This window comes from Paramisgurnus dabryanus, chromosome 15 (genome assembly GCF_030506205.2).
Source record: "Paramisgurnus dabryanus chromosome 15, PD_genome_1.1, whole genome shotgun sequence".
Taxonomy (NCBI): domain Eukaryota; kingdom Metazoa; phylum Chordata; class Actinopteri; order Cypriniformes; family Cobitidae; genus Paramisgurnus; species Paramisgurnus dabryanus.
The window spans coordinates 19512589-19584677 of NC_133351.1; the positions used below are offsets into that span (position 1 = coordinate 19512589).

General features: G+C 41.9%; 1 long non-coding RNA gene across 1 annotated transcript; it reads left to right on the forward strand.

The window, feature by feature from the left end:
- Positions 1–27177: 27177 nt before the first annotated feature.
- LOC135733213 (uncharacterized) lies at positions 27178–36500 on the forward strand. Its single transcript, XR_010526912.2, has 4 exons — positions 27178–27501; positions 28494–28658; positions 28784–28924; positions 35353–36500. It is a non-coding gene; the product is annotated as an uncharacterized lncRNA (long non-coding RNA).
- Positions 36501–72089: the final 35589 nt, after the last annotated feature.

Here is a 72089-nt window from a genome sequence, read left to right on the forward strand (position 1 = left end):
GATGTGTGTACTGTGAGCTAACGTCGCGTCAAACATCGCTCCAGCTGCGCACGCGTCACTGATATAAACGCGAGTAAACTTAAACTTTATAACAACTAACAGCATTATGTGTGGGAACTCCTTTCTTAATTTAGCGGCACAGTTTCTTGTGCACGTTTGGAGAGACTTCTGCATGCCAGAGACTCAGACAGCTGCACGAGCACAGAGAGAGCAAACGAGCGAGCGAGCGCGCGCACGAAAGAGAGAGAGACCAGCACCTAACTAGTGCTTTATGAAATTTCAGAAATTACTCTTTCATTTGTTGGTGGATTATTTCCTGTTTCTCTGTCATACTCAGTCTAACGTGCAGGAATGTCAAGTTGACAACGCGCACTTAACCCTTGTATTGTGTTCGATTTTTGTGACGATTTTGATGGACCGGGTCAAATTGACCCGCATTGGATTCAATGCAATTCCTTACATATCACATTATGAAAAACAAGAAGGAATTAGGTATGAACAAAACCATTTTAGTATCAGTCTTTGTCACACATTACAAACATTTAAAATTAAAAAGTATGATTTTAAAAAAATGCATTTAACCACAATTTTTAACATGTTTGTTTTAACAAATGTTGCACAAAAACTGTTGCAACATTTAACATTTTAAATTTTAATTCAACATGTTTTTTTTAACATACCTATGTTTAAGACATCCTAAATGAACTATTTAATATTGCTTTGAAATGAAATGAAGCTTTTCTTTTTCTAAAAAGGCTCATATTTTGTTCTTGAGGCTCATTGTACAAAATCAAGAAATCACTGTTTACATGATCTGCATACATGAAGCATGTGCTTTCTGACTTCTTGCATTTTACACAAATGGTGCTTATTTTGGTGTCATGTTTTATGGGGCACAGCTAGCATCACCTGTATTCACCTCTGGATTTTCTGTGGGCCTGAATTCATCAGCTATACATAGTATTTCATTTACATTGAAAATAGAAATGATAGTTTACATTTACTTTTCTGTGTCTGAGGAAGTCTTTATCAGTACAAAAAAGTGGGAAAAGCTCACTTTTCCCTTTCCAGGGTAGTAAAACACCAAAATATATGCAATAAATGTATTTAATTTGTGTCTGTACAGTTGCCTTGGAACAAACAAATATGGGTCAAATTGACCCGCGAACATCAAAATCGTACCAAAAATCATTATTTGTGCTAAAAAAAAACACTTCAAAACACATCAGTGTATCCTAACTTTGCATGCATGTTCATGGCCCTAAATGAGAAAAAGTGACAAAATTTCTGGAAGAAAACTTTAACTTAAGTAGTATTTCATATAAATTGTAAATAGAAATTATAGCTCACTTTTACCATCTGTGTCTGTAAAAGTATTTTCAGTACTCAAAATCTATTTAGAAGCATTTTTACCCCCATTTTAGGGTAGGTAAACACCAATATAACAACAAACACTAAAAATATATATTTAATTTAGGTCTATACAGTTGCTTTGGCGCAAAACAAAATGCGGGTCAAATTGACCCGCGAACCTCAAAATCGTTACAAAATTGTTTTGGTACACTTCAAAACATATCAGCATGTCTAAACTTTGCATGCATGTTCATGGCCATAAATGAGAAAAAGTGACAAAATTTCTGGAAGAAAACTTTAACTTAAGTAGTATTTCATATAAATTGTAAATAGAAATTATAGCTCACTTTTACCATCTGTGTCTGTAAAAGTATTTTCAGTACTCAAAATAGTGAGGAGAAGCATTTTTACCCCCATTTTAGGGTAGGTAAACACCAATATAACAACAAACACTAAAAATATATATTTAATTTAGGTCTATACAGTTGCTTTGGCGCAAAACAAAATGCGGGTCAAATTGACCCGCGAACCTCAAAATCGTTACAAAATTGTTTTGGTACACTTCAAAACATATCAGCATGTCTAAACTTTGCATGCATGTTCATGGCCATAAATGAGAAAAAGTCACAAAATTTCAAGAATAGAATCACAGGTTAACTGGTTTATCCGACAGCTTAAAAATCAAAACGGGTCAAATTGACCCGGAACATAATATGAGGGTTAATTACATTACGCGGAATACAAAATATGTTACGTCTGACATTTTATTTCACGTTAAGTTACAACGGACCAATCAGCAGCCATGTAACGTTCAATTAGAGTGATTGACAGAAAACCTGACAAGTTGCAAAACAATATGACCTTTTCAGCTCATCATGAACGCAAACTTGGGAGGCCCTTGAACTTGGGAGGCCCCTGGGCTTCAGCCCAGGTAAGCCCGTGCATTAAGGCGGCCTTGGTTTCAGATGACATTCATGACTAGCTCGACCTGATTTTGCCAAGTGAAAGATAACATATTGTGTTGACCCAAATACAATACTTTTGTAAATGAAACCTATACTCACCCCAAACCCAAATCCTAACCATAACTGAACCCTAAAATCAAAGGAAAATTATAAGTGAAAAAAATGCTCTAAAAATAGCTAATCTTGGTTGTAAGCTTAAACTTGAAACTTATTTCTGAAATCTGATTGGTTAATTTAAAAGCATTGTTCCGGGGTCAACATAATGTTGCCCTGATGACATCAACCACTGGCAAGAGCCATCCATTTTTAAGAAACGCTATTTTGAAAGGTGCAATCATCATATTGAAGTAAGTAGATCAACGCAATACAAAGCTATTAAGATCACGTTTTATACATGCAGCCTTCGTAAATCAGGGTCTTAACATTTAATTGTTAACTTTATTTGCAGAATGTTGACATTTTTCTAGATCACATTATACAACACATAAAAAACTGAATTTAAACAAAATCAAGATCATTTCTAATTATACACTGATTATTTCTTAGTTGTGCTTAAAAAATGCATTGTTTTGTTTGATGTTTATATTTCATACATAATTATTTCTCAGATGTTTGTCTTCGTGAAGAACATGCAGAAAGTGTTTAATTAGACACACCTTCATGAGTGAGTACCTCGCTGTAAACTCTGGAGGGTTTTTCCAGCAGATGTTTCCTCTGGATCAGAGTTCCAGCTGATTTCTTTCCATGCCTGGATTTCGTGCAGTCACTATTCTTCTGTTTTCTGTGTATCAAATGTGATTGATCACAGTGTTGTTATATACAGACAGTTTTGATAAAGATAATGGAACAATTATAGAAAACAATTAAGGATTTCCGATGCAAAACCCTCTAAGTGGGTCTGACATGTGTTTTTGTAAATGATAATTTTTTATCAGACTCTTAATGGATTCTGTCTTAATGGATTCTTCTGGAACTGTTACACTGTAAAAAGTTGGATCAACTTAAAAAATTACTTCAATTGGTAACTTTAAAAAAATCATCTAGTGAAATTTTAAGTAAAAAGAACTTAGATTTCTTAAGTTTTACCAATTTAGGTAATTTATCTTTTTACAGTGTATTTCTGAATGGTCTGATGCCGGGACTAAGTGGATTTGAAGCAACAGTATTTCTTGAATGTATAATGCCAAGTGCATTCAGTTAATATCATCATCTTATTTTTGACAGAGGCAGCATATAGTGGCTTTTGCATATGAGCTTCTCTAGTTTTGTTGAAATTAAGGCTTTTATTCATTTGGATATACAAATATATAATACAATTAATTGTTAATTCATGTCAAAGTCTTTCTAGTCCTTATAATGCTGGAACCTTAGAGACAGGCACAACATAGTTTTGTTAGGTAGTCAATAAACAATGAGCAATGGGATGTGGACTGTAGCTCTGTTTATTTATAACATCCTGAAGTATTGCTGCATACCTCAATTACTTTCTCATTTGCGATAACCCAGCCATGAAATGATGCCTTTTGCTTTGTCATTAATTCGAATCAGTAGATAAAAGTAAAGATTCAGTTCACATTCCTTTTGCTGACTCGCCCCAAAAAATGGAAAACTATTTATTTTGGGCTTATTTTCTAATACACATAAGAAAATGTAGTTTTTAATAGCAAGCATTGCAAGATTAAACAGTATTGAATGTTTAAAGACAACTGGCAAGGTCTTTGATAGAGTTAACTGACACATTAATAGGCTTTCATTTAAAATATATTAAATGCAAGTGATGTGAAATATCAAAAGGTTATGATTTGGAACCATTTGAGTTTTTGAAACCACTGTAAAGTTTTATGTCTGCATGAGATGTTACCTTTGATTACATCCTCATTCAGGTGGTAAGTAATGTACAGTACTGCTGTGACTCAGCTAGCCAGGCTCAGTATTGAAAGGGCTCTTCAAGGGTCACAGCATGGTTTGTGAACAGGGGGCAAAGTCCAATAAAACTTTTTGAATCACATAGTTTTCACTTCACTGCCACTCTGGCCTGTTTCTATATCTGTCTCCAGACTTATTCAAACCATTCCTCAGTCAGAAGCCAGATTCCCAGGAATGACACATACTGATAAAAATTTACAGTAAAGCTTGCATCAACTGTAAAACGCTTTAGATAAAATCGTCTGCAAAATGTAAAACCGGCACATCCTCACAGGAACTATTCTACCGTACTAAACAGATAGTCAGCAGCTTTTTAAATGGATGTGGGTTTCAATTTTTATCATTTAATTGTACCATACAATTTAATCTTTTATTGTAGTTATTATATGTAGAGACAATTGGGGAACATCTGATCTTGATAACCCAGCAATTTAGATACTTCCAGCTATAAATATTGCATTGACTTGTTGATCAATTAATAATAAAATTATAAGATTTTTTTTCTTTTTTTTAAGGTTTCATATTCCTACACCTACTTGTGCAAAGGTTATTTGTTTTATTAAACGGCAGCACTGGTAATCTTTCAGCCTTTCATTATGGGTTGTTTTTCCTGTTAAATGTTTTACTCTCAACAATTATCATGAGATTTGGAAGATATTTTGCTTGTTACTCATGACTGACTTCAGCTGTGTGATTTTTTCGCTTGCGTGTGTATTGTACATACATTCAGTAGTGTTTCGTTCTTTTAAATGATCACCGATGATTGCCTCAGTACAAAGCCTGATTATACAGAAGATTCCAGAAAGAGTTTAATTCATCCCCAGTGCAACCTGAATCAGGCTGATGGATTGAATTTGATGTCACAGGTCACAAATGGATCTAAATTGCCATGACCAAATCAGTTACATTTTCAAAACAGCGGACAGGTCCTGACAGATTGCGGGTCATACCGTGGGCAGCTGTGGTGCTCCAGATGTGCATTCTGGGATGACTGGATCAAAGTTAACCACTAGCAGATGTTTCCGCGCCCTCCTGGGCAGACACGGCAGGAGAAAGGAAAGGTTGTCCTCCTATATCCAGTCAATCCAGGGGGAGCGAGAAACATGGAACCCTGGATCGCTGCGTGGTTCACATGTCAGCAAGCTCCCTGAACATTTAAATCACTTGCATTTTAAATTCCCACTGAAAGCTGAAGAGATGAATGTGGAGAGGGTCGAGAGCGGGGTGAGAGATGGGTTACGGCACTGGAGAGAAGATTGAGGAATGGAACGGAAATGAGAGGTATAAAAGCTGCGGAAAGAAGGAAAAATGAAGAGGTTCAATGAAGGGAGAGGTGGGACAGGGTGAGGTAGGAAATATGGAACAGAGAAGGCAGAAAGGAAGAAGAAAAACAGGAAGGGTTAGGTGAAGGATAGCATTTACCTTTTCTCCCGGTGAGATAATGGGCTCTCTGGGGCGCTATAAAAGTTTCATTCTGTCCCACCTCCTGGCAGCCAAGAGTAATGACAGCGCTGTTTGGGTCAAAGGGGTCACAGCACTGAAAAGTTGCAGTTCTGTAACCACCAGAGACAGCGGCTTGATGACGAATGTTTTGACAATGTTTTTACAACGTCCTTAAAGACTGCACTGAGGATAAATTCAGTGACAGGATGACTTGTGTTGGTAAATTCTCCCCAGGCACTCATTCATCATTCTTGCAGAGACCACAGGGCTCAGTTCATTGAAAATAACTCAACAATCAAATAACAATTATAATGAAAGAAAAGTATTACAAACAACTAAATCGTGCTTTCTCAGAAAAAAGGTACATGATGGTACAAAAGTTGTCACTGGGGCAGTACCTTTTCATAAAGTACACTTTAAAAGGTACATATTGGTACCTCTAAGGTACACGATGGTACTTTACCTTAGATATATATACGTGTACCTCAAAGGTACATATCTGTAACTAAATTGTACATATTAGGACCTTTCTGTGTGGCAGTTTATGAAATCTATTTCACAGGTGGTTACAATAATATCATTTGATTAGCCCATGGCATTCCAAGAGATCATTAGAATAATCCCATGTCACATGGGACGTTCGGAATGCAACATTTCTGTGTAGACCCCTGATATGGGCAGCAACCGGATATGATACTACACACTATTAGTGACTTTGCTGATGTTACATCGCTGCAGCAGGCGTAGTGATATTACACACTCGACGAAAATAGTCCCCTTGGTTACTTTCAATAGCAGGGGACTATTTTTGGGCAGTGCGTAATATCACTGAGCCTACTGCAGCCATTTTACATCAGCAAAGTCCTTGATTATTACTAGAATAGTTCCTAGCCATATCTGCCTAGAAAATCGCAACTTTTAATTTTCCGTCAGTCTTAGTACACAATGTAACTACAGAAGAGTCAAGTTTTAAATAGGAAAAATATCGAAACTCTTTGGTTATTTTTTTAGTGCGATGCTAATGGTCTAATCAGATTCAATGGATTATGCTAAGCTATGCTAAAAGTGCTAGCGCCAGACCGGAGATCAGCGGAATGGATTCCAAAACGGTAAGAATCAAATGTTTAACTGTAGGGGAGCTGGAAAAAAAGGCATATTTTCAAAAAAGTGGAATGTCCCTTTAATTCTACTTCTGAGAAGGTAACGCTGTGTGTTGATCTATTGGTCACATGTTTTCACATAATAAAGGATTGCCTGTCTAAGTTCATCAAAGTTGAACTTTTGAATGCAAAAAAAAAAAAAAAGAATAGAACAGAAAACATTACTGGAGGAGTCACTGTCAAAATCTCCTGCATCGCTAGTGCAAGTGCATCAGTTCTTGCAATTTTCTGAAAGTCTAGCAATGTTCAGCAGTGATTGATTTGTGTGGAAAACATCCAGCTGAGTCACAATACCAGAGCTCATGACTCTAAACAGGCAAAAAGACACATAACAGGTGTTTTCTGAGGGTAAGCTGTTGGCTGAACATACAGCTAAAAAGATAGGTGTCGTAACCACCAGCAACATAACAATGACCTAGTATTTTAATGATTGAAGAAGAGTGTCATCACAAAGACTCCTCTCATTAGTAAACTGAGCAATATGCGTTAATATTCATGTTAGGCCTTTCTAACATAATTTGCTTCTGTCCAAAATCCGAATAATGCTTTGTTCCCTTTCAATACGGTTCACTTCGCATTGCGTCAGTTTGCTGACGCTATGGGGGAAACTCCTGTTTACTCTGTGATTGAAGCCTATTGGTTAACGTCTGTAGAAAATACAGACCAATGACGTTTGAGCCCGCGCGGGGGCGTGGCACACGTCCCTATATAAGCCGGTGAAATACGTCAAGAGCTCATTACTTTTCTCCTTCAGCGCGAACCTTCTCGCTGCTCCGAAGAAGAAGCCCTTACTCGCCGTCGATCCAAGCACTGCAGCGGACTACAACACACCAGCGTGTTCCCCTGCCGCTTTCCGGTGAGCCTACAAAGAGTATCTAAAAGAGCAGAAGCGCGTTGAGATAATGTCGCTTCGGCATTGCGGCTCCTGCCGAGCCCCTTTGCCCGTGGAGGATTTCCACAAAGAGTGCGTCATCTGTCTGGGTCCTGCCCACGCCGAGGCCGTACTCACCGAGGCGGGCTGCGCCCACTGCGAGCTCCTTCCTATCGCGGTGCTGCGCTCCCGCCTCGAGATCTTTAAACGGAAGGCTTCCCGTGCTCTCCCGCCTAAACAGCAGCGGAGCCGTGAAGCTGGAAGACGCCCTGAGACCGAGTCCACGCCGGCTCATCCCCCGCGTGCTCTGTCTCCCCGCCGTCATCCTGTCACCTTCGCCCGTGAGGACTTACGCCCCCTGCCGAGTGCTAGCGGCATGGTTTCCTTTGGGTCCGGTGACAACTTGGAGATGATGTCATCCTCTGAGGAGTTGGAGGATTGGGCGGCTTCGGATGACGACGCCCACGCAGCCGCCGCTGATGAACCTACCGAGTCGCGTCCTCACGACTCTGAGCTCATCCCCATCTTGACGCAAGCTACGGCGGAGCTCAATATCAAGTGGTCGCCGCCGTCAGAGCCTCAACTCAGCCGGTTGGACGAGTGGTTTCTGCAGCCCGGGCGCCGTCAATCATCCCGCCAACGGCAGGCGCCGTTTTTCCCTGAGGTTCACCAGGAGCTCACCAAATCCTGGCGTGCTCCCCACTCCACCCGAGCTCAGAGCGCCGTCTCCCACGTCCTCTCCGTAGTGGACGGCGCCGACGAACACGGCTACTCTAAGATGCCGCCGCTCGAGGAAACTGTCGCCGCCCATCTCTGCCCGTCTTCAGCCGGCGGATGGAGGGCTAAGTTGAACCATCCGTCGAAGCCCTGTCGCCTGACATCGACCCTGGCGTCGAAATCCTACGCCGCCGACGGACACGCTGCATCCGCTCTCCATACGATGGCGGTACTGCAGGTATACCAGGCAAAACTCCTCCGTGACATGGACGAGTCAGGTCCGGACCCGTCGACCTTTCAAAACCTGCGCAGCGCGACTGATCTGGCCCTTCGCGCCACTAAAGTCGCCACTCAGGCTGTAGGAAGAGCCATGGCCAGCCTGGTTGTTCTGGAGAGACATCTGTGGCTGAACTTGACGGACATCAAGGACACGGACCGGGTTGCCCTTCTTGACTCGCCCGTGTCACCGTCGGGGCTCTTCGGCTCCGCTGTGGAGGGGTTCACCCAGCGCTTCACTGAGGCACAGAAATCGTCGCAGGCTATGCGGCATTTTCTACCGAAACGATCTGCCTCAGCGTCTGAGACCGGCCGCCCAAAACCGCCGCCAACTCAACGCCCTAAGCCAGCACCAGCTCAGCCCCAGCCGAGAGCTGAACCGGAGGTCAAGCGCCAGCGTCCTGCACGACCGGCTGGCCCGCCTCGACGCCGCGGTCCCCGTCCTAGGATTACGCTGGACCCGACGCCGGCACCGCCTCCCTGAAGAGAGTCTGAGGAGGAAAAGAGGCTCTGGTCCCGCTTCGGCCGGCCCGCCCTCGAAAGTTCTGCGTGTTTCAGTCCCCTCGGGCGCTGGACACACCCTCGCTGTAACAGCGAAACACAAATTTTTACCTTTTCACAAAAAGAGCAAATTTCCTCCTCTGTACACACAAACACACACACACGGCTTAACGTCCATAAGCATATCGACGCTCGCCGTCAAATTTCACGTTTGGCAATCCACCCCCGGTATGCCGGGCTGGATTCTAAACGTAATCCAACACGGTTATTCACTTCAATTCGCCCGGAGACCACCCAGGTTTCGCGGCGTTCTCTACACCACTGTCCCAGACGATCGTATACAGATCCTCAGGGAAGAGGTGCGTTCTTTATTACTAAAAGACGCGATAGAGACGGTCCCGGCGGATCAAAGCGAATCAGGCTTTTACAGTCGTTATTTTCTCGTTCCAAAGAAAGACGGCGGCCTCAGACCGATATTGGATCTACGCGTTTTGAATCGCGCTCTTGCCAAACGGCCGTTCAAAATGCTTACAGCCAGACGAATCATGGCGTTAATTCGACCGGGCGATTGGTTCATATCAGTGGATCTGAAAGACGCTTACTTTCACATTCCGATAGCGCCACGTCACAGGCCGTTCCTAAGATTCGCATTCGACGGGACAGCATACCAGTACAAAGTTCTGCCCTTCGGATTATCTCTGGCACCACGCACATTTACCAAATGTGCGGATGCGGCTCTCGCCCCTCTCAGACAGAGCGGCATCCGCATATTGAATTACCTCGACGATTGGCTTATTCTGGCACAGTCAGAGAGGGAAATTACTGCGCACAAGACCGTTGTACTCCAGCATTTGGAGAATTTGGGGTTCAAAATCAACCTCCAGAAGAGTTTGCTCACCCCCACGCAGCGAATCACGTTCTTAGGCACGACGCTCGACTCATTAAAGATGCGGGCATGGCTTACACAGGAACGCGCGCTCACGGTCAGACGCGAGGCGGCATCGTTCAAAGCGGGTTCACATCTCCCTCTCAAACGATTCCAGAAAATGCTGGGTCTGATGGCAGCAGCATCCCCACTAATACCGTTGGGAATGCTGTTCATGAGGCCGCTTCAGTTTTGGTTGAAAGCGAAAGTTCCGCCCCGTGCTTGGTTGTCGGGCCGCTTATTAATCAAAATCACGTACAGCTGCGTGAAAGCGCTTTCGATATGGACATCCCCTCACCTTTTCCTCTCGGGCACGGAGCTCGGCTCCGTGAGCAGGAGGAAAGTGGTGACTACGGATGCGTCTGCGACGGGTTGGGGCGCTCACTGCGACGGCGAGCTCGCCTTCGGTGCGTGGAACAACCAGTTGTCTCAGCTACATATCAACCACCTCGAGATGTGGGCGGTTATCTTAGCGCTACGACACTATCGACCGAAACTCCAACATCAACACGTTCTAGTGCGGTCGGACAGTATGACGGTGGTTTCGTTCATAAACCACCAAGGAGGGCTGAGATCTCGCTCCCTATCCAGGCTGGCGAAACGGCTTTTATTATGGGCTCACGCGAACGTACGTTCGTTAAAAGCGACTCACGTACCGGGTGTAGCCAATACGGGTGCAGACATTCTCTCGCACAACGGTCCGCCGCCGGGAGAATGGAGACTGCATCCTCAGACGGTCGAGAGAATATGGACCGTCTTCGGCTGGGCGGAGATCGATCTGTTTGCATCAGACGAGAACGCGCATTGCCCGATCTTCTTCTCGAGACATCACGATGCCCTGTCGCAAGCATGGCCGGCGTGTCTTCTGTATGCTTTTCCTCCGGTGGCCCTGTTACCACAGGTCCTTCAGAGGATAAGAGAGACGAAATGCGCGATAATTCTGGTCGCTCCGTTTTGGCACAATCAACCGTGGCTCCCCGACCTATGGCAGCTGAAAACATCAGCACCATGGCCAGTACCGCTGAGGAAAGACCTCCTATCTCAGGCGAGAGGGACGATATGGCATCCACAGCCGGAGCTATGGAATCTACACGTTTGGTCTCTGAACGGCAACCATCACGCCTTTCAGGACGAGTGTTAAATACTCTAACTGAAGCTAGGGCCCCATCTACCAGGCGCCTTTACGCTCAAAAGTGGTCTATTTTTTCTGATTGGTGCACGACGAAAGACTTAAACCCAAACACCTGTGAAGTGGAGCATATTCTCTCCTTTCTGCAGGAAATGCTGGACAGCGGTCGCGCGCCCTCGACGCTTAAAGTGTATGTGGCGGCGATAACGGCGAATCACGCCCTTATCGCCGGTCGCACCGTGGGAAAACATGATCTAATCATTAAATTCCTCAGAGGCGCTCGCAGACTACACCCACCGCAACCTAACACGGTCCCGTCTTGGGATCTGTCCACGGTCCTGAAAGCGCTGCGCGGTCCCCCTTTCGAGCCCCTCGAGCAGGCTGACCTGCGCGCTCTCTCGTTTAAAACCGCTCTCCTCCTGGCGTTGGCATCGGTTAAACGAGTAGGCGATTTACACGCGTTTTCAATTGACCCGTCGTGTCTGGAATTCGGTCCTAACGATAGCAAAGTGATCCTTAGACCGAGAGCGGGATACATTCCTAAAGTTTTGACCACGCCATTTAGAGTTCAGGTGGTTTCACTTCTCGCCCTTCCGACGGCGGACGGCGAACAAACCCCGAACACGCTCTGCCCCGTCAGAGCGTTAAGAATATACACGGACCGTTCTGCCTCATACCGCAAGTCAGACCAGCTGTTCGTAAGCTTCGCACAACATTCCTTAGGTATGCCGCTCACTAAACAGAGGCTATCTAAGTGGATCGTCGAAGCCATTGCTTTGGCTTACGCCTCCCTGAATGAACATTGTCCAGTTGGTTTAAAAGCTCACTCCACGAGGGGTATGGCTTCATCTTGGGCTTGGTCTACGGGGATTTCTATCATTGACATTTGTAACGCGGCCGGCTGGTCCTCGCCCTCTACGTTTGTCAGATTTTATAGCCTGGATGTCCCTGCCTTACAAGCACAGGTCTTATCGGCTTAATGATTCACGCGATTGCGTTTCTGTATGCCTTCACGGTGCGTTGCTAGCTCACCGTCATGGCTACCTATTAATAAATCATGCACAGCTCGCGGCGCGCTCAGGGAACCCGCCGTCTCGTGCTCTATTGTATATGCATCATGGTGCGTTTAGAAACTTCACTGTATGCGTATTACTGTCTCATATATGGTGCTTACACTTGCGCTCGCTAGAGCTATGTATATGCTGGGTTAGGGCCACATGCAGTGTCTCTCCGGTAAGGGCACCTCAGTCCGTTGTGTATGCACGGCGGGATGGGATTACGTTCCCCCATAGCGTCAGCAAACTGACGCAATGCGAAGTGAACCGTATTGAAAGGGAACGCTTAGGTTACTCACGTAACCCCGGTTCCCTGAAATAACGGGAACGAAGCATTGCGTCGCTGGCCGTGCTACAAACGTCTACGCAGCGAGTGTTATTCGGCTGCGCGCTTCAGTCGAATAATAATGAGCTCTTGACGTATTTCACCGGCTTATATAGGGACGTGTGCCACGCCCCCGCGCGGGCTCAAACGTCATTGGTCTGTATTTTCTACAGACGTTAACCAATAGGCTTCAATCACGGAGTAAACAGGAGTTTCCCCCATAGCGTCAGCAAACTGACGCAATGCTTCGTTCCCGTTATTTCAGGGAACCGGGGTTACGTGAGTAACCTAAGCGTTTTGTTCAGCTGTACCTGTGCGTTCACACCAGACGTGAACTTAGCGAATAAATCATGCTATTCGCACGTATTTGGATGCTTGAACATTCTGAGTTAACTCCACTGATATATATAAATGACTGGATTGTGCATGACGTCACAATTGTGTAGCCACCGCACCTCCATTTAATTAGAGCCTCACTTATGGTTGTAATGTACTTATACAACAGTTATTCTGGTTGTAGAATCTGATATATCTGATATATCTACTATTATCATAACAGTAACCGCTTCACCGTTTCGTATAGTTGACATATCATTTCACCACTAATCATGAATGAGTGATGAAGGCGTAAAGCACTTCAGCTGAACAGTCGCTCGATCTATGACTGGAAAAAGCTGCCAACAGAGCATCACACACTCACACATCACACACTGCACAAATGCTGTTTTAAAGATTATCTGTGTCTCAATCAGTTTCCTAGCTCCCTGGATCCGGTCGTGGATCAGGTGACGTGATCAGCCCGATTCCCTTCAAAGATCAGAGGTAGTGGAATTTAACTTTTACCTTCGCCAAAAAAGCAACACAAGAGATTAAATATGAATAAAAGAAACAAATAATAGATTCATGAGACCAAATACTTCTGTTTTGATAAAAACAAATCAAATCTCATTTTTGACCATCACACACAGACACATAAGAGCCAGCGCCAAATAGAAGTGTCCAAGATGTGGCTGTGGTCCGCTAGAACTCACACGTCAGATTTTTTTCGAAGCAAATGTTTAAATGGGCGCTATCTATACAGGCAAGATAACCCACTAGAAAATGTTTTGTTGTGCTTTTGAGTGTCAGAATAGGAATGCCAAAAAAAGATGGCCTTCATTTTCATAAAATACCATCGTCAAAGACACCTGTGGCATTTATGGTTACAACCAGTGGTCACCAATCCTGGTCCTGAAGGGCCGGTGTCTCTGCAGAATTTAGCTCCTACCCTAATCAAACACAGCTGAAGCCCCTTAATTAGCTGGATCAGGTGTGTTTGATTAGGGTTGGAGCTAAACTCTGCAGAGACACCGGCCCTCCAGGACCAGGACTGGTGACCTGGTGAAACGGACAGACTTGAGTGATGAAATCATCCAGAATTCTATTAATAATTAGAATAGAAAATAAATAGAGAATGCGTCTCTGTCAAAGTCTGATCCCTTTATATGTTTCTTATAGCGTTTTTATCACATTAAAATAAATTATAAACATAAAGGTTAAATTTGAATGGGTTATACTAAAAAAGCAATAATTTCATGTTTTCTATAGTACCATTTATAGAGTATTTTATAATTTTCCGTTTTCAATTTTTTCTTTTTACCTTTCAGTTTGTGCTAAAGTTATTATGTTAACATACTTAATAAATATATAAATATAGCACACAGACACATGATGTGAAGTGTTATTAATATATAAACAGGCCTATGCATATTAATTTGTATGTAAACATAATAGTTTAGTTTTAGAACAAACACATAGGCTATAAATATAAGGAATAAACAATAGAAAACATGAAAATGATGAAATATTTAATAAATGGTATTATAAAATACATGATAGTATTGCTTTTTATGTAATTTAGCTATTTATACTGTGAAAATAACTGATTTACCATGAAGAACAATACATATACATTACATCATTTTATATGTACTGCGAAAAAGCTCTTTTTCTTTTTATCGATGTACATTGGTACATACATTCGTACAGGGTAGGTGTAGATAACATCCTAAGCATCAGTGGACCAAGTCTGCAATAGAAGTTTGTGGTTCCCTTTCAATACGGTTCACTTCGCATTGCGTCAGTTAGCTGACGCTATGGGGGAAACTCCTGTTTACTCCGTGACTGAAGCCTATTGGTTAACGTCTGTACAAAGTACAGACCAATGACGTTTGAACCCGCGCGCGGGAGGAACGCGTCCCTATATAAGCGCGGTTCAATCGTCAGCAGCTCATTATTTTCTCCTTCAGCGCGAACCTCTCGCTGCTCCGAAGAAAAGAAGAAGCCTTACCTCGCCGTTGACAAAAGCCCTGCAGCTGAGTCCAGGCCTAGCGTCTTCCCCTGCCGTTTTCCGGCTGAGAACCGAAGATAGCAGAGTCCAGGCCTAGCGTCTTCCCCTGCCGCTTTCCGGCCGAGAACCGAAGATAGCCTTCGCTTGCCGTGGTACGAGCCCTGTGCAGCGGACACGCCTGACGAGGTCTCCCCTGCGGCCGCCCGGTAAGATCAATATTTTTAATATAAAGCTATAAGCTAAAAGAGCAGGCGCTGTTGTAATAGCGTCCAGCACAGCGGCTTGGTGAGCCTCTCTGCTATGAATTTCCTCCGAGCGCGTTACCGGTCTGGCACCTCCCACGCCGGGACCGCGCTTATGCTTTGGTTGTCTTATCCATGTTTCGTGCTCCCCCTGCTGTTCCTCTCTCGCCGGGATGAACACACGGCGAGCCATGAGACTAGATGGATGCATAGACAAGCACACACGGACTAACCCCCCCTGTGTTCTGTCACACCGCAACCGTTCATGCTTACAGAGTCCCTTCGCTCCTCTCAAATTCAGTGGCGAGATCTCTGGCACATATATTAATCCCCCGAGTGCATCGGGTGATACCGTCACGACGCATGGCTGTTCTGTCTGTGTTGCTGCTCCCCTCTGCCGTTCCTCTCTTGTTGAGATGAACAAGCGGGGAACCGTAGACCTGGATAGATGCATACGACAAGCAAACACGGGCGGTCTGCTCCTGTCTCTGTCATAGCACAGCCACTCGTGCTCCACGCTCGCGGAGTCCCTCGCTCCTTTCCCCACAGTGGTGAGGTCTCTTAACGGCTTAGCTAGCACGCGGTATTACGGCTCGCTGCCTCTAAATGCAGCTGTCCAGTGTTCAACGATTACAGAGCTTCATGCCCCTCCCCTCTGGAGCGGCGCGATCTCATTCGTCTGCTCGATAGGGCCGATTCGCCGCTATTGGAGCACCAAGAACACTCATTATAAGAGAGCTTCATGCCCCTCCCCTCCTGGAGCGGCACGATCTCATTCGTCTGCTCGATAAGGCGGACACGCCTCTATTGGAGCGCTAAAACACTTATTATAGAGCTTTACTGGCCTGAGCCGATCTCACTTCAGATAGCTCATTTTTCGTCTGCCTGGTAATTTCTCTCTGGTTTAGACGGAATCAGAGGCAGAACGAATTTGTTTATAATATACTGAGGCCCGAATACCTCCCTTTATTCAGTCCCGTCCTATATCAGTGCGCTGAATATTGGTACATTCTTATATATATATACCCGGTTTTTCTGCCCTTTTAATAAACGGCAAAACCGCGGGCCTCACGGCAGACTTCCTCTCTGCGATGGGTTCAGTCTGACATTAAACCACCTAGACATACTGCTCTGCTCCGTGAGCCGTTCGGTCACCGTCACTACTGAGGCTTGTGCACCTGAACGGCTGAGCTCTGGTCTCCGCAGCACAGCTGCATCAACAGAGAACGAAACTGTCTGGGAGAAAAGGGGTTATGTCGCGCCTCGGCTGGACTGCCCTGTAATGTTTTCTGTGTGCTGTTTATCCAAACATACTGTGTAATACTGTCGGTTATGCGACCTCACTATAGTGGCGAACGGTATTTAATTCCTCTAAAAAGAGTAATTTCCGTGCTTACTATACTGTGTATTGACACCCACGGTTGTACGGTGTCTCTAAACACTTTATCGCCTTACTGACAAGCAATCAGTAATACGCACACACGGTCCGCTGTCCATAATTCTATCGACGCTAGCCGAAAAGACCCCGGTTTGGCCATATACTGTGTATTGACACCCCACGACTGTACGGTGTCTCTAACACCTTTCTGCCAAATTCGCTCGCAGCCCACCTCAGTTTCTCCGCTACGATGCTGATGGCGCAAACGAGCACGGTCTTACGGCTGTTATTCTCTCTTCCTAGAGGAAGGACAGCCTCAGACTTTTGCATGGCTCCAAGCGTTTGAATCGCGCCCTCTCCTGACGGCCACTCAAAGGCTTACAGCCAAGCGGTTTATGACGTTTTTCGGCCATATAGCTGATTTATATTAGCGGATCCGAAGACGCTCACACCTCCGCTCCAATACTCGGAGATATTAAGGGTAATATCAACCTCAAGTGAGCTTGCTACCCGCCACAATAAGTTTCAAAGCTTAAAGCGCGCGCACAGTCAGACGCGCGCGGCATCTCGTTTAAGACGGGCACACGTACCCCTCTAACGAGCCTCAGAGAGCTGAATATCGTGGCATTCTGTTCATAAGTCCACTTCAGTTTGACTAAGCAAAGGTCCCGCCCCGAGCTGACGGCCGGGAAGCTTGCTTAAGTTACACACGGCTGCATGAAGTGCTGTCATTACGAGCTAGCCCAGCATTTGCTGTGGGTTGAACACGCTTTACGACGGCAATCAGCCTTCGGCGCGTGGAACGCCGTTTGTCTCATATAAATCACCTTGTACTGTGAATACGGTACATTATGAGGATGATTTAGCACTGCAGCACTCTCGACCGTGTTATTGTGATAATGCGGTCGGGCAATCTACGGTGGTTTCATTATTTACCGAACCAGACTGAGATCTCGCCCCCTGAACAAGCTGACGAGTCATCTCCTTTATAAACCCATTGCATCGCTTTATAAGCTATGTTCAATCAGAGTGATACGCATCTCATGCTTAAACTACCAATATTAACCCATTACGATGGGCGTGCGGAGATGGCATCCGTGGGACACGACCTACATTACGTGCCTTATGACACATTGACACAAGCTGCTAGGACCCCTTTCACGAGACGTCCTTATGCAAAGTCTGATCCATTCTGTCTAGTGACATTTGAAAGTCTAAAACCCCCCGCGAATCGCCGGGGGAACACTTTTCTCCTCACTACAGAGGCACGGCGGCTCTCTCCCCTACCTATATCTATGTGGCCGTGATAACAGCGAACCACGCTTTTACGACCGACCATTCATTTAATTCACAAGCCTGTCATCTCTCAGATGCGGACGGCGGCGGTAACAGCGAACCATGCTTTTACGGCTGGCCATTCACTTTATTCATAAGCCTGTCATTTCTCAGATGCGGACGGTGCCCGAGGCACAGCGCTCTGGAACTGTCCAAGGTCCTGTATGACACATACGTCTGACGTACATCAGACGATCAGCTGTTTATCTGCGTCACAGATCACTCACTAGAGCACCTGTCAATACAGGCTATTTATGGATCGTTGACGTTATCACCTCCCGTGACAATTATGCTCACTTGTCTTAGAGCATGGGCATGGTCTTAGAGGTTTCTCATTTGACAATTGTGACACGGCCGGCTGGTCCCCGCCGTCCACGTTGTCAGTTTACAGCTTCGACATCCCTGCTTCGCGCACTACTGAGGTTTGTTGCATTAAAGGTGCGCCCATTAGCTCACCTGTATGCACGATATGGTTTTTAATTATATGCGTCCACCGTGCGCTTAGAGAAGCTCACATGTACACGCTATAACATTTTGGTATACAATAAGATGCGCTTGGGAAAGCTCACCTGTATACACAGCTGTGTTATGCTTTGTGACACATACATTGTTGTTCATCTGTGTACGTTCACGGTGCGTTGGGTGCCCACCGTTACGTTCATCAATCATATCTGTACACATTCACGGCGCGTTGTGTGCACTGATTTATCTATACGCATTCACGGTGCACTGAAGAGTTCACCCGTGTGCGCACAATTTATTATCAGAACACATGACGGCGCGCTCGAGAATCTTGCCGGCCTGTGCATTATAACACTCTGATTCATCTATATGCATTCACGATGTATTCAAGTGTTCACCTGTGCCCGTGCAATTTATAGTCAATACACATTTACGGCGCGCTTGGAAAGCTCACCGATCTGTGCACTATAATACTACCTATATGCATCCCGATGCGCTCGAGGGTGCACACTATTGTGGTATCTGTATAATCCCACGCTACGAACCGTTCTGCCGCATATTATAGTCAGATCGGCCGTTCGTGAGCTTCGCAGATCACTCACTACGTATGTCTGTTGCTAACAGTGGTTATTTAGATGGATCGTTGAAACCATCGCACTGGCTCACGCCCCTCTATGAGCTATGTCCTATATAGAGCCCACTCTGTGCGAGTTTGGCTTCTTCATGAACTTGGTCTACAGGGGTATCTATATCTATATTTAATATCTGCTACGCGGCCGGCTGGTCTTCGCCGTCTACGTTGTCAGATTGTACAGCTTAGACGTCCCTGCCCTACGAGCGCAGGTTCTCTCGGCTCAATCATGCACGCTCATGCGTTTTATGTGTACACCACGGTGCGCTCAGCGAGCTCACCAACGTGACTCTGAATTTACTTATCTCGCACAGCCGCGGCGCGCTCGGTACCTCGCCGTCTTGTGCTATGTTATGTGCCCCCGGTGCGTTTAAAACCCCACCGTGTGCGCGTCAACAATTTATATGGTGCTTACACATTTGCTTTTAAAGCTGTGAATATGCCGGGTATAGGGCCACACGCAGTGTCTCTCCGGTAAGGCACTTCAGTACGTTGTGTATGCACGGCGTGATGGGATTACGTTCCCCCATAGCGTCAGCTAACTGACGCAATGCGAAGTGAACCGTATTGAAAGGGAACGCTTAGGTTACTCACGTAACCCCGGTTCCCTGAAATAACGGGAACGAAGCATTGCGTCTCTTGCCGTGCTACAAACGTCTACGCAGCGAGTGTTATTCGGCTGCGCGCTTCAGTCGAATAATAATGAGCTGCTGACGATTGAACCGCGCTTATATAGGGACGCGTTCCTCCCGCGCGCGGGTTCAAACGTCATTGGTCTGTACTTTGTACAGACGTTAACCAATAGGCTTCAGTCACGGAGTAAACAGGAGTTTCCCCCATAGCGTCAGCTAACTGACGCAATGCTTCGTTCCCGTTATTTCAGGGAACCGGGGTTACGTGAGTAACCTAAGCGTTTTTACCAGAAAAATGTAGATAATTTGATCTGTGCTTTAGGCCAAAACTAAGATAATGTACTGTATGCTGCCTTTATGGGGTTCACAGTTTGTGTGCCGCTAGCAGTGTAATTAGGATGATAACTGCTTTTGTGGGATCATCTGTTGCCGTGATCCAGTCTAATTAATCTATTTCTAGCTGGCCCGGTCCATTTATGGCCCTAATGAGCACTTCCAATAACAAAGGAGAAAAAAATCATTGACAAAGCCTAATCCCCAGTGGCTTGATTTTACAGATATAGTGTGGCGATGTTTCGTGCTTTTCATTAACCATGAGAAAGAAGAGTTAATGAGAGAATTTGGTCATTTCAGAACCATCCTCATCTCACTATACGGCCTCACATGCACATGATTATTGTAACCTGCAATGTGTCCCAGGGCCAGTGCAAAGACCAACAAAATATATGACAAAAGCAACAGAGAATGTAGCACTACTAACTGGACATTAACAGCACATTAACCAGTTTTTGAAGGCAGACAGACCACGTAAGGCTTATGAATGTTTTTAATACTCTTATAACATTTAAGTGTGTGCATATAATGTGAGATTCAAAAGACTCAATGTGTTTAAAGAGACATTATTATGCTTTTTTATTAAGCCCAAAGTTCACTCCAAAAGGGAGGTAGGCTATCCTTTTTAACAGAAAATGGTTTTCCAGAACTGCAATATAAGGATCACATTGTAGTTTATGGTAAATACAATGCACTTCTTCTGGAAAGTCAATTTGTGGTGATAGTCGGTGCTACACAGTGGTCAGCTTCTCACCGATTGCATCACTACCCCCGTTCGTTGAGAGCAGACACTACAATTAAAAACTGAAAGTGTCTGCTCAATTCAGCGCAAGCTGTGCGAGTCACAGCACTGACTAACAGCAGGTGTCAGATTTTATTTATCAATACTAAGAATCAGTACTAAGAATAATAATAAACCCACAATTTAAGTAGTGCTTGAAATTAAGTAAAGTGCCAGTTATCTCTATTCTCACTCCAAAAAGCCATCCTTAAGCTTGTGGCGAGTGAGCTTCCATTCAACCAACGTGTTCAGGGCATACCGGCTCATTCAAACAAGTGCATTGCCACTGATTCAAAAGTGAAAGGCTCACAGTTGCACGGCTGCCCCCTCACGTTAATTAATCAGTGGGAAAAAATGTCCTCAGCATTACATCAAAAAAAAGGGGTGCTGATCAAATGCTAATGTGACAAGTTGGAAGTGAGAATTGTGTTGGCTATGTTTTTTAGTGAAGTTAGATTTACTCCATGATGTCTGGACTGGTGACCAAATTACTTGGAGTTTTTCACTTTTAATGTTGTGTTGATGTTCCTTTAATTGGCTCTTTTAATGAGGAGAGGAGTGGTGGAAGTGAAGTGTTTTTAAGCAAGGCTCATTTTGTATAGCCAGTGGGTCATTTTAGTTTCTGGGAAGGTGGTCAATAATTTACATTCTGCCATTAATTGTGTAAATTAATCCATGAATCTTATATTAGATTCATTTAAACATGGCATTATGTGAAAAACTTGTGAATTGATATTGCTGCCTTTTTGTGTCTTTGGGCCTGAAGATGTGTCATTTGAACCTCACCCTTTATGCTGTGTGAATTTTTGGCAATTTATTATACGGATTAGGTTGATTTTGTAATAATTTTCGGTAACACTTTATTTCGATAGTCCACTTTAGACATTTTACTAATTATAAGTAACTTTGCAACTACTTATCAACTACCAGTCTTTAGAGAATTAGTAGACTGTCTGCTTTATATCTACTAACACTTTATTGTGAGGATATCTCAACAGACTTTCAACTGACTATAAGTATCTTTGCAGGTGCATGTCAACTTATTCCACTAACCCAAACCTCTTCCCTAACCCCAACCATTACAGTCTACTAATACTCTAAAGACAGTTAGTTGACGTATAGTTGCAAATTATTGAAAGTTAGTTGACATGTAGTTGCAAAGTTGTTTATAGTTAGTAGAATGTCTAAAGTGGACTATCAAAATAAAGTGTAACCTAATTTTCATATGCAAATTAGGCCCATGGAATTTCCATACATATTTAGTATGTGTTAAGCTGTTTTTGGGGTGACCAGACTTCATATAACAGCATGAGAAAAACAACAATTCAGGTTATATTTAGTGATTTGTGGATCATGGGTGTTACTGGAACATGTGGTTAACATCTGTATAATAAATGCAACTCACATATATTTTTCTAGATGGAGAAGTAGAAAAAAGTTTAATACTATATACAGTAATTAGATAGAATTAGATAGGTACCATAGGGTACCATTACAAGCCTAAATGACCAAATCACATGTGTGTACACCACCATTTGTCTTTCAGAGAATTACTGAAATGAGCATTGTTAGGCCATGATTCTGTAACCCTACCTTGACTGATTGAATATAAGATGTATGTTTAGAAACGTCTGCCAAATGCAAAAATTCCAGCAGTTTGTGGTGCATTGACTAAAATTAATGCTGCAAACTGTATAAAGCTATTTGGGTCAACTAATATTAAACAGTAACATTAACATAACTGGGGAAGTCATGAATAAAAAATAAAACACAGAGATCGGTGTAATCTAATTTAATCAAAGTGAAGCACAAATCATTTTCAGCGAGCTGATTCTCATATTTACAAGGTCAAAAAAGTTTTTTGGCTAGGGACCAAAGCACTCTTTTGTGCCTCTCCTGAATATCCAATTAGGTCAACTGTTTTTTGTCCAGCTCACACGCACATTTATCTTTTTGTCTTTTTTGCTAAAGCCAATAATAAGCAATGAGTGATTAGTTTCATGTTGCTGCTTTGAAGATGTTTTTGTGTTTATCTATTCTCTTCTGTCAATGAAGTATCATCAAGCAGAGCTCCAGACTAACTTTTTGACTGGTTTCACTGGTGCTACCAACTTTCTTAGGACCCTTTTGTTTACAACAACATGGAATTATTCAATGCATGCAGATGAATAGTTGTTTTAATCTTGCATAACCTAGCTTTGCACTGATCTAAAAAGACTGACAGTGACACAAGACCTCATGTTGGCAAAATGTTTGTTTTTTTTAACTATAAACTGAAAATGCTGCGGCACTTTATTTTTACTCCACTATTTTATAATTTCAAGTTTTTGGTTTATACAGTATTTCATATTTAAGTACATTAAACATCTAGTATTTTTTTTACATTTACTTAAGTAAAAAATACCTTCCAGGAATTTTTTTCTAAAAAATATATAAACATACAAATATATTAAATGAAAGAACAGATCCTCTGCTTTCAAACAAACAATAAACAAACAAAACGGGGGAAGAAAAAAACGTTTCATCCTATCTATATTTTTTCTCTGCTAAAAACTTTTAAATATGGGTATTTTTCTTTTAATTTTTTTTAAGATTTGTTAGTGATCAGAAGAGATCAGAAGAAGGATTATCAAAACATATACAGAGTTTAAAATTAGTAAATAACGTTTTGGCTTCATTTTTTTTTTCATAAATTGGGTAAGTGCATCTAGTGTATAATCGCAGTATTGCAGATTAACATAAAAATTCATCAGGAACACTTTTTTATGCAAATGTTTTCTCTTAATTGACGAGACAACTCGTCAATATCGGGGAAAGAGTTAAAATAAGTGAACTGTACTCAAACCAGTAAAAAAGTTTATTCAACTTAATCTTTTTGAGTGTTCAACAATTTCATAGTTTTAAGTTCCACAAACTCAAATAAAATGAGTCAAAGAACATAGCCAGCTCAAAAATTGTATGTATAACTTCTAAACAAAGTCATAAAAACTGTAGTTTTCTTAAAAATATTGAGTTGGTTTTAGGGTTGCAAAGGGGATGAAAGTTTTGGGTAAATTTCCATAAAGTTTCTACAGGAACTTAATCTAGGGAATTTTGGAAATATTCTAAATTGGAAACTTAACAGGAATTTATGGGAATTATTTGGAAATTTAGGGAAATTTATATAAACTATATCATATAAAACCTAAATAACATTTTGTTTGGTCATAAGCCAACATGCATGCAAGGTAATACAAATTTTAAAGAATCCTGATACTGTACTTACACTTACACTTGATCAAAGTTTAATAAAACAATTTAATAATAACATTTAATAAAACAATGACAGTAAAATTTCTTGTTTTTATGCATTGATACAGAATATCTTTGTCAGCAACGCAATGCATTGATTAAATTATTATATTCCACAGCTCTACCATGCACTCGCACACATGCAAGAACTTCAAATTTAGCACGTCGCACATTTAAAAAAATATTGCAATGTATAAAAACAGTCATGGAGCCCTGTCAACCACAAAGAATAGTGTTATGGAACAAAGCCATGAGAATCAAATTTAAAGCAATATACTTTCTTGCTTTCTCTGACAGTCATGTCACTTTTTAAAATGACAACCTAAATTGACACTCTAGGAAACATTGTGGGGGTGTTATAATTGATGTTTACACAGCGGCATTGCCTTTCCATTGTAAACTAGCCTAAGAGAATACATATATTATTTCATCCTTTAAATTAAATTTCAGTTGTTTATTGTGTACATTACTGAAAATATAGTTATACATACAACCTTTCTTTTGAAGCATTTCTTTTACAGTCTTCATTCTTTCAAGTCTCCTGATTTTTTTTATTCATGTTCTAGATAAATTAGGTGTCTAATAAGTGTATTAAAGGTGTCACACACAGTTATTCACAACTATATCAATAGTTTTTATATTAAAAGCTTTAAGCTACATTTAATAAATATAATGATGTGCACCGTTTATAAAAAGAACACTACAATATTCCATCAAAATTAAGTTTTAAAATGAGAATTTTCATTGTTACGTTTAATGATAAATAAACTTTTTTGGAAATTTAGCCATCAATGATCAAGCTTCTTACAGAAGGAACAGAAAGTTCTTGTTTTCCTCTGTATGATAAAGAGACCCTGAAAGCTTTCAGGCAGCATCATTAACAATGTACGACAATGCTCATGCCCCTCAAACTCCACAAATTAATCATTTTAATTTAATCCTATCTTCCTAATCAAAGGCCCCGCATCTGTTTTATTTATTGCACCCTTAACCTTAAGTAATTAAGTTATGCATGGATTTATTATTTATTTATTAAGATTCCCCTTGATGTGGCCTACTTGATCCAAATAATCTTTTAGGTGTCAGATTTGGTGTTCTGTCTTGTAAGAGAGAAGGATGAAACGTTTAGTCTTACTGTCTAAATATATACTCACAGTTTATTTATGTAAAACAGTAGCTATAGAGGCATTAAGGGCTCATTATAGTTGTGCGTAGGTCCTACAGCGTACCCAGGATGGCGTAGGCTACGCATCGGTTTTCATGCATCGGTTTTCATACATCGGCGTACAAACGCACATGCAGACCGCTGGTAGGCAGTATCCATGCCTGTAACCCACAGTAGCAGTGCATCAGCCAAAGAAGAAACAGTTTGGCCAGTAAACCAACGAATGAAGAAGCGCCAGCAGCTTGTTGTGTATGATTTAAGAAGACCAGTGATGGATGGGTTCTAGTGGACCAATTATAGTGCTTGCGGCTCATGTAGAACGGACACGTTGTAAATTTTTTGGCGAAGTGTGTGTCAGGCTATGAAGAGATACAAACAGCCTACGCATAGCCTACGACATAGAACTTATGCACAACTATAAGTTACACTTGAGTGTTACCTTGCTGTTTGTGTACAGAGTATCTTTGTTATTGCATGCTCAAACAAACATATACAGACAAAAATATTACATCTAAGAAGTTTGTTCACTGAAGTCCACAGAACCATACTTACTGTATACTGATCAGCTTTCTAATTGTCTGTGAAAATGCCAGAGGCACTAAAGCATTGTCACACTGACAGGACAATGTCACCCTGAGGTAGAATATGTCCTTTCTTTTGATAATGGAGGAGACTGAGGAACGTGAGATGGCACTTAAGGAAAGAACTGGGCCACATAGAAATTACTTCTGTTTTTTTTTCTCTCGATATATGCTTGCATTTTATAGAAACACAGCTCTCAATAGCCATAAAAATAATAATTTTGTGAAAAAACAATGTAAGGAAATACTTGTATGATTCCAGCAATTTTCTAAAACTGATGTTTGAATAATATGGAAGAAAAATAATGACAAAAGTTTTTGAATTAAAATAGCCTGTTGAATTGTACTACCTGAAAAAAAATGCATTGTATTAACCGTACTTGAATTTTAATGCATTGTATTTTTATGTTTTTGAATTAAAACAGCCTGTTGAATTGTACTACCTGAAAAAAAATGCATTGTATTAACCGTGCTTGAATTTTAATGCATTGTATTTTTAGGTTTTGCATTTTTAAGGGCTGAAATTCAACATGCGTGTATATTTTCTGTATTAAAAATTCAATAGTCCACATTCACCTTTTAGATTTCACTTTAAAATATTCGGTCTGTTTAAAAATACAACGTAAAATATTCAGCAGGCAAGTTTCAGTCCATTTAAATTCGCGTCCAAAAATTCAAGTCCAAAAATTCAGTCGTACAGATTTCAACATTTAACATCCGGGAACTGCAGGAAAAGCAGTAGAGTACCGAGTATAATCTCATCTGCTGTTAATCGATCTGGCCAGCAGGTGGTGCACGTGTTCGCCAAAACTTTGTACATGTAAGATGATTTATCCACTGCAGTGATGAATGTTGGCTTTTATGTTCAGTTTTAGTAGAACAACTGTAATACACTCATACAGAGAGTGTATTGTTTGGTTATGTTATTGACAGGATACTAAACGGTTTTTAAATGCCATATAAATTAAATAGGGCCTTTCTGCCTGCTATTGGCTTCGTTTCTCAAAAGCTAAGTTGATTGTAGATTTTATTGATGGCAATCTACCATCTTCTTATGCCTACGAGAAACGGACACGTTTTTGTAATTCGTCACCTCAGTTTATAAACCATACTCGGATTATTGAACTGTTCAAGTTAAAAATTGTGCGCGCGGATTAATAAACCATACGCACAATTAAACAATCAGTGCTCTCAGATTTTCAATCCATATCCACAAATTCATAAACAATAAATAAACAGTGCACACGCTTTCGCAATGGTTTTGCAAACTGAGTCCACTACCGCAGAGGTCCCCAACCACCGGGTCGTGGACAAGTTGCCACCGGTCGCAAGAACATCCTGAAAAAATGTGTATAGCTACGTTAACAGACAGCAGGTGACTCCGTTGCGGGTCCGTCTACAAACCGGCAAATCCGCGTTACTGTCACCTCCGTTGTACTGCTCCAATACGGATTCAGACCGGGCTGGGTTTCATTTTGCGAGTTCCGTCTACAAACCGGCAAACCCGCGTTACTGTCAGCTCCGTTGTACTGCTCCAATACAGATCCAGACCGAGCTGGGTATTATTGGGCGGGAACAACAATCGCAAAGCAGATTCGGGCCGTATCCGTGGAAACGAGCGCGCGTCTGGATTTTTGAAGAGGATCGAGGTGGCCACAGTTTGATCTCTCTTACATCCCCACACGACTTTCCAAGGTAATTAATCAACAAAGTGTGTTCAAACTGCTATTAATGTATTAATGTTTTGATTATGTTGTGTACTCCTTGCCTTAAAATGGTTTTGTGCTCTTTAGATCGGTTTTGAAAAGTATTAGCGAACTTTTACGTTATCAGAGGGCGTGAAGACGGTTGAAGATTTTAAAATTATGTAACGTTAATTAAGAAACACTGTGTCCAAACTGCTATTATTGAATTCATTTCTTTATTATGTTGTGTAACTTACTCATTAACTTGATTTATTGCTTAGATCGGTTGTGAAAAGTATTAGCTTTTACGTTAGGAGGGCCAGACAAGCTGTAAAATTACATGTATATTGACGAATTTCACTACTTTTATTATTCAGTATTATTTACTTTTTACTTTTAAAATGTGCCTCGTGTTATTAAGCTATCGTTAATGTTAAACCAAGCTTGCTATGGCCTCACAGACCCTATTGATCCGGGCCACTGAACTTCAGTGTCACATGATCCTTCAAATCATATGATTTGCTGCTCAGGAATCATTTATCAGTGTTTAAAATGTGCTGCTTCATATTTGTGTGAAAATGGTGATACTTTTTTCAAAATTCTGTGATGAATAAAAAGTTTAAAGAACAACATTCATTAAATTTATTAAATAGAAATCTTATGTAACATGATAAATGTATTCACTGTTATACTGTCATTTAATCAGAAATATTTCTTGAGCAGCAAATCAGCATATTAAAATGATTCCTGAAATATTATTTGACAATGAAGAGTAATGCTAAAAATTCAGCTATTACCCCTGTCATTTCCTGCTAATCACTCCTTCTTACCGGTATTTAAATACCTTCAAATTAGGATTAAATGATTAGTATAAAATCAAATATTGTTTGATTGTAAATTATAATAAGTTCAGCCTCCAGTCTTTTGATCTTCAATATTATATTAGAGGTCATACTTAAAAGTGGTAGTACATTACATGGATTAATTATTTTTTTTATACAGGACTGACAACCGTATTCTGCTGCTGTGTGAACGTGGCCAAAGTGACGTGCCATTGACTTGTATTAGATGAGGACCACCGTTTCAGCTAAACATCTTTACTGTTCTACCGAAAATACTCACATCTTGAATGGCATGAGAGTTTTTCAACAGTATATTAAAATTTGGGTGAACTTTCCCTTTAAATTAATATTAAAAGCATTGATATTCCAGTTTTTTTCCTAAACTAATTTACATTACAGAAGAAGTCTGTAGAAAATGGAGAAGTTTATTACACTTTTTTTTCTCAACAGGAGCTGTAAGGAGCAAACAGTCCTGTGGGCTACTGGTGCAGCGAATTCTTGGATTCTTACACCAACCGTTGGTTTCATCTTGCCTTTGACCATGGTGGTGGCTGGAAAGAGCGTGCGGATACCAAAGAGGCATTAAATAAGGTACTTATAAAAAAAGTAGCACACTGGCAGTTTGTGTTTTAAACTATTAGGCCTAGTCCACACGGGTATTTTTATAACCGTGCGTTTTTTCACACGGTTCGGCCGTTCGTCCACACGAAACCGCAGTATCAGGGCACTGAAACCGAGCATATTTGAAAACCCTGGCCAGGGTGAGCTTTTTAAGAAACCCCGGTTACAGTGGTGTCGTGTAGAGAGTAAAACCGGGAGTTTTGCCTTGCGACGTCAGAGTGTGCGCCGTTATCCACTGTGTTTGACGTCAAGATTGTGCGCCGCTGACTGCTTTGTTGATGATTCTGTGCAATGGCGGACATATCTTGCTAATAATAACTGTGCTAACAGGGCTTCTAACATGTATACAGATAGATGCTCAGTTATCTCACTATATTGCAGAACACGATTTGGGTTATATTCCCGTCTGCTGGTGTGGCATGCACTTGACAGCGCTTGATAGCGTGCTTTTGCATTATCGTGTGGATGGATTATCTGCATTTAATATGGTCAAATCAGGAGGATATTATGTCAAGTGTAAAAAACTCATTTAGAATGAGATACAAGTTCAACGAATGTAAGTTTTCTTAAATATTTATTAATAATGTCAGTTTTTGAGTGAACATATGACTGGGCAAAGTAACGCATAAAATTCTCTGCTCTACTAAAGCAGTTGGCAGAGAAACTGCGAAAATAAAAACTGATGTTATATTTACAGGTTCTGTAGACACAAAAAGAGATAAAACAATATAGCTTAAGACAGATGTGCCATTGGCTTTTTGATCGACTACTATGTATTATAGGCGATGACGTCAATACCTGTGAGAAACCTGACAAATCTCCAAGTCCCATGAATTAATACATACCCATCTTTTTTCAATGCGTGAACTTGATGTTTGTACAGCGTGTCGTGAATCTGTTAGCATTTAGACTAGCCTAGCCCCATTCATTCCTTAGGATCCAAACAGGGATGAATTTAGAAACCACACAAACACTTCCACGTTTTCCCTATTTAAAGACTGTTACATGAGTAGTTACATGAGTTAGTATGGTCGAAGTGCTCCAAACTAAGTGCTCTTCCGCCATACAATATAGTTCTCATTTTTTATCGCTACGTTTTATTTTGTGCCACCATACTTACTCGTGTTACTACTCATGAAAACATGATAAATAGGGAAAACATGGAAGTGTTTGGTGGCTTCTAAATTCATCCCTGTTTGGATCCTAAGGAATGAATTTGGCTAGGCTAAATGCTAACACAGTCATGACGCGCTGTACAAATATTAAGTGCACGCATTGAATAAGCATGGGTATGTATTAATTAATCTAAGTTGAGAGAAGAGCATAGTAAAATATTAAGAAACTGTGGTATTTTCCTTTAAGGTTATATGGATTTTTACAACACTGTTGGACTTCACAGGAGCTTCACAGGGTTGACAGATCATAAAATTATATGCTTATATTCAACGATTATTTTTGTGTGAGATCATTAAATCACAATACTTATGCTTTCATAATAATTAGTATATCAACAGTTTAAGTCTTTTGATCTCATCTTCCTCTGCTCTAACAGTGCTATATAAACACACTGTCACAATAAACAGAAGAAGATTAACACTACACTTCAAGACCCAAGTGCCCAACTAAAGGAAACACTAATCGGCAAAATAGTGACTTACTTTATTAACCAGATTAACAGCAGTTCTTTAGAAGTTAAACTTATCATTCATGTAGCGCTGCAAGCAAGCTGTAATTTTAGTTTTCACACAGAGATGATGAAAGTGTTCATTTAACTCTGGGGATTTCATTTATTTAATATTTTTGCTTTCTTCATTATTTTAGTATGATTTTCTCCAGAAATTAATCAATAAGATAAAAAGTTAAAGACAGGAAAAATTCACTTCATTATCTCATTAACTTTAAAACTGATTCAGTGTTTTTTAACACCCATCTGGGTGTGGATTATTTATACACACCAAACACTGTTAATTTCACATTGGGGATTTTGCTTTGCAACCACGAGTAACGCACCAGTGTTGTTTTTGGCAGCCCTTTTAGTTTTCGTTTTAGTCTTAGTCTTTTGGACGAAAATGCTTTTAGTTTTAGTCACATTTTAGTCACTTATGAAATTGTTAGTTTTAGTCACGTTTTAGTCGACGAAAACACAAAAAGGTTTTAGTCAAGTTTTAGTCGACGAAAACGCAAAAAGGTTTTAGTCAAGTTTAAGTCAATTTTAGTAAAAAAGTATTTTTTAACAAATTAATTTAGGTTAAAAAGTGTGGTGTATTTAATACTATTAAAATGTGCATTAAGGTTCTCCCTGAGGTCTTGCCATTGTTTTAGTTGATGTGCCTTCTGCGCATGTCATAACAAAAAAGTTGAGCCTGATATACCCTCATGTTGAGTTTGTGTGTTACGCTGAGACCTCACTTATAAATTTGAGAAACGCGTGCCTTGCCTTATTTAAATACACCACAAAAAGTATAGGAAATGGGCTTAGGTTTGACAAGTAGATACATGTAAAACCTTAAGCTTACCATGAAATGTGTCACAAGCCGAATGTCGAGTAAAATGTATATGATTGTTAACAGCGTGACTGGTTAGTTACCTTTACAAAAAAATATTAGCGTGATGAGCCTTCAGGTGCCGCTTGAGGTTGGTGGTATTCTTCCCATTCTTGCCCTATTTGTGGCCACATTTACCGTCGTCTCCCAATATGCATTCCGTTTTTCTGTCTGATGGATTATACTGAAAGTATGTCCATTAATCATCTCATCGTTTCCGTTTATTGGCGCCTCCGCAACGTCCTTCGAACTCGCCACAGCCGCATGTTTGGTGTTGTTGTTTGAAATCTGGTGCGCGTGCGCAGCATGGCGGCAGCCGGGTGGTGGGCGTGACTGTGTTGACCCAAAACAAGGAGAGGAAACGGCAGCATTGCGGATACTTTTTAGCTAAAAACAGACAGATTTCACGCAAAATATGCAGAAATGACATGCATTGTAAACGTCAGACTTACATTCATTTTCGTTCCGTCTCGTCTCGTCAACGAAAACTCGAAAGCGTCTCGTCATGTTTTCGTCACCTTAGAGACATTTTTAGCTAGTCATCGTCGCGTTAGCGTCATAAAAAATAGGTGCGTCAACGAAATCATTTCGTTATCGTCATCGTTGACGAAAACAACACTGTAACGCACAGTATCGGATTTGGACGGGCCATGTTATTTCAATACCCAATTCGGCAAGAAGGTCCGGATCAACCCGATATCCGATCCGAAGTATTATTGGATCAGATCCCATCCAAAACTAAGGCAGATGCGATGTTCATCTTGATGCATAGGCTATAATGCAATACATTAAAGGCAGGGTATCTAATTTTAAAAAATGCTAACGGTAGCCGACTAGCAATGAAATCATGATCCCACCCTCGATTCAAAATCTCCATCCAAAGTCACGCCTCTTCCAAAACACATGAACACGCACAGATCAGACGGTCACATCTCATGTCTCATTCACCAGTGAGAAAACTTTGCAGTAGTTTTACCAAAATAACCAACATAAACAACTGGTTTACATCAGAATTAGTAGTTTGTTAAAGCACACTTCCGGTTTTGTAGACCTAGTAACTATATCGTTACACTAATCCATAAACGAACACAAATTTCATAAGCAACACAATGTTTCATCAAAGTAGAAAATCTGAATCCATCTCAATTCAATCATATCGCGTACCTACCTTACCAAAATAAACAGTGCAACGACCCTTTCAGACCCTTTGCCTCCTGCAGCATTTTGCATCTCGTGGTAAAGCAGTAAAGTTACAGATGTTAATTTGGGTTTTTGCTCTTTGCTGATCCAGGCCGTTTTTGCTGTTGTTGTTATAAAACATATTTCACAGAAGCAGAAGAGTTTGCCATTCCCCCTCTGTTTACAGCCAGGAGGTGAGCACACGTGAACGCGCCGATGACGTATTGTGTCTGCGTGAACAGGCTGCGGGGTGGCATTCAAATTACGCTTACGGATGAGGGACAAAAAAGGAAACATCCGTTCGGACCAAGATCTATGATTGGTTGAAATTTTTTTGGTCCTACGCATTTCACTGATGACATAAACTTCTACAAATATATTTAAACAACTTAACACAGTGATTGCTATCAGGATGTGAGGAGACTTTTCACCAGCATAACTAAAATGTCTCTAGATCAAATCAGATACCCTGCCTTTAAAGATGCATATGAAGCAGCTATACCGTTGTAAGAAGCTATACTGATGCGATATGATGCCGTGAGGTCCGTTTTTGATTCGGTTCAGCACGATGTCATTCAATGCAGTGTGATGCAATGAAAAAAATATATTATGCTATGCAATTTAAAGGTGCAGTGTGGAAATTTTAGCGGCATCTCATGGTGAGGTTGTGAATTGCAACCAACGGCTTAGTCCACTGCTCACCCCTCGCTTTTGAAACATATAGAGAAGCTATGGTAGCCGCCACGGGACAAACATGTAATCATCGGTGACAACTTAGTAAAAAAAATTGTCCGTTAAGGGGTTCTGTAGAAACATGGTGGCACAAAATGGTGACTTCCATGTAAGGGGACCCTCGGTGTATGTAGATAAAAAGGTCTCGTTCTAAGGTAATAAACACATAACTGTTCATTTTAAAAGGTCTTTATACACCCCTGATAATATAGTTTTGTATATTATTTTGCATTTCTGTCAAGAGATCCTTCTAAAAATTACACACTGCACCTTTAATATGATACACATTTATTTTTGTGTTTCAGACAGCAAATTATAAATTAACTTGAGTACCTTCAGACTTTTAACACATTTGACAAACAGGCCTAGATTAAAAGTTTTCCTCTTAAACCTCAACTCAAACATTTAACAGTGAAACAATTTAATGATTCTTAGGGATAAACAATAACTTGCCGGCAAAGGAAGGTGCTTTCAGCAGATAGGCTGTGAACTTAATGAGCAGAAAGCAGTTGCTGTTTTAACAATGTTATGCTCTATGTGACAACTTCTTTGGGTTTTATAGCTGCATGCAAACCAACTTCTACGTGACTTTCATGACATGCCTTGGTTTCCGCAGTGTTGCGATACATCAGCAGGTGATAAGTCAGCAGGACGAAGCAACAGTTTAGAGAGCAGAAAGCAATCTCAAAATATTGGTCACTTTCTAAATAATAAAAGTATAGCACATCTACTTATAATTATACATAAATCTGTTTTTTACCCATGCAAAATATGTTAGAAACGATGCAACGCAATAAAAAAGCTAATTTCTATCCAATTAACAGTTTTTAAACTAATGTGTCGCATCGTTACCTTTTTATGCCAATGCACTGAGCGAATTTTGGGAATCTTCCCATCCCTAGTATGTACCAACTGACTCCAATGTATAGTTTACAGCATTATTTCAGATTTTTTCCCCTAACATTTTTTCTGGTTACATGTGAAGTTGTGCCTGTGTCGCCATGCACCTGATGAGCATCAGCTCTGCTTATTTGCGACCCAATGTTTATTTGCGCTGCTCTTGGTAGATTGCGTTGGTCATAATCTAAAGGATTTTTTTGTTAATCACATGACAATTTGCCACATTTTGGTAATCTGGCCCATAATGTTTACATTTTTAATTATAAACAAGCCTAAAGTACACAGTGACTTATATTTTGAAATGTCTGCTCTCTACTATAGACCATTTTGCAAGATATAAAAACTTCCAGAAGCACTTCATGTTTCAGTTTTTTAACACTACATAAATGTTGGGATAAAATAGAACAAACAACATATAGAACTGAATCAAAAAGTTAAACAAACACCTTGAAGGTATTTTCTTTATATGTGAAATAAAAAACAAACTGAAACAGGAAGTGTTTCTGGACCAGTGTTGTTTACATCTTGCAAAATGGTCAATCGCAGTTGCTGGCTGCTCATTAGTTTAGATAAGTAAGAAAAAATATGCATTCTTACAACTGTCTAAAACATATTACCATAACTCATCAACAGTAGTTCATAAGAAATTGCTTAGCATAAATGTTGCACAGACCGATCTGCGTATGACATCTAAGTAATGCAAGAGCAATTGAAAAGCACAATGAGTCAAATTCTCTCCAAATGCTCTCAGGGTACTTTGTCACATGCCTCTTCTTCCTGGCTTGCTGTTCTTTTATTTTCTTCACTGTTATGTTATTATCCTCACCTATGTTTTCTAAGCATCTATATAACTATAATAAAAACTTTGTCACATTCCGATTGGTCTGTGCAGCGCTGGTGCATCTTGAACAAGACTACTATGTTGATGTCTGGGAGTTGTTATTCTATGTAGATCCATTAATAGTGAATCAATAGTCTGGTTCTTAACGCTGCTTCAATGGAACTCAAAACTAACAGCTTTTTTTCTTGGTCTTTTGTTTGCAGATGTCTCATGGAAGTTAAAAGGCATGTATAGAGTGGTTTGAAGTTCCTACCCTTCCTGTTTGGTTCTTCATGTGTGTTATGGGCCGTTTCTCAATGTCAAGGAAGGATCCTCGGAAGCCAGAATTTCGAGGATGCTACGTCATCGAAGTCCGTCAAAAGACTGTTCCAATGTCGAGGATCCTCGGAATTTCAGCCAAGGACTGAGTCCTTCATTCGAGAAATATCCCATATACAGGAAAGGATGCATATGTGTATCCTTCGCGCGCTGAAATCACCCACAATCCTATGCGCACAGCACCGAAAGCACACCTTTCATTGACGCAATGATGTGCACTTGTTAGCCTGTTCCATTTAACGTGTTCTCTGAATGCTTAAGAGGAGCCTCGCCTAGCCTCTGAAGGAAGTGACTTGTAAGGACTAGTCCTGCCAAGGAAGTATTTTTGACCTTGAGAAATGGCCATGGATTCACCAGGCTCCTCACTCACTCTCCCTCAAAGATCTGCACCACATGACTTTTAATCACCGTCACCTGTTCCTAGTCACCTGATCATGCTATATAAGGACTTTCTTATTCATTCGTTCATTCATTCATTCATTTCCCGTCCAGTCCTGTTAAACGTACCTCTTCTCTGAGTTATTATACTGCCTTAACGCTCTTCCTTGTTATTTGGATTACTATCATTGTCATTTTGCATTGTCTTCATCATCATCATCGCCGTTGTCGTCGTCTATCTACTGTTGTCTTCATTAATGAAAGTGTTCATCATTTATCTGTTACTCTCAAGTAGTGTTACTATTCATCATATGGACTTGCGTTGTAAATATAAACCCTGTTGGTTTTACTTCCATGTCCTCACCCTCTAGCTACCATTACAATGTGTTTCCCGTTCATAATATGAACTTTTTTGGGTTTGTTTTTTCCTTTTCCTTTGGCCTCTTTTCTGTTCCAAACATCAAATTTTGTGAAATAAATTCACAAGGTTTATTTTTGCTTTGAGTTGTTTATAGGAACTTTGATATGTGTTCAGAACTGATGAAAATTAAAGAAAAGATGCACAGTGGTACTGTTTTTGCATTGTTATGTGTATTTGTTTTAATATGATAAATAAATAGAAATGTATTAAGGACTTGAACACATTCACTCTGTCTAATTTTATTTTGAATGTATGTTTATAGGGAAGTAGTTGCTGACTAGATTATCAGGTGGCATTTTACAGTAAAAGTTTTAAGTACAGTAACTGTCCATCTAGATCAATAATTAAACTTTTGCTGTCTAAGACTTTCATGTAAACACTTTAGAAATAAAATATCAGTAGCATAAAACAAGATATTTAATCATGCATGTGAGCTAAAGAAGCTTGAAGGAGAGAGAGAAAGTGTGCGGTGTGTTTCTAAATGATGAGCTGGTAAGATATGGTGTGATACTGGACCAGATCCGGAACAGAGCTGGACCAGATCCAGAACAGAGCTGGACCAGATCTGGCCCACACATGGCAAAATTAACATAAAGGCATACACATCTGGTCTGGAGGTGGCCCAGTGCTGGTGCGGATGTGTAAAAACGGATCCGTGCCGGTATTGGCCCGTTGTGCCAAAAGACACCGGCCCAGGTCCGTTTTACGGATCTGGCACAGAACTTATGAATGGTCCGGGCCAGATCTGGGCCAGATGATTTTTGCTATCTGGGTATAGTTTAATCAGGTGTTTTGTCCTTTACGAGCCGACTTCAAATAACATATCAATCCACTTCAGGGCCGCGCTCTCTCTTTTTCTTTCTCTCTCTCTCTCTCTCTCTCTCTCTCTCTCTCTCTCTCTCTCTCTCTCTCTCTCTCTCTCTCTCTCTCTCTCTACCAGCGCATCGGCGATCACATTGCTGTCATTAGAGTTCAAGCATACAGTACTTCTAAAACACAATCGATCAAAGAATTGCAAAGGTATGACTTTATGAATAAAATTAAGACATTCATTTGATATCGCAAATGAAACTAATTTTCATTTATAATAATGCCTGGGCCCGCCCAGATTGACAGCTGACCCGCCCAATCAGAAATGAAAAAAAAATAATACTCGGGACGTCGGGGTAGCGATTTTGCGAGCCCTGCATAGGTTTGTTTTGTAGAAAGACTTTCTTTAAAGTGAATTTCGTTTTGTATAAATTGTATCTTAATATTAATCAATGTTTAATCAAACAATTGCCTCGATTTAATAAATAAGAAGCAAACCAAGAACGTCTGTGGTGTGGATTATAGTGAACCCACTATATTTCCGCAGCCTATTCTTTCTGCTTTTAATGCATTTCTTAAATGAATGTCTCAATTACACAGTAGGCTTATAGGTTGTTATGATAGGCTATTTGTTGCTAAAAGCAATAGACTATATTGTATAAAGTGTAGCAATAAACATGGCGTGACTTAGTGCTGAGTTAGAGAGCTGGTAGGCTATCAAACAACATCACTGTGATCAGATGTTTCCTTTCTATTTTTTACCCCGCTGTCATTGTTGTGTGTTTATGTTATTGAGAGGAAAGCGCGCAGCACATATTTATAACGCATTGTTATTCAAAATACGTTTTCCACTTGCTTGCAAAAAAAGTTCTCAAAGTGATCATGGCTGAAAGCTGCTCGGGAATATTTTTTTCATTAGAACCATATAACGCAACATTCAACTTCTTTATAATAGTTTTTAGTTATCAGGCTTACTTATAATTTTACTGTTTTTAACATAACATGCAATAGGTAAAATACACCATATGAAGTTGTATCCATGTCTAACTGTCCCGGGGCTATGGCGAATTCCTGTCGGGCTACAAAGATGTATCTGCGCCCTGCCCGTCGGAGGAAAAAATATTGTAATGGGTTTGCATTCTCTCAGATTTAGTTAGGTAATTATATTGTATGTAATTCGGTGTCATCTTGTTAGTTATTACTATCCCCACTAACAAGTGAAACTGTCAGGAAATGAAGTGAAAGCATAACTAAACCCATTATTCCTTTCGTGTTCACGTCTGAAATGCGCTCCGCTCTTTACGAGTACCCGCTTCTTATGGTCATCAAAAAGTATATTAAATGTTTATTTATTTGTCATTTCGTTTAACCTCAGAGTCAAACATTATTCTAGCAATTCCCTTTTTCTTTCTTTATTTAGTAAGTTAACTTAAATATGTGAGAACGAAAATATATTTTTAGTGATTTGTATGAAGAGAATATGATGTTAGAAGCTTTATTTTATAACACAAAATAGTGACTGCACACTCACTTGCAAAAATTATTTATTATAACCAACGTATCGGCAAATAGCCTTCGTCAAGGTATGTGTTCGCTCAGAGTGAAGCTTCATTTTAAGCATTTAGTAGCTTAATTTATTTAAACAGTTTTAATAGGCTATTTTAAAAAGTATTAGGTTTTTTGTGTTCATTTATATTTCTTGTCACTGTGTGCAGGTTCTTTTTTGTAGGCTATATGACAGCCCAATAATTTTTTTAACCAAAAAGGCTTAATTAATGTCATGTTGCATTACAATTTAAAGTATATCAATAATGTCAAAAATGTGACGTGCAGTTCGGGTGTTCTCACCAATACGCTTGTGATTCCTGAAGTTTTGACGAATTTTATAGACTTGTTATAGTTTCTTATTCAAAAGTGACACCCATAGATTCAGGTCCACCCGGACTTAATCCATGCCCACCCATATGTCACGTTCTGCATCCGCCACTGAAAGGGTGACTTCAGATGATGAAATGTAACCATTGATTTTTTTGGATGCTTTTAGTCACCAACAAAAATTCTCACAGACACAGTTACATTTGTGCTATTGTAGTTTGGACGTGTTTATTATTATTCTGTAATATGGAAAAAATATAAATAATAAAAAAAAATGTAGGGGTTGTCCTCGGTATTTGAAAAATCCTGGCTACGGCCTTATATGACAGCAATGTGATCGCCGATGCGCTGGTGTAGAGAGAGAGAGAGAGAGAGAGAGAGAGAGAGAGAGAGAGAGAGAGAGAGAGAGAGAGAGAGACAAAGAAAAAGAGTGAGCACGGCCCTGTATAGAAGTGGATTGATATGTTATTTGAAGTCGGCTCGTAAGGACAAAACACCTGATTAAACTATAACGTAGCTATTATACACATTTTTTCAGGATGTTCTTGCGACCGGTGGCAACTTGTCCACGACCCGGTGGTTGGGGACCTCTGCGGTAGTGGACTCAGTTTGCAAAACCATTGCGAAAGCGTGTGCACTGTTTATTTATTGTTTATGAATTTGTGGATATGGATTGAAAATCTGAGAGCACTGATTGTTTAATTGTGCGTATGGTTTATTAATCCGCGCGCACGATTTGTAACTTGAACAGTTCAATAATCCGAGTATGGTTTATAAACTGAGGTGAAGAATTACAAAAACGTGTCCGTTTCTCGTAGGCATAAGAAGATGGTAGATTGCCACCAATAAAATCTACAATCAACTTAGCTTTTGAGAAACGAAGCCAATAGCAGGCAGAAAGGCCCTATTTAATTTATATGGCATTTAAAAACCGTTTAGTATCCTGTCAATAACATAACCAAACAATACACTCTCTGTATGAGTGTATTACAGTTGTTCTACTAAAACTGAACATAAAAGCCAACATTCATCACTGCAGTGGATAAATCATCTTACATGTACAAAGTTTTGGCGAACACGTGCACCACCTGCTGGCCAGATCGATTAACAGCAGATGAGATTATACTCGGTACTCTACTGCTTTTCCTGCAGTTCCCGGATGTTAAATGTTGAAATCTGTACGACTGAATTTTTGGACTTGAATTTTTGGACGCGAATTTAAATGGACTGAAACTTGCCTGCTGAATATTTTACGTTGTATTTTTAAACAGACCGAATATTTTAAAGTGAAATCTAAAAGGTGAATGTGGACTATTGAATTTTTAATACAGAAAATATACACGCATGTTGAATTTCAGCCCTTAAAAATGCAAAACCTAAAAATACAATGCATTAAAATTCAAGCACGGTTAATACAATGCATTTTTTTTCAGGTAGTACAATTCAACAGGCTGTTTTAATTCAAAAACATAAAAATACAATGCATTAAAATTCAAGTACGGTTAATACAATGCATTTTTTTTCAGGTAGTACAATTCAACAGGCTATTTTAATTCAAAAACTTTTGTCATTATTTTTCTTCCATATTTGAAATCAAATGTCTAGGAATGGACTATGAACAGATTCTCTCTTGTCTCTGAAGTTACTCTAGCTGAACTTTATTGCCTTGATCACATGGAAAATTCAGTGTGAAGCTCTGTTTCCTTTGTTTTGTGCTGCCATGCTCCTACTATCTGTGTACCTTGGTAATTATTTTGGTTGCTGGTGTGTGAAGGATTTTTATTTTTATAGAGATTTCTGTTACTCACACAATGACATATGGTGACTTTACCCTGTATGCACCCTTTACCCTGTATGCACCCTTATGCCTGATTTTGTCTTGAAGTCAGACACTAAATGCTACGGACATTACTTTTTAACTTCAGTGGTATGTTGCCATGTAGCTCAGATGGTGGAGCATTGTGTTAGCATCTCAAAAAGTTATGGGTTCGATCCCAGGGAACACACATACTGATAAAATATATACCTTGTAATAGACTTGTTAGTCACTTTGGATAAAAGCCAAATCAGGGCTTGACAATAAGGAGTGTCCAATTGCCTGGGTTAGTGTGAACGATGCTCAGGACCATTGCTGAATTGTCACAAAAGTTTAAGAGATGTTTTGTGTGTGTGCATATGCGGCAAGCTACATATTAAGGCTTTGTTTGCCCAAATACATTAATGCAATTAATGCAATTATCTAATCAATCAATCACATGGCAGTTGCTTCAATGCATTTAGGGGTGTGGTCCTGGTCAAGACAATCTCCTGAACTCCAAACTGAATGTCGGAATGGGAAAGAAAGGTGATTTAAGCAACTTTGAGCGTGGCATGGTTGTTGGTGCCAGACGGGCCGGTCTGATTATTTCACAATCTGCTCAGTTACTGGGATTTCACGCACAACCATTTCTAGGGTTTACAAAGAATGGGGTGAAAAGGGAAAAACATCCAGTATGCGGTAGTCCTGTGATCAAAAATGCCTTATTGATGTTAGAGGTCAGAGGAGAATGGGCCGATTGATTCAAGCAGATAGAAGAGCAACTTTGACTGAAATAACCACTCGTTACAACCGAGGTATGCAGCAAAGCATTTGTGAAGCCACAACATGCACAACCTTGAGGCAGATGAGCTACAACAGCAGAAGACCCCACGGGGTACCACTCATCTCCACTACAAATAGGAAAAAGAGGCTACAATTTGCACAAGCTCACCAAAATTGGACAGTTGAAGACTGGGAAAATGTTGCCTGGTCTGATGAGTCTCGACTTATGTTGAGACATTCAAATGGTAGAGTCAGGATAATGCACCATGTCACAAAGCTCAAATCATTTCAAATTGGTTTCTTGAACATGACAATGAGTTCACTGTACTAAAATGGCCCCCACAGTCACCAGATCTCAACCCAATAGAGCATCTTTGAGATGTGGTGGAACGGGAGCTTCCTGCCCTGAATGTGCATCCCACAAAACTCCATCAACTGCAAGATGCTATCCTATCAATATGGGCCAACATATCTAAAGAATGCTTTCAGCACCTTGTTGAATCAATGCCACACAGAATTAACTCTTTCCCCGCCAGCATTTTTCATGATTTTCACAAAAGTTTAATGCCTTCCGGAAAATGCTCCTTTTCAAATATATACAGTATGAAATAAAAGAACAGACCCTCTGCTTTTAAACCAAAAAATCAGTTTCATCCTACTTACATGTGTTCGGTTTTTATCACCTCTCAAATATGTGTAGGTTTCATCAAAAACACCAAATTTTGAGCAAAAAGCTGAGATAATTCCATTTTTGTGAAGGACTTATGATGGAGATCAGATGCAGAGCGATCCTTAAAACTTACACAGACATACAGCTGTTTGCCCTAGGCCAATTCATTCCGGGTTTTATAAGTTGCGGAAGAGCGCCACCTGGTGGATAATAGCGATATTGCAGATTGACGAGATAACTCGTCAATGGCGGGGAAAGAGTTAAGGCAGTTCTGAAGGCGAAAGGGGGTCAAACACAGTATTAGTATGGGGTTCCTAATAATCCTTTAGGTGAGTGTATAGTGTGATTGGAATTGATTTGCAGCAAGATTAATAAACATGGAAATAATCAGTGTGTTTTTAATTTCAGAATGCTACTAGCCAGGACTGTCTTATCTACAATGCATATGATGTCATTTATATCTTCCAAATCTGGAAAAGGTGACTTTGAGATGGGACTCTGATATAACTGATGAGGAGGTCCTGTATGTGGTGATGCCTCTGAACTATAAAATATGAATTTAAAACTTTATGTCTGCCCATATGATGATAATGTGGACATGACGCCAACAAAACCAAGCCATTCAAGAACACACACCTTGCCCTATGACAAGTATTATAGTCTGAACAAGAATTTTATCAGTCTCAAGACTGATATTTCTGTTATTGACATCACTTATGATGATGAATCTCCTTTCATATACCACTGGAGTACCTCTGAAAGTTTGCATCAGAAGACATGATCACAGCTCTGACAGATAACACAAATGAGAGCAGTTTCCAAAAGAAAGGAGTTTTCATAAACAACAAAATGGAATTACTATCATTGAACATGTCTGTAAACATTCTCTACTGTGTCTTTGTAAATATTTAGGTATTTTATGATATATAAGAATTTACTGGTGCAGTCTCTCATTCTGCCAAGCATGAAGTCACACTGCTTGCGTATCCTGTGCATTAGATGTGCCAATGTCTCAACAAATTTCATTACTTCTATTTTTGCTATAGAAATAAGTCAAAACTTTATCCTCGCCTACCCTTAAAATTTAGTAAAGGGACGTAAGATTTAGTCTCAGACGTGTGCTACACCTACATGGTGCAACAGGTATAAATTCTACGTCCGAATTAAATTGCATTTTACATCAAGACAAGTCTTACGACCGGTTTACACCCAGCTGGTGCAACCAGCCCGAGGATTCCAGATTGATGGTATTCATGACTATTTTCCTTCTGTTAAGCTATCATCAACAGGTTTTATCTAAGTTCTGAATGTACCATTTACTTTACGCTGATTTCATAGAAATGTCTGTTCTGTTCTCACTTAAGAGCTCTTGATCTTTCACCTCCGTGCTTCCAGAACATAACCTCTCTCATCATTAAACATTCAGGTGAGGTTTTTTCTCCTCTGTGCAGTGCTGTGGCAAGAGGCTCTCACATTAAAAAGGCTTTTTGAAGTTGTTGGGAACTGCTGGCACTTCCTTTTAGAGCTGCCTTCCCAGAACAGTACACCTTGCTTTCTATCCAACATTCGATGCATTTGCTCTAAACACACGCCGCTCTCTACCCACCATGAATTAATTCGACAGTGTTATGACCCTGACGGGCCGTTCTGTAAAATCTGCTTTTGAAATTCCACATACCCCTCGTAATGTACTGGCCCCCACCATTACTTCTCAGAGTGGCCATTTTCAATTAATCCCACTGCATAATGCATGACTACATTTAACAATCCAATGAACTGATATGGAGTCTTTGGCTGGAGAGGAACTCTGTTAATGGTTGTGAAATAAAGTTATATCACTCGGAATGTATTCATTAATTTACTTAGTGACTCTGGACTGGAGGTACGATGCATGTTGGGTCTGGGGCTGCGTTTGGTATTGGCTTGTTTTGTTAAGAAATATACTGAGGCTTACATATTTCATGCCACTTATGAGAAGTGTGATCATTTTTTAAAAAAAACATTTACTGTAATGATAGTGAGATGTACTGTGGTATGGGTATGTGGTCAATTTGGAGAAAAACATTTAAACACAAGTAAATTAACTTTATTTAAAATCAGTGCCAAGGACGAAATGGGCTTGTTTCCTAATTAATTTGGTATGTGAATACATCATTTTAGGTTTAACATGAAGGTTATTGATAGAGAAGGACGGACACCGATCTGGAGCGACAGAGCAACGCTTCTTCTCCCCTCAGGCCATCTCAGTGACATACTTTCCGCTCTTCCCTCTGCTCTCATTATTTTTCTTTCTCTCCACAGACTAACGTTTCCTCAACTCCTATAAAAACTAATTTTGGCCGAACCTGTCAAGACGGTTTCTCTCCCCTGCAGTCATGGGAGTGCTCACTAACTAAACACCTTCACTGGTGAGTAAAGTATGACCACTGTGGATCTACATAGACATTTGTCACACTGTACTGACTAGGCACCAGAGCTGCTTCTTACTCTATAGGATGTTGAACAACACCTGGAAAATTGCGGTAAACCAATGTAAAAAATTTAGGAAAAAAACACCCACAGACTCACAGTCTTATGCATGCATTTCACAAGCAGCCTGGGGGCTTTAAAAACTGCAGATCATGGAGGTGAAACATGAGAGGTCTAGTAATGAGAAGGTTTTGAGGCGTTTTCCAGTGGGAAAGGCAATTTCTTAAAGTTGCGTGAAATGGCCCAAGTTCACATGCAGGTCAAGCGTACCTCACAATTTCATTCTCTTACAAATGTCCATCAACCGTTCACCTCAATCACTGCTTTTGCCGCGTTTTTTTAATGTAGGTAGTGACAACCGAGCCTTTCATTAGTATATACTACCAGCTGTGTGTCAGCTAGCCGAGCTGGTCTATAAATAAATCGAAGCAAACCTTATGATGGAGAGAAAAAAAACATTTGATTTCAGCTGCATTAAACGTCTGCTCTCAGAGCACCCATCAACATCATCTTTCCCTTTTTAGTTTGACTTCCAGCTGAGCTGTCAATCACTTTAATGACCTGTCTGTCTGTGTCAGAGCAATCAATCTTCTGTGACACAGTGAGACTCGCTTGCATTCAGTTGATTCAAGTGCTGGGAAGAGATAATGTTCTGATGGACATCCTGTTGTTATTCCTGCCCTGATCTATCCCAGTTTACAGTATAGTACAGTGGAGTAAAGAAGGAAGTGACCATTTATGTGATCACTAAATTAATAAGAAGATACGAGAAGAACATTCTGCATGTTGATGATGGTGGTCTATTTTATTTGGAACTGCTTTTGTTTTGTTATACATTTTGGAGTATGGGCTTTTGTGTCAGAGGACCACAGCATCAGGGACCTTTTATTGATTTTGTAAGCACAAGCTATATTTCCTCACTATGACAAAAATTTTAGACCATAAATTGTGTTGATTTATTAGAGCTGCTTTCTGAATCAAGAATGCTTTGCATGGTCACGTCAGAAAATTTATTTCATTACTTGGGAGCGACTCAGACTTCAATTTTGGTTAAACACTGCCAGTAATTCAACTTGATTAAGAAATGTAACTTTGAGTGGCTCTCCATGCGGAGAATGAAACACTGTTATAGTTCAACAAAAATATCCAGATAATTATCATTACCATAATAGTCTAATTGTTTCAGTCTGGCAAAAGCAGAACTGTGATTTATGGTGAACACTTTCCTTCTCACTTTTCTTAGGTTGATAGGATAAAATTGAGGGCTTAATGTGTGGCTGGTTAGCAAGGGCTGGTTAGCTTCTACTTGAAAATGCTGTAACTACACCATTCTGCAACATCTTTGACCTGAACAAACTGCCTGTTAGCAAAGATGGCAGAAAGGAGGTTGTTTTCTTTTCAGGCCCTTTTCAGAGCCTTTAAGAATAGTTATTTCCAGGTACTACAAACATTTTGGTAAACTAAAGATTTTTCTTTGATCTGTAAAAGTACCATTGGTTGCATAAAAAACCTTTAACCTCCAAAAACCTTTCTTTTTCACAAAAGTTATTTGTAGTGGAAGTGGTTCTTTAGGAGATAAACATATGAAAGGCATGCTCTTTAAAGAACCTTTGATTGAAAGGTTCTTTGAGGAACCAAAAATGGTTGCTGTGAGGAACCTTTCAAGCATGTTTATTTACATAACATGAACAAATTGTGCCCACATTAGAAAGATCAGATTTTTTTATAAAATTAAACTTCTCAACCCACGAAACCTTTATTTCACCACACTGTCAGATGGCCAAAAAATAATCCCTAGCTGTCACTGGGGCAGTACCCTTTTAAAAAATAAACCTTTGGACCTAAAGAGTTCATAAAAGTACCTCAGGGATGCATACTGCTACCAAAGAGTGCATATTTTTACATCAATATTAATACCAAATGTATACAAACAGTACTGTGCAAAAGTCTTAGGCCAACAAAACAAAAACAATTTTCAGAATAAATGTCTTCTTCAAGCATCAGTCAGTATTTAGTGTGACCTCTCTTGGCATATAACACATCTTGAGCTTTTTTGAGGAGACTAAAGTCCTGAAGTCATTCGATTAGAATTAGAAATTAGGATTTAATTTCATTTAGGTTTAAGAGATCCTGCAACTGCCTGCTATTGCTCAAGTGAAATACTTGACACTAGAGGTCTACACGGAAGACCCGAGACCCGAAGACCCGGGACCCGACCCGGGACCCGTACGGGTTCGGGTCTATATTTTAAATGATCAGCCGGGTCCGGGTCGGGTCTCAATCTATTACTTCGGGTCCCGGGTCTGTTTAACATTGTGGGTAATACCCGAGGTCAATCGGACTCGGAGAACACACACTCACATTTAAATAAAATATTTCAAAATCAGCAACAAAAACTTAGATGAACTGTCGCATAAATTTTTTCTATGACGCTAAAATTGCGTTAAAAGGTTTATATTTGGTTGCTCCAACCAGGCAGCTAACGCGCATGCGCTCTTGTAATGTTTCTCTGGCTACCAGTCAGGAGCTTCTGCAGTGAGACGCAACGACTTTACCTTTGACAATTGGCTCTTTTATTTAGAAGGCGGGACCTATTCCGCCGTACCGCGCATTTTGCACTGACTTCTCTTATTTTTATAATAATATTATAAATTGACCGTCTTGCTGCTCTTATATCTAAAGTTTTCGCGACTCAAAGAGCACATAGATGATAGCAAAGAAGCAAAGCTAACGAAAGCAGCCATGGCACTGAACGAGCAATCGTTATTATAATTCAAATGGGCAAACATTATTAAGCAAGTTGACCCGATGTAAAACTGCGTTATTAATCACCATGACTGTAAAGTGGACTTTAAAAGCTGGAATAAGCATTAAAAAATTCAATCGTCAAGAGAGGAATAACATGGATGGAACTTTCTTGGAAATAAGGATTGTGCATCACACAGACAGGTACAAGGAGGGAGAAGACTAACTTCTATGGGTAAGACAAAAAGTTTAATTTTCGCTACTTGTTTATTGACTTATTAATAACATTTAGCTAAGAATATTTGCCGGTCGGGTCTGTGTCTTCCCGGACGGGTTCGGGTCCAGATTTTAAATAATAGACGGGTCTTCGTCGGATCCGGGTCCAGCTTTTAAATAATATACGGGTCCGGGTCGGGTCCGGGTCCAGCTTTCAAAACAACAGACGGGTCCGGGTCGGTTCAGTGTAGCACATTTGCGGGTCTGATCGGGTTCGGGTAGGAATTTTTGGACCCGTGTAGACCTCTACTTGACACTTCAGCTTATACTTTTATACTGTTTTTAATATTACATACACATTTCATGTATTTTCTGATGGTATTTTAATAAAGAGACTAAGAAATAATTATATATGATTACTATACAATTGCTAACAATAGATCTAATGGTAACATGGTGGCCTAAGTCTTTTGCACATTACTGTATCTCTACCTAAATGTTACATATTAGAACCTTTTTAAATGATATTTCCCTATTGACAGCTTTGGGCCATTTCTGGACCATTTTTCTGACAGTGCCCAAACTTCTGTTTCCTTGAAACTTTTTGCTTGCACTTGACTTGTCCTAGAGACTTCCCAAAACTTGCTTAAGCTCTCATTATTCTTCTTAATATGCAGTGAGGTGCATAATGTACTCGGGAGAGAAGACCTCCACCCAGATCTTCCGGCAGACCTCAATAGTCTGCCTCTGCCGAACGATTAATGATTCAATATTGTCATCTGTGCACCTTACATAGGCGTCTTTTGCAAATGCGTATTAATAATGATAACTTTAATAATTGAACTTGCATTAAATGGCCCCAATAGAGCAGTGTTTGATTGTCTTTAATGAATTCTGCCATACAGGCTTTTGTTCTAGCTAATGAAAGGGAGGATGGCTGAGGCCAGAGTTCTGGAATAGATTAATAGATCACGCAGAATTGAACTCCATCGCCGTGGATATAATGAGCTGTCAGTTTGCAGTTACACAGGATGAGTGCAAGTTTTTATTCCTGCTCAGACAAAAAGTCAAAGGAGGAGCCATAGAAAAGTGTAGAATAAGAGGCAATAAAAGAAAAAAGAGAGAGATCGTCATACAGACATCAACAAAAAGCCAGTGAAGGAAATGACCAGACAGAGTTCAAGAGGGCAAGAAACATGTAAGATGGATGTCGGTCAATAGGAGAATATAATTTCTTTCATCAGCACCAGGATAAAGACACTTAACCTTCTCACCCACTGTCGTAAACGAAAACATCAGGTTTCTCTAATGTAGGAGCAAAGCTTCAGTACAGTACTTCTCGTTGGCTGATTTCTGTATGTCCTTGTAATTATGTAGACCTAATGGAGACTGGAAATGTCATCTGAAATATTTTATTTTGAGGCGAGCAATTCACAAAAAACAAAAAAACAAATCTAATAGCAACAGATACCAAAAAACAGTAACGTTAGCTTACTGTATGTGCCCAGAATTGTATACACATTCTTACCTTGCGAGAAGAAAAAATGACTACACAGACTGATCTCACGAATTTCTGTGGCATAGTCACGGAATTTTTTGCTCATTTTTCCGTGGCATTCTCACGGATCTCCGCATATTTCCGTGGCCCTGCCACGGACTTTCTTTTCCGTGGCATTCTCACGGATTGGTTACTCAACTGTTTTGTCCTATTTTCTTACCATTGTCGCTTCGGTTTAGGGTTAGATTTACATAAAATGACATCCCTACCCAGACCCAACTCTAACCCCAACCCCAGGTGACAATTGATTAAACTTTAGAAAATATAAATGAATACATCAGAAAAAAATTGTATAAACCAATACTTAAAGTGACATACTAACGCAAACACCAAATCTAACCCTAAACCGAAGCGACAATGGTTTGAAAATAGGAAAAAGCAGTTGAGTAACCAATCCGTGAGAATGCCACGGAAAAGAAAATCCGTGGCAGGGCCACGGAAATATGCGGAGATCCGTGAGAATGCCACGGAAAAATGAGCAAATTATTCCGTGACTATCCCACGAAACTTTGTGAGATCATGTTGCAGGAATTATGTACATCTGCCTTCATTTCTGCATAGCCTTGAAATACATTGGTGCTGGTACATAACATATTGCTGCATCTTACAGTTGGAGTGTCACAGGTGACGTTTTAATAAACGACGGGCGGAACCCGGCTTCCACATTTTATTTGGACGACGGGCGGAACCCGGCTTCCACATTTCATTTCCGGGGTTTCCCCGAAGTCAAATTAAGTCTGATCACGCTCAGGTGGGGCAAATTAACACAGCGGTTGCTAATAGGCTGACGAGGAGAAGAGTCAGGGTATAAAGACACCTTTGCAGACATTAAACGGGGTGCTTGTGGTATACGTTGTGTACGTTGTGTTGCTGCTTTGCAGACGGACCACGCTGGTCGGATCGCTCTCCTGGGGAAGAGAGTAAGAGACAGTCAGCGGACGAAGGAATATTGTGGAGTCTACGTGAGGAAGAGTGGACACAGAGCCATCGAGAGCACAGGGAACAGAGGTTATTGGCAACCAAGCGTGAGTAACCGCCGTGATACTTCCCTGTACATGACTTATATGAAGAGTTATCCTGGTGTGTGTTCTTGTGTTTCGTGAGGTCCCTGGCCCCACTGGAGAGGAGAGCGTGGGTGAGCCGCGGGTCGACCGGAAGCACGGACAAAGCACCGTCCGCCAGTAAGCCAGTGGCCCTGTGGGAAAGAGGAAGTGCAGGTGAGCCAGGGAAGTGATAACCGACACGCCGGGCCTGTGAATACCACACATCTCTCCCTCAATTGTGATCCAGTTGTTGCCCAACCAGTCTCTCGGGGTCGTCGTGGTCAGGTGGCAAGGACGATCTAAAATTCACGTGACGTGGTATAAGAGTGCTGTGGGTGAGTTTCACTGATTGATGGTGTTTACGCTTGACTTGCGGTGTGTATGCTGTGCTTGTAGCGTTCAAACTGCCCAGCCTCTGACGAGACACGAGATGATGACATCTGTTGTGGCCTGAGTCCTAGAGGGAAAGAGAGAAAATCAAGCCTTGTGCCCGGGGTGTGACAACGAGAGCTTCGTCTATACACTGTAGCGAAACCAGTGAAGCTCTGTGTGGGAACGAGGATCCCCTGGCTCTGTGAGTAACGCAGCCTGTGAAATAACCTGTTCTGTGCTTATAGCAACTACCTACCTGAACCAGTGAAGCTCTGTGTGGGAACGAGGATCCCCCGGCACCGTGAGTAACGCAACCTGTGGAATAATCTGTTCTGTGCTTATAGCAACTACCTACCTGAACCAGTGAAGCTCTGTGTGGGAACGAGGATCCCCCGGCACCGTGAGTAACGCAACCTGTGGAATAATCTGTTCTGTGCTTATAGCAACTACCTACCTGAACCAGTGAAGCTCTGTGTGGGAACGAGGATCCCCCGGCACCGTGAGTAACGCAACCTGTGGAATGATCTGTTCTGTGCTTGTAGCAACTACCTACCTGAACCAGTGAAGCTCTGTGTGGGAACGAGGATCCCCCGGCACCGTGAGTAACGCAACCTGTGGAATAATCTGTTCTGTGCTTGCAGCAACTACCTACCTGAACCAGTGAAGCTCTGTGTGGGAACGAGGATCCCCCGGCACTGTGAGTAACGCAACCTGTGGAATAATCTGTTCGGTGCTTGTAGCAACTACCTACCTGAACCAGTGAAGCTCCGTGTGGGAACGAGGATCCCCCGGCACTGTGAGTGACGCAACCTGTGGAATAATCTGTTCTGTGCTTGTAGCAACCACCTACCTGAACCAGTGAAGCTCCGTGTGGGAACGAGGATCCCCCGGCACTGTGAGCAACGCAACCTGTGGAATAATCTGTTCGGTGCTTGTGGCAACTACCTACCTGAACCAGTGAGGCCCTGTGTGGGAACGAGGATCCCCCAGTGCTGTGGGCATCAGTGGAGTGTTCGCCCTGGCCTGACTGTGTTCGATTCTGCCTCCAGGAGAAGCGGAGCGCGCCACGGACTGCTGGGCCAGAGCCCCCGGCCCCAGTCATTTCCCCAAGTGGCCCTGGAGGCAAAGGAGAGCCACATTAATTTTAAAGTTCCCTTTTTCCCTTCCCCCTTTTCCCTTTTTAAATATTTAATAAAGTTTGTTTTAATTATAGTATACTCGTCTGTCTGGTCATTGGGGTGGTCTTGGGAAACTCCTCGAGGTGGAAGAGTTAAGAGGGACGTGACCCTTTAGCATATTCGGGTCCGCCCCTGGGGTGTGACAGATTTGGCGTAGTCGGCAGGGCTCCACCTCGAGTTGAGCGACCAAGGTCCTCCAATGGCCGACGACGAGTTGTCCGAAGCCCCGCCCCGTGTGGTGCCTGAAAGGCCAGAAACCCCACCCCGTGTTGTGCCCGAAAGGCCGGAAACACCACCCCGTGTCATGCCCGTGTTCCTGGGAAACCCCTGGGTGCAGAAGTATACTGGGGTCGAGTCCGAGGTTCATTTAACGGAATGGAGGGCCCAGATTGAGTATTTGGCCGGCCTTCAGGGGCTGAGCGCCAGTCAACAACAGCAATTCATATTAAACTCACTAGGAGGAGAAGCCCGGCGAGAAGTACAAGCCGCCCCCGAAGCCGTTCGAGCCACCGCCCAGACCATATTTCATTTCCTCACCGAGCAGTATGGTGATACCACCCCTGTGGCCGTCCTGAGGTCGCAGTTCTTCAATTTCAAGCAGGGCCCACACCAGTCTATTCGAGCCTTTGCCCTGAAGCTGCGCGAGCAGTATACACGCCTACAGCGACGACGAGATCATGGGTTGGGAGATGAGGAGACCCTGCTAAGGGACCAGTTCCTGTTAGGGCTACGGGAGGGCCCCCTACGTCAAAACCTCCGAGTACAGTTTAGAAGAGACCCTGAACTTACGTTTGACGATCTGAAGAAGGAGGCTTATGATCAAGCAGAAGTAAAGGAGGCCCCCGTATGTGCAGCAGTGAGTGGCCCGGCGACAGCCTCGGAGGTATCAGACTGGAAACAAACATTGAAGATGGAGCTCCTAAAAGACGTGCGGGATCAGATGGCCGAGCTAACTAAGGCCCTGGTAGGGGAACTGCGCCTAGGGCCGGGAAGGAAGGAAGAAGGGCCCGTCCCCCGAGAACGGACGCACTCTGATCGAGGCCGAGATGGGATGAGGCGGCCCTGGCAGGCGAGTCGGCCCAGGTTCGAGTGGGACGAGCAAGGGAGGCCCATTTGCAATCGGTGTGGGACCGCAGGGCATGTGGGTAGGCAGTGCGGACCACGAAGAGCCTCCGAGGGGGGTTTTTAAGGCGACCGGCCACAGTGGGTCATGTGGTCGGCGCCCCCCAAAGTGACCCCCATAGAAGAATGGAACCCAAGGACGGGATGATTGGGCTTAGCCCAACAGTGGAGGCCCAGGTATGTGGCACCACGGTGCGCTGTCTCGTTGACACTGGTTCCCAGGTCACCTTATTCTCCGAGAGCTTGTCCCAGGAGCTATTTGGGGCCTACCCCGCACACAAGGCTGAAGCGCCCTGGCGAACGGCTTGGAGATCCCCTACATTGGCTATCGACTTACCGACTTTGAATTGTATGGAGTACGAGTTCCGCAGAAGGGGGTCATCATTGTACAGGACCACTGCCTCGGCCGTCATCGAGCCCTCCTGGGTATGAATGTTCTCTCGGAGTGTTGGGAGGAGCTATTTCGGGCTAGGCCCGTTCAGACAATACCGAGGGCCGAGCGGCCAGGCTGGGAACGAGTAGTGGCCGACTGCAGGCGAGTGCAGCTGGCTAAGAACCAAGATGGCCGAGAAGAGGTTGGTCGAGTAGCATGTCGATTTGCACTGTCAGTGCCAGCCGAGAGTGAAGCCATAGTGTGGGCCAGGGTGCCACAACAGCGTCGAGGCTCTGAGAGCTGGGTGTTGGTTGAACCTCACGAAGACTGCACACAGGTGAGGGTGGCTCGAGGACTGACGGTGGTGCGACGAGGCCGAGTGCCGGTAAAAGTCTGTAACGAAAACCCCTACCCAGTACACTTACACAAGCACCAGCGGCTGGTGACGGTGACGTCGGTCGAGGGACATCAAGTGCGGGACAAGGAAGATGTGAGTTTCCGGCGAGTGCACCCTGCAGTCGTTGAGGTAGCACTAACACAAGCAGAAGGAGCGTCTAGAACGAGGGAGAAAAAGGTACCGGCCCATTTGACAGGGGACTCCTTACGAGGAGAGGACCTGGAACATGGACAGGCAGAAGAGCTGCGGAAATTACTGGAGAGATGGCAGCACGTGTTTTCTACCCATGATGAAGACTATGGTTGTACGACGGTAATACGACACAGTATCCCTACGGGAGAAGCTGCACCGAGCCGGGAGCGGTATCGGCCGATACCCCCCACCTTATACACGGAAGTGAGAACTCTCCTACAAGGTATGCTGGAGCAGGGTATTGTGCGGGAAAGCAGCAGCCCATGGGCGGCACCTATAGTACTGGTCCAGAAAAAGACGGGGGCATGGAGGTTCTGTGTGGACTATAGGAAGCTGAACCAACTGACCAAGAAAGATGCGTTCCCCCTGCCTCGTATTGAAGACTCCCTCACAAGTTTGACCAAGTCTGCCTGGTATTCCACCTTGGATTTGGCCAGCGGGTACTGGCAGGTACCGGTTGAGGAACGGGACCGAGAGAAGACCGCCTTCACCACGCCATTTGGTCTTTTTGAGTGGGACCGGATGCCCTTCGGTCTTTGCAACGCTCCCGCCACCTTCCAGAGACTGATGCAACGATGCTTGGGAGGTCAGTTAATGGAATCTGTACTAGTATACCTCGATGATGTGATTGTGTATTCCCCAGACTTCGAGACTCACCTGCAACACCTGGAAAAGGTGTTTCGAGAGATGGAGAGGTACGGGTTGAAACTACAACCAGAAAAGTGCCATCTGCTGCGCCGTAAGGTGCAGTTCTTGGGACACGTGGTGAGTGCGGCTGGCGTGGCTGTTGACCCCAGGAAGGTATCTGCAGTTCGGGACTGGGAGGCCCCTCGGACCGTAAGGCAAGTGAGATCGTTCCTAGGCTTTGTAGGGTACTACCGGCGATTTATCAAGGGGTTTTCAAAGATTGCCAAACCCTTGAACCAGTTACTGGTCGGGACCGGGCGACCACGAGGGCGAGGATCCCCTACGGTGGAGTGGACCACAGAGTGTGAGACGGCCTTTAGGGTTCTGAAGCAAGAATTATTACAAGCCCCGATTTTGGCATATGCTGACTTCTCCCAACCATTCGTACTTTATACAGATGCCAGCAACCTGGGCCTGGGAGCGGTGCTCGCACAGAAACAGGATGGAGTGGAACGGGTGATCGCCTACGCTAGTCGGAGTCTCCACCCTGCTGAAAGAAATGATGCCAATTACAGTTCCTTCAAGCTTGAACTGCTGGCGCTAAAATGGGCCTTGAGTGAGAAATTCAAGGATTACCTCTGGGGAGCCAAGGTAACCGTGGTCACTGATAATAACCCTCTGGTACATTTGCAGACAGCCCGATTGGGAGCAGTAGAGCAGCGATGGGTGGCCCAGCTAGCCAATTACAACTACCAACTGCAGTACCGCCCGGGGCGGGAGCACACCAACGCAGATGCCCTCTCCCGGTTGCCAGCCAGGGCCGATTCGAGGGGCCCGGCCCCATTCGAGGGAGAACAAGGAGAGGAAGGACTGATGGTCGGAGTAGTGGAGGCGCCTGGGAGCCAACAGGAGGCAGCACCTGTGAGTTGGGGATGGGACCCCCAGCGTTGGAAGGCTAGGCAGCAGGAGGATCGAGAGCTGCGGAATCTGGCCGAGTGCCTTGGGCAGGCCCGGCGACCGACCCCCGCCGAGAGACACGCCCAGACAGAGGTGGGTCGAAAAATACTGGGACAATGGGAGAAATTGAAGTTGCGTGAAGGTGTATTGTGTAGGACCATACGGGACCCGGGGACCGATGAGGAGGTTAGCCAGATCGTGGTACCGGCCAGCCAAGTTCGGGCACTGCTGGAGGCCTACCATGACCAGATGGGACACCAGGGGCAGGAACGCACCATGTCGTTGCTACGCCGACATTTCTATTGGCCGGGAATGGAGATTTCTGTGAGTACGTTCATTCAAGCATGTCCCCGATGTACTCTGTTTAAATCCCGGCAGGAACCCCGAGCACCGATGGTTCCGATTCACGCAAAGGCCCCCCTCCACATTGTGGCGATGGACTATCTGACCCTGAGTCGTCCCAAGGACCGGTACCAGAACATCCTAGTGGTGACAGATCTGTTCACCAAATACGCCTGGGCTATCCCCACCCTCGACCAGACAGCAAGTACCACGGCCACCGCATTATGGAGGGCAGTGTTCCAGCCATTTGGGTGCCCTGAGTTCCTGCACTCGGATCAGGGCCCAAATTTCGAGTCCCGTGTCATCCGAGAGCTATGCCAACTGTACGGGTGTATAAAGACCCATACGACCTCGTACCATCCCCAAGGAAACGGAGGATGTGAGCGTTTCAATCAGACCCTGTTGAATCTGCTGGGAACTCTGGACCAGAGACGCCAGGATGATTGGGTGAGTGCTTTGCCGAACCTATTACAAGCCTATAATAACAGCGTACACAGTACAACGGGGTATGCCCCCACGTACTTAATGTTTGGAAGACACATCCGCTTGCCCACAGATCTCCTATTGGGAACATCGGGAGGTGAGAGAGAAGGGAACGTGACCGAGTGGGTGGGACGACACCACCACCGTCTCCACTTTGCCTACGAACAGGTCAATAAGAAGATCCAGGCAGCCGGGGAGAAGAACAAGAGGTTGTATGATAGGACGGCGCGGGATGCTCCCCTGCTCCCCGGAGAAAGGGTACTAGTCCGGGACAATCGGCGATTAGGCCGAGGCAAGCTGAGTGATCGGTGGGAGGCTAGGCCGTACGTTGTGCAGCGGCAGCAGAGACCGGGACAGCCGGTATACACGATCCGGCCAGAAGGAAAGCCCGGACCAGAGCGGGTGGTCCATCGGAACATGATCCGCCCTTGTCCAAACTATCCCCCACTAGCCACAGAGGTGGCTCCTAAGGAGCCGGAGACTGCTACCCCCTGGTATGGAGGGTGGGTCATCTTTCCAAGAGGCCCGGCGGAGGGGCCGGCCCGAGTGGCCCCAAGGGAGCCGGAGAACTTACCTGTCGTAGAGGGTCCAGTGAACGACGTAGCCCCAGAGGCTCCAGGAGAGCTGGATAACTTACCTGTTGAAGGAGCCCCAGAGGCTCCAGGAGAACTGGATGACTTACCTGCTGAAGAAGCCCCAGAGCCCCTACCACAGCGCCCCCAGCGGGAGACCCGGGGGCGGCCGCCCATCCGGTACGGAGAGTGGGTCACCGGAAGCGGTTCTAGGGACTAGAACCATTTCGGCGGGGGAGGATGTCACAGGTGACGTTTTAATAAACGACGGGCGGAACCCGGCTTCCACATTTTATTTGGACGACGGGCGGAACCCGGCTTCCACATTTCATTTCCGGGGTTTCCCCGAAGTCAAATTAAGTCTGATCACGCTCAGGTGGGGCAAATTAACACAGCGGTTGCTAATAGGCTGACGAGGAGAAGAGTCAGGGTATAAAGACACCTTTGCAGACATTAAACGGGGTGCTTGTGGTATACGTTGTGTACGTTGTGTTGCTGCTTTGCAGACGGACCACGCTGGTCGGATCGCTCTCCTGGGGAAGAGAGTAAGAGACAGTCAGCGGACGAAGGAATATTGTGGAGTCTACGTGAGGAAGAGTGGACACAGAGCCATCGAGAGCACAGGGAACAGAGGTTATTGGCAACCAAGCGTGAGTAACCGCCGTGATACTTCCCTGTACATGACTTATATGAAGAGTTATCCTGGTGTGTGTTCTTGTGTTTCGTGAGGTCCCTGGCCCCACTGGAGAGGAGAGCGTGGGTGAGCCGCGGGTCGACCGGAAGCACGGACAAAGCACCGTCCGCCAGTAAGCCAGTGGCCCTGTGGGAAAGAGGAAGTGCAGGTGAGCCAGGGAAGTGATAACCGACACGCCGGGCCTGTGAATACCACACATCTCTCCCTCAATTGTGATCCAGTTGTTGCCCAACCAGTCTCTCGGGGTCGTCGTGGTCAGGTGGCAAGGACGATCTAAAATTCACGTGACGTGGTATAAGAGTGCTGTGGGTGAGTTTCACTGATTGATGGTGTTTACGCTTGACTTGCGGTGTGTATGCTGTGCTTGTAGCGTTCAAACTGCCCAGCCTCTGACGAGACACGAGATGATGACATCTGTTGTGGCCTGAGTCCTAGAGGGAAAGAGAGAAAATCAAGCCTTGTGCCCGGGGTGTGACAACGAGAGCTTCGTCTATACACTGTAGCGAAACCAGTGAAGCTCTGTGTGGGAACGAGGATCCCCTGGCTCTGTGAGTAACGCAGCCTGTGAAATAACCTGTTCTGTGCTTATAGCAACTACCTACCTGAACCAGTGAAGCTCTGTGTGGGAACGAGGATCCCCCGGCACCGTGAGTAACGCAACCTGTGGAATAATCTGTTCTGTGCTTATAGCAACTACCTACCTGAACCAGTGAAGCTCTGTGTGGGAACGAGGATCCCCCGGCACCGTGAGTAACGCAACCTGTGGAATAATCTGTTCTGTGCTTATAGCAACTACCTACCTGAACCAGTGAAGCTCTGTGTGGGAACGAGGATCCCCCGGCACCGTGAGTAACGCAACCTGTGGAATGATCTGTTCTGTGCTTGTAGCAACTACCTACCTGAACCAGTGAAGCTCTGTGTGGGAACGAGGATCCCCCGGCACCGTGAGTAACGCAACCTGTGGAATAATCTGTTCTGTGCTTGCAGCAACTACCTACCTGAACCAGTGAAGCTCTGTGTGGGAACGAGGATCCCCCGGCACCGTGAGTAACGCAACCTGTGGAATAATCTGTTCTGTGCTTGCAGCAACTACCTACCTGAACCAGTGAAGCTCTGTGTGGGAACGAGGATCCCCCGGCACTGTGAGTAACGCAACCTGTGGAATAATCTGTTCGGTGCTTGTAGCAACTACCTACCTGAACCAGTGAAGCTCCGTGTGGGAACGAGGATCCCCCGGCACTGTGAGTGACGCAACCTGTGGAATAATCTGTTCTGTGCTTGTAGCAACCACCTACCTGAACCAGTGAAGCTCCGTGTGGGAACGAGGATCCCCCGGCACTGTGAGCAACGCAACCTGTGGAATAATCTGTTCGGTGCTTGTGGCAACTACCTACCTGAACCAGTGAGGCCCTGTGTGGGAACGAGGATCCCCCAGTGCTGTGGGCATCAGTGGAGTGTTCGCCCTGGCCTGACTGTGTTCGATTCTGCCTCCAGGAGAAGCGGAGCGCGCCACGGACTGCTGGGCCAGAGCCCCCGGCCCCAGTCATTTCCCCAAGTGGCCCTGGAGGCAAAGGAGAGCCACATTAATTTTAAAGTTCCCTTTTTCCCTTCCCCCTTTTCCCTTTTTAAATATTTAATAAAGTTTGTTTTAATTATAGTATACTCGTCTGTCTGGTCATTGGGGTGGTCTTGGGAAACTCCTCGAGGTGGAAGAGTTAAGAGGGACGTGACCCTTTAGCATATTCGGGTCCGCCCCTGGGGTGTGACAGGAGTGTCCACTAGAGGCAATAGAGATCCTTGTTTTTCTCCATTTGATGCAGGTTCATTCAGGTTACAAAGCAGACAATACTGAATATTATTTTTGTATATTCTTCAGTTCGTGCTTGTGTGACTGTGCAGATAAACATCTAATGTTGAAACTGTCAGGATTGATCATGAACATAGTAGCAATAGTTTTCTATGGGCAGTGAGTATTTTGCACACTGTTTATGCACCCTGACACCTGCAGCGCCTTGCATTTTTTGCTGAAGCGCTTTGAGTACCTGAAGTTGAAAAAGTCAACTCTGAGCAGAAAAGTGCCTAACCTGTTGTGGTGACAAAAGTTTACAGTTGCTTTGAACAACAGGAGACTACACTCACTAACTAGCTACATTTTTAATCTTATTGAAAAGCCTTAATTTAAACACCTTAATTAATAAAATTGAGGTGGATCGGATGCAAATTTAAATCACATTGAAGGGGGGGGTGTAGTCCGATCTGTCTGATCAGCAGGAGAAGGTACATATTAATACCAAATGTATAAATATCTGTAATATCTGTATAAATATAAGTAAATGTTACATAACCTTTTTTTCAAAGGATATTCCTCTATTGACAGCTTTGGGCCATATCTAGACAATTTTTTCTGACAGTGCACAAATTTCTGTTTCCTTGAAACTTTTTGCTTTGCTTACTCTTCCCAAAACTTGCTTAAGCTCTCATTATTCTTCTTAATATGCAGTGAGGTGCGTAATGTACTCCAGAGAGAAGACCTCCACCCAGATCACCCACACAAAAGTATGTAAACGCTTGAATTTCTCAATCGCATGCAAAAAAAACATTGTGCATATGCACAGAACATTTGTGCTCGAGTTCACGTCTTATATTTACCTCATATCCACTTATCACATAATTCTCATTTCAGAAACATGCAATGGCAACATGTATTATTAAGAGCTCACTTGCTGTACATGCACTGTCATGCGCTGTACATGCACTGTCTAGCGCTGTACATTCTGCAGTGTTCATGTACTTTCGTGACATTAGGCTACATTAAGCAACAAAATAGCCTTTTGAAAATTGTGTTTTCGTTGCCTATATCTGAAAATTTCTTAAGAAGAACGTTCTCCAACTCAACTTTGAACATTTATCCAGAGATAAAACGTTAACTTGACGAGATATGCTGTGCACTGGGTGGCATTGTCAAGTTCTTTGTTTTTTAGCTCAGATTTAGGCTACTGTTAAAATGTCTAAGCGTGTTGGTTATTTTCTGCAGGTTAAAGATGTCCATTGGGATGGTTTTGAAATGGGAAGCTGGCAACCCTGGCCCTGTAATTATTTTAATAATTTGAATCAGATTGCAATGTTTATGGTGCATGTAAACTGTATTGTCGTAACCTTTAATCAGATTAAATTCAGTCGGATTGACAAAATTTTGTGTATGTAAACATTCTCGTCTTTCTCCTGCATGTTTGTGCACCTCTTACCCTTTGATCAATGTCAAAGCAAGCGCCCTCCTTTTAAAGTTTCTGCTAATATGAAAGTCAACAGTAAACCAAAGTTTCAAAAGCGCTCATCTTTTCATACTTCACTGACAGGACAGCTGATTCGGTGGTTGCCTAGCAACATTTAAAAGCAGGTCTGTTCTGTGTGATCGGCCACTAAGTCGCTAGGCATCCCCTGAGTTTGTGCATCTATGACTATAATTAAGTATCAAACAGCACAAATCTACTTAAAGATGAGCAGGATTGAATTTGTGTGTGTCTGCTTCATAACTTAAAAAGTAGACACTCGATTAAATGATGAAGTGAAATGTATACCTGGAGCCATGGGCGGTCATCTAGCAAATCTGGCAAATGAGGGGCCGGACCATTTCTTTTAATGTGAGCTGGTGAGATTTTTTATATAAACCCGATCAGAGGTTACGTGGACGTAGGGGCGACTGGTCACATGGAGCACCGGGAATTTTCCCAGTGGGGGCGGTTCGCTGGGTGTCAGTCAAGCAAATGAAAGAATAAATTTGTTCTCGATAATGATTTATAAAACTTAAAGTGAGAGATCCTCACCCTCAGATCTGACACAAAAACACATAAAAATTTTGTTTTACGTCAAGGTTAGTAAGATGTCATTGGCAGATAGTTAAAATGCATTATTTTGCGAGCAGGGTGTGGTGGGCCGCTTTGGGTGAGAAAGTCCAGGGCCACTTTTTAGTCCCAGTCAGCCCCTGCCTGGAGCAACGTATTTTAGTTTATACGGAAATGTAGGCAGAGGAACTTACAGTATGGTGACTGAGTCTGGGTTAAAAATTAGTCTTGGTAGTAAAAGTGTGTTGATCTCTTTGTGTTTGGTTATCAGTGTATCTAAGATGACAGCATGCAGAATGGTGGTTTGAGCTCCTGAAGTCCTCCTGAGTCCTGAAGTCTCAGACTATGCAGCTACTGAGATATCTTGTCTGTATTGTGTCCTTGAAGAAGACATTTACCTCAGACTGCTCCCAGGTGACTGTCCCTGCAGTTTGTGTAACTAGGAAAGTACAAATGAAAAATAAGACCATTCCCTGATGACCGTCACTTTAGTTTCTCATTCAGACCCTAGTGTTTTCACGGCCAGCGTACCGCAATTCCCATATGCTGGCTTACCGGCATCTGCCAGCACATCCTAAATGTTGCTGCTTGACTTGTTTTTAACCTCTGGAAATTCTCAGACATTATACTTCTGCTTAGGTCTCGCCAGCATTTGCGAGTGAGGCTTACCCTGCTGCCAATGGCCTGACCCCTCTGTCCTGCATTACAGAAGCAATAAAGATCTGCTTGACTTGCCTTCAAGCCCCCCTCAGTACCAGCAGTGCACTGTTACTATTGTATCCTATCTATGTATTACTTTAGTTGGAAAATTATAAAGCTATTTGCTTAGAGTTTTGTTTGTCTGTCTGAATTGCAGCTTAAGCATTATCCAATAGCTTGTTTAAAAAAATGTTTTAAAATAATGTCTGTCTGAATGCAATGACTAGACAAATATTTCATGAGCCTGTCTGTTCTGCCTAACATCTGTATTGATTTTTCTCTGCATAAACTTCTAATATTTAAACTTTTATAACCTCTGTTTTTACTTATTAGTTTGTTTTTAATGACATTAAAATTGTATGCAAATTAAAGCATAAACTAGCTTTTTAATGTGCCCAGCACACAGTGTACTACACTGTCCACACAGATAAACTTAAAATAAAACATAATTTCAAAGATTTCCGGTTCTCAGATCTCATATTCTGAGGACATAATATGCTTCTGTTTGTCCCGGGCATCTGTTTGTAAACAGCATGAAAATCCAGGCATGTGTTGTTCTGCATTTTGGCTTGATTTGTCACAAAACGGGCAATTAACACTGGCAGAGGGAGATTAGAGCTCTGTGTTCAGATGGGGATTATTTATGCCCCTAATTACAATCTGGCAGGAGTTATTGAGAGGACCCACCTACTGGATTATCTACTACTGAGAAAAATTAAACCAAATAGAAGACACCTGGATGTAAAACAATTTAGAAATTCCCAAACCTTTGAACACCTGTGCCGTTTATAATGTTGGCACAGTGTTAGTCTTCTGTTCTTTTTGATCTCTATTTTCTGGCTGTTATTCAATTTGTTATGTCCCCTTTCCTGTTTATTTTTTATTTATTTTTTTGCCTGATGCATACAGCAGTTGGTGCTATATTATTTGAGTGATAGCACCAAGAGAGACTTAGGAGGAGTTTCTTCCCCCAGGCCATCCGGCTACTTAACTCAAAACCAGACTCTTATCGTCATCATGTTCACACTTAATACTCACTTTATCAGAAAGTCATTCGCTACCTCACTTTGACATACTGAAAGTGTCAACCTGTTTGCACATTTGCCTCTTGTACATTCCTGTGTATCTAAATATTTAAGACTACAGTATAATACACATATTCACATTGTCTTTTGTACACACCTGTGTATCTTAATATTTAAGATTACTGTGTACCTTCATGCACATTATTTTCCATTCATTATTTAATTATTTTCCATTCATTATTTAATTCTACAGTATACATCCTTATATCTCTTTACTTTTAATTTGTTATTTTCTCTCATATTTTTATTGTTTACTTGCATTCCATTCCTTTTATAGCTATATTTATGTATATTGTTCAACTGTGTTGTTTGCTTTAATAATTGCACTGTCCTTGGAGTGGACCTGAATCACATTTCACTGCTGATTATATATGCTCTATATAATTGTGTATGTGACAAATAAAAATCTTGAATCTTGAGTGTGTTTTTTAGCAAGCCTTAAAGGGATAGTTCGGCCAAAAATGATATTAAACCAATGATTTGCTCACCCCGAAGCTGTCCGAGAGGCATATGTCCATCATTTTTCAGACAAACACATTTTCAGTTTTTTTAGAAAATGTTTTAGATATTTCAGTTAATCAAATGTGAAGTTATGGGGTCCCTGTCCTTCAAGTCCCAAAAATGTGCATCCATCCTTCACAAAAATAAATCCAAATGGCTCCATGATGATAAACAAAGGCCTTCTGAGGGTAATTCGTGCAGTTTTGTTGTAGAAATATCCACATTTAAAACTTTATAAACGATAATAACTCGCTTCCGGTAATGCCGCCATCTTAGTCGTGTCCGCATTCAAGATGAGAGCTTTACGCAGCTTACATTGGTTTCTCTGCTGCTGCTCTGTGCCCCCGCCCTCCAAATTTGTCATACGTCACTAAGAAAAGTGCGTACACAACGCTAATACTCTCTCCTGAATACAGAGGAGTCTAAGATGGCGGGCTTACTAAGCTAGTTATTTTTGTTGATAAAGTTTTAAATATGGATATTTCTACAACAACACCGCGCGGATTACCCTCAGAAGACCTTTGTTTATCATCCTGGAGCCGTTTGGATTTATTTTGTGAAGGATGGATGCACATTTTTTTTACTTGAAGGACGTGGACACCGTAACTTTACATTTGATTAACTGAAAGATCTAAAACATTTTCTAAAATATCTGAAAATGTGTTTGTCTGAAAAACGATGGACATATGCATGTCGAACAGCTTGGGGGTGAGTAAATCATGGGTTTAATATTATTTTTGGCTGAACTATCCCTTTAACATTTCTCATTCCTGAAAGCTTATATTATTTATAAAAGCTACTTCACTTTTACACAATATGAAAAATTTGAGATCCCTACTGCGGTCATATTAAACTTTATCTATTTTTGGAAATCTTGCCAAAAATTGCGTACCAAGGACTTGAATGCTGGAGCGGGTACATGCAGACTCACTGGAAGGGGCTAACTAAACAGCAATAAAATATTTGCAGGCTGTATATGAAGAGCTCAGATGCACAACCCACTAAACACCACCTTTGTCAAAGCGAGATAATGACATTGACTAATACAATATTCATTGCAATTAAAGTGAAATTACTAAACCTAAACATAAGAACCTCAACCTGAACATAAGCCTGAACAAAAGCTAATTTACAAGAAAACATGCAGACGCACTTCATATACATACTGTATGTATAAACTTGTTTTGAACAACACTTGTGCATTAGGTTTGTAATTTTTTGTTTTGTTATTGTATTTTACATTGTGTTCTTACACATTGTAAATTTGTGTTTGGTCTACAGTAACTGTTCTGTGTGAATGGCTCTGTTACTACAATCATGTTGTTACTACAAACTAATAAAATAAATCATGAACCACAGCATGCCATAAGGCCTATTAGGCTGCCCTTGCAGCTGTTAAAGGGATTGTTCACCAAAAATTAATATACCATTTCCTCACCCTAATGCTGTTGTAAGTCTGTATGAGTTTATTTATTCTGTGGAACATAAGATATTTTGGTATATGATTGTAAATACACAAATAACTGTACTAACTCCCATAGTTTTCTTTTTCGCACTATAGAAATCAATAGATACCGTCAACTGTGTGGGTACCATCATTTATCTCATATGATGCGGCAGATTTTTCATTTTTGGTTGAACGATTCCTTTAAAGTTACATTTTTTAGAATTATTATGAACTTTAATGAAACAATGTCCTTTTCATACTTGGGTGAAACTTTGGCAGGTTATCCTTGGCAGGTATTTTATAAGCTCTTTGTGGAGTTGCATTAATCATAATGGGGGATGGATGGGGAATTTAGTCCCCAAAGGGAATGAAAACAATTCAGCAAAGCCAGAGATATTTTATCTGTTGTATTAGAAAATATCCCAATATTCTTTACTGGAGCTGTGAGTGATAAATGGGGGAAGGTGGCATCTGCTGTGTTAAACTGACCCAAGTTTACCTGTCAAAGTGTCACCCAAGTATCAAAAGGAGTTTGTATTTCTAGTTTGTATTCCAGAGCAGGAACATAGCCACCTTGTTTTGGCCATAACACAATCTCATTTATAGCATGAATTAGTCTGTTACTTATGGGCCCTTGAAATGTTGTTTTGAAAACAGTCAGATCTGAATAAAATTTCACCTTACAGCCTCCGTGGAAAGTGTTGTCAAAATAATAGAGAAAGCTCACATGGGGTGATGTACTGTTAATGAAATTATATTATCCATTATTGCTTGCTACTGAGTTGGTCCTAGTGAGGCCAGCATGATATTTATGATATATTAACATCCAATTACACAAAGAAAACATTTTTTTTTAGAGTCATTGCTGCATACAAGCGTTTTTAAACTTAATTGTGGAATAGATGCAGCTGTGAAATTGGCAATTGTGTCTTCTTTTATTGTGAACAGAAACGCATCATAAATACTGCATTACAAATTTTGTTTTCCTATTTATCATAGAAATTAATCCAATTAGCCAGGCACAAGACCTTGTGTTTAATGACTGATAATAGATCCCCATTGAATTGTAAGTACTCATTAAGCAGAACCTAATGAGGATTAGGGGACGTTTTTGAGCATAATCTGCAGGGGTGGAGCGCATCGCACTGCTGCTGCTTGACTATCATTACTCAGCTCAGCAGGGTGATTCTGTATGGGCCTGGATAGAAAAATATTATTTCATGTGACCATTTATCGAATGTGTCCATTTTACGAATACATTGAAGTTCTAATCAACTAAGCACCTCAGGCCCTTACTTTAAGAATGTCCTCAGTAAAAAATCTTTAATCTGTAACTACTGATCTGTGAAAATCTGCTATAACTACTATAATAAATATTTATTTATTACATAAAGGCCTAATAAACAAAAGTCATTGTTTGACAGCTAATTTTTGGTTTTCTAGGCATTGTTGAGTAAAAATACTTTCTTGATGATGTATTAAAGTCTTACACTGGAGGGATTCAGTCCAGTTTAGGGACTGGTCCTGATGTTATTGCAGAGATGGTAATAGTAAAAAATGAGCGTTAGGTTTCAGTCCTTTTGTCCTTCATCTGGTCGCTTCTTTTATGGCATGTGGTCTGGCACACCCACTGTGGCTCCAGGGTTTCAGGAACAGAGCGATGCTGTCATCACACTTTCTCTGCCCAAGACAAACAGGAGCTCTGGAAGAACATATTTTTCACTTCTTGGGGTATAATTAGGTGAGATCATTAAATGCTACACAACTGGCGGCATTTATTTTTTATGTCTACGAACATATAAGTGATATAAAATTTTAAACATCTGCTATTTATAAAGAGGTTATTTAAAATAAATCCAATTTTAGACAGTCTCAAAATAACTCTGAAATCTGAATCATACAATCTGATTCCATTTATTTTGTTTTAACAGTACATAAAATAACATAATAGCATTAGTGTTGGGCGATATGCCTCATTTTGAGATGATCTAAAACTAAAATCCTCAGATTAGCCATAAGTTAGAGAAATGAATCAATATGTACCATGCAGTGGCGGCTCGTGACTGCGCATCCGAGGGTCATGTGTGTTGCTTGTGTTTTCAAAATGTGTTTGTTGCGTCTTGTGAATCATGTGCATCACGTGTTTTATCAAAATAAGTGCCTGCTGCACCCGCATCGAAACCGTTTATGATAAAAGAGATGCTCACGTTCACAAAATACACGCAAGACACTCCCTTAACAGTAAACTCTGATTACGCATGAGATTATGCGAGTATCTGGCAAATGTGTCTCTTTTATCATAAACCCTATAAACGTGTCTGCAGCAGGCACTTATTTTGACAAGACACGTGATGCACATAGGATCACTCGATGCCAAACACATATTTTGAAATTACGAACCACACACATGACGTGCTACATACATGTTGTGACGAACTTCACATCGAGCGCCCTAGAAAAAAGAAGTCAACGTCCGCCACTGGTAACATGTCATCCAATACAATGGATGTCTTGGTTGTAGTGCTCAACAGCTAGATTCAGAAAGACATGTAAAAGGGATTATAAACCTTTCAAAACAGGCTTATTATTACCCTTAAGGGATGGTAAATTATGGCATATGTTTTTAAAGAAGTCTACTCAGTGGGATTCCAACTTTTATTTTCCAACCAGTGATATGACACTACCCACAATGCCAGAGAAATAGCTTGGATGTGTTTCAGTCAGCTCCCTTGTTTAGTAGTCTGGGCACTGATCAGGGAGTCGGCCATTTTAAGTGTTACTTTTAACACAACATGTGTTATATTTTAACACGAAATCAACACAAAATAACACATAATGTGTTAAAATTACACATAATGTGTTAAAAGCTTACTGCACAATGATGTGTAAAAAATTATCACATCCTTTCTAAGAGTGTATGTTCCCTTACCGGAAATCATGTAACATTTTCTGAAGCTCTCCAACCAAAGAGTGCAAGCCAACTCAATAAACTTCATAAAATGTGACAGAACTTTTATAAAGACAAACGTTTGTTTTAATATAAACACACATCGCTAGACAGGAAGGGACCACAATCTACTTAATATTTAGGGGTAATATTCCTCTAAATTTATGCACGAATATGTAAGAGAATAATGAAAGCATTTAATATACTTAAAGGAGCATTTCAGCCGTAGAAACATTAATCTTTATTGAAAGTGTGTCATATTTGTATTCGAAATGTAACATAAATTTAGAATTTTGTGCCTATTTGACCGAGAAAAGACAGAACGTGACTTTAGAGCACATTTGTATGAAAAACTACAACTCCCACTATGCACCACAATGCACAGCTCTGCAAGCCACTCCCATTAATCGGAACACGGCTCAGATATGCTATTGTGTACATAAATGCCACGTTAGTACAGTATAACAAAGAAAATAGCCACCACTGTGTCTGACAGACACCATGACTTACTTTTAAACGTGATGTTACATCGTGTTACACACAATAACACTCTGGCCTGGTGTGTAGCAAAGTCTTATTCAAACAGTAACGTGCGGTTTCAGATCCGCAGTCCAATGTCTTTCCAAGTACTTAAAAAGGGTATGCATATTAAATGTTTATTTAGTTTTACCAATTTTTTTTGTCTCTTGTTTACTGTAATTACATCTGTGTAATATCAGCCTCATTGCTTTCACATAGACATATAAAACACCGCTCAGATATGCTATTGTGTACATAAATGCCACCTTAGTATAGACATCCGTTTATCCCTGCATCCTGCACACAAACGCGTCCCCTGCACAATATCTCCACAGACGCGCTGCCTCAGCTCTGTGCTCGTAAGCGGAAACACGTCTTTGAAATAAACATGTCCAAACACGCGCAAAGTTGCTCTCTTGCCTGGAAACATTCACCAAACAAACGTACATATCCTTATCTGATGCAAAAATGTTATAAAGAAGGCACACAGCGAGAGTAGAGGCACTATCAGTCCGGGCTTCTCAACGCAGCAGAGGCCGATGGTTGGGGTGTCCTTTCCGGGGTCCTCTACTCGGCTCCGGCCTACTCCTCGTGCTTCTATTCCTCCATCTGCCTAAGCTCTTTGCTGTATTGTGGCTCATAAAGGTGCAATGAACAGCGGATTAGAGGATCACGCTTGTGAAATCACGATCTTTTCTATATCCCTGCTGAAAAAACCAGCATCAAACCAGCATGGACCAGCGTGGGAATTATGCTGGTCTATACTGGTTTAGCTGGTGGTCACAGCATACCAGCACCAAAACACAACATATGCTGGTATGACCAGCATAACTGGTGCTAACGCTGGTTTGTTGCTGGTTTAGCTGGTGCTGATGCTGGTTTAGCTGGTGTTCACTAGCAAACCAGCACCAAAACACAACATATGCTGGTCTTGCTGGTATGCTGGTTTTTTCAGCAGGGATCATATTGATTAACTTCTGCACACGAAGTCTGGCTCGCTCCACAACGTCTGTTTAGCTTAGCTTAGCATAAAGATGGCGGCTGATCGTTTTTTTTGTCTGTGTTCGTATATTTTCGTAAGTCCCACCCACTGATCTGTAAAGCCCTTATCAGACAGATATTCTATAAGATACACGGGACAGGCATCCTGAAATTTTACGGGACCGCTTGATATTTTATTCATTCACACTGCCAAGTTTACCCGGCATATGTGATGCTCCCAGAAAGACACGTGACCTGTTGAAAGTCCCGCCCTCTCTTCTACGCAGCGTCTGAAGTTTGCATATTATTTATTATTGCTTTTTCCAGAAACAACTGGCGTGCTTTTTTGTTTATGATAAGACTACAAAGGAGCGCATGAACGCACAGTTCTATTCTGGTGAATGATCTCAGCTTCAGAGTGGATATTTGACGAGCTCCCTGATTTCTGCTTTGATACAGTTTTCAGACATTTCTCATCGTGATTGTTTATATGCATTTAAAACCCGCATTTTGAGGAGCTGAATGATATATCTTGTTGGGATGACGTGCGGGTATTTTCGTTTATTATAGCTCAAATGAGCACGTGACGCGATATTCTTTTATGCTGCCGAATGATCTCCGTTTCAACGCAGTAAGTAATAATCTAACTTACCTGATATCTGCTTCAGTCCAGTTTGCTGACATTTCTCGTCGTGAATGTTGTAAATCCCTCATTTTAAAGAGTTGAACCAAATTCATGTTGCCATGACACGCGCGTCCTCACTACGGCACGTGCGTCATTGTTTATGCGTCTCATTTATCATTTCCTGATAACTGCTTCAATCTAGTTTGCAACATTTCTCGTGGTGAATGTTTATATGCATGTTATCTCTCGTTGTAAGGAGCTGAACCATAACTTGTGTTGTGATGATGACGCGAGCGCCCTCACTTCGACACGCCCATTACGGCATTCTTGTGGCTTCTTGTTCACACAGAGGGTTACCCGCGTATCTTACTAGGTCCTCTTTCCGGCAACGATCCCAGAAGATTAACGGAACTAGTTTTTGTTCACACAGACGCTTGTCTGGCAATTTTACGGGTATTTTCTGGGACCAGAGGTCTGTGTGAATGGGGTTTAATAGGTCTTTTGGAAAAATAAGGAATGATGAGTGTCTGTAGTCTTTCACACTCAACAGAGATACAGGATTTCCTTCTTTCAATGACGCAAAATGATGATTTTTACATCATTGAAAGAAGTGCCTCACTGAAATGAGTATTTCTCCTGTCTCAGGAGAAACTGAGGCAATGATGCATGACCATTCAAAAACATGACTGGGGTTCTAACAATACAAAGCTTAATGCAAATGGGAGAAGTTTCCCTTTAAAATGTAAAAATTAAGTCAGATATATGTTGATTTTGCCGGTTGTGGATGAAAACAAGTGTGAATTGTCCAACATGATCTCATGGAAAGTTGTGTTGTAGTCATGAAAATTTAGATTAATTTATTTGTGTACATAGCACAACGCCTTGAGAACGAATGTCTTTTAAGTGCCACTCAGCACAAATTTCTATAAATAGTTTTTCGTGTTTGTTGCACAACTTTCTTTTTTGTGTCATTTTATGTATTGTTTTCACATTTTTTTCCTATTTTTTAACTATTGTAGCTTGGGGTTGGGGTTAGAGCTGGGGTTTGGTTAGGATGTCTAAAAATGTAACAGAAAGTGATTCTAACCCCAACCTCAAGCGACAATGGTAATAAAATAAGAAAAAGCAATATGAAAACAATACATAAAATGCTATGAAAAATAAATCTTTCCGTGAAATCAGTCTGGAATTATCACAAATTAAGCTGCCACGTTACAGGTAAATAATGAAAAGTGTCCCAATGTGAAGTGAGCTAGGTTCCTTAACAGTGCTCAAACCGGCATACACTATATACTGATTCACAACCTCGGGAGCTATAGGCAGCAGATTGAGACACAGCCCCTGCTTGTGAAGTTGCTGTTACCATGAAACCAGGAATTGTGCCCCACATTCTCAGCAGGTATTTTGCAGGCTGAGGCAGACTAGTTAATGTTATTTAAAATGTTAAGCAGCCATCCAATGTTTCTTCAATTTGAGAGATGATAATGCTGGATCAATAGGGGTTTGTTCTGGTGAGAAAACTACTGCTTTGGACAAACAATTATTTAATGAATTGCTAACATACTAAAGGTTGACAAAGTAGACTGTGTTTAAAAATCCTATCCACTGACACTCATTAAATGCATACTGAAGTGATATTTCAACAGCATATCACATATTTTGTACTTTGGCAACATAGTTTAAATTGTTGTATATGTATAACAGATGTCTTTACATTATTAGCAGAGTCAGTTGGGCGTTGAGGGTGTTGACTCACGACACACATATGGGTGAGAATGGTGCCATAGCATTTTAGCATGCATGAATAACAAGAACCCGTAGGAGTGCAAGCCTACATAACATCCGTCAATTAAGTTTGTTGAGTGCTAGATCATGGATGAGTAATATCATCACAGATATTG